At 43.4% G+C, this 72089-nt stretch overlaps 2 protein-coding genes across 2 annotated transcripts in view; one reads left to right on the top strand and one right to left on the bottom strand.

Annotated features, from left to right (window-relative positions):
• Positions 1 to 7810: 7810 nt before the first annotated feature.
• Positions 7811 to 32524, top strand: LOC129527244 (coxsackievirus and adenovirus receptor-like). Its single transcript, XM_063698896.1, is given in 5 exon segments — positions 7811 to 8032; positions 16142 to 16195; positions 29304 to 30019; positions 30022 to 30066; positions 30069 to 32524. Coding segments are annotated over 3 exon segments (1092 nt in total). The 5' UTR covers positions 7811 to 8032; positions 16142 to 16195; positions 29304 to 29430; the 3' UTR covers positions 30527 to 32524.
• A 35134-nt stretch (positions 32525 to 67658) lies between these two features.
• The window catches only part of LOC115933429 (M-phase phosphoprotein 8-like), a 16818-nt gene continuing 12387 nt past the window's right edge, over positions 67659 to 72089 (bottom strand). The window contains exons 3-5 of the mRNA XM_031007427.3: positions 70778 to 71626; positions 69548 to 69647; positions 67659 to 68068 (exon numbers count right to left, since the gene is read on the bottom strand). Of these exons, the coding sequence (XP_030863287.1) occupies positions 67773 to 68068; positions 69548 to 69647; positions 70778 to 71626 (1245 nt within the window). The 3' untranslated portion in view covers positions 67659 to 67772. The remainder of the gene's footprint in view (positions 68069 to 69547; positions 69648 to 70777; positions 71627 to 72089) is intronic.

A 72089-nucleotide genomic window follows, 5' to 3' on the forward strand; every position in this document is an offset into this window, starting at 1 on the left:
CCTAAGTGGCTGCCTCCTGATGGCTGATGGAGTAGAGGCCTGAGGAAAAGCAGATGGCACTGGGGCTCTACCTCTAGGGTAGAAGAACTGATGTACCCCGACTGGCTGTGAGTGAGGTTGGTGGCTGGTCCACCTGCTCCTGGCACACCCTTGCAGAGGTGGCTGGTTGCTCTTTGAGCCAGCTTGGCCTTGCCCAGCATGCACAAGCCTCAGTACAACAATGGTCCCACAAATGGAGCCATATAGAGGAAATGAGCAACAGGCTCAGGAGCAGGGTGTGCACTGCCTTTGGGGCTCCAGTCCATGCCTCAGGGCTCATTTGGCACTGTGGGCTTCTTGATTGCAAAGAGGCAAACCACAGGACATCTTCAGGAGGATTTTATGTTCAAGTGCAGAAAGCAGCCAGGATTATCACCCAGGGGACTCTGCCTTCTGTGGCCCTGACCGGATTTAGAATTTCGCCTAACGCAGGACAAGCTCACTCGGAGCAGCATGTCCGTAGCTGGAGGTTGTGCATGAAAGACAAGGCCAAGCTGGCTCAAAGAGCAAGCAGCCACCTCTGCAAGGGTGTGCCTGTAGCAGGTGGAGCAGCCACCAACATCACCCACTCAAGGAAGCAGGGATGGCCAGATTCCAACAACCTGAGTGGCTGCCTCCTGATGGCTGATGGAGCAGAGGCCTGAGGAAAAGCAGATGGCACTGGGACCCTACATCTAGGGTAGAAGAAGTGATGTACTCTGACTGGCAGCGAGTGAGGTTGGTGGCTGGTCCACTTGCTCCTGGCACACCCTTGCAGAGGTGGCTGGTTACTCTTTGAGCCAGCTTGGCCTTGCCCGGCATGCACAAGCCTCAGTGCGACAACTGTGCTACATATGGAGCCACATAGAGGAAATGAGCAGCAGGCTCAGGAGCAGGGTGTGCGCTGCCTTTGGGGCTCCAGTCCATGCCTCAGGGCTCGTGTGGCACTGCGGGGTTCTTCGTTGCCAAGATGCAGACCACAGGCCATCTTGAGGAGGACTTTATGTTCAAATGCAGAAAGCAGCCAGTATTACCACCCAGGGGCTCTGCCTTCTGTGGCCCTGGCCAGACCTAGAATTTGGCCCCAGGCAGGACAAGCTCACTCGGAGCAGTGTGTCAGTAGCTGGGGCCTGTGCATGCCAGGCAAGACCAAGGTGGCTCAAAGAGCAACCAGCCACCTCTGCAAGGGTGCACCTGGAGCAGGTGGAGCAGCCACCAACCTCACCCACTCAAGGAAGAAGGTATGGCCAGGTTCCCACAGCCTGCATGGCTGCATCCTGATGGCGGATGGAGCAGAGGCCTGAGGAAAAGCAGATGGCACTGGGGCTCTACCTGTTGGGTAGAAGAAGTGATGTACACCGACCGGCTGTGAGTGAGGTTGGTGGCTGGTCCACCTGCTCCTGGCACACCCTTGCAGAGGTGGCTGGTTGCTCTTTGAGCCAGCTTGGCCTTACCCAGCATGCACAAGCCTCAGTACAACAACTGTGCTACAAATGGAGCCACACAGAGAAAACAGAGCAGCAGGCTCAGGAGCAGGGTGTGTGCTGCGTTTGGGGCTCCAGTCAATGCCTCAGGGCTAGTATGGCTCTGTGGGCTTCTTGGTTGCAAAGAGGCAGACCACAGGCCATCTTGAGGAGGACTTTATGTTCAAGTGCAGAAAGCAGCCAGGATTACCACCCAGGGGACTCTGCCTTCTGTGGCCCTGACTGGACTTAGAATTTGGCCTAATGCAGGACAAGCTCACTCAGAGCAGCGTGTCAGTAGCTGGAGCCTGTGCATGCCAGGCAAGGCCAAGCTGTCTCAAAGAGCAACCAGCCACCTCTGCAGGGGTGTGCCTGGAGCAGATGTAGCAGCCATCAAACTGACCCACACAAGGAAGCACAGATGGCCAGGTTCCAACAGTCTGAGTGGCTGCCACCTGGAGACTGATGGAGCAGAGGCCTGAGGAAAAGAAGATGGCACTGGGGCCTAACCTCTATGGAAGAAGAACTGATGTGCCCCAACCGGCAGCGAGTGAGTTTAGTGTCTGCTCCACCGGCTCCTGGCACACCCCTGCGGAGGTGGCTGGTTCCTCTTTGAGCCAGCTTGGCTTTGTTCGGCATGCACAAGCCTCAGTGCAACAACTGTGCTACAAATGGAGCCACAGAGAGGAAATGAGCAGCAGGATCAGGAGCACGGTGTGCACTGCCCTTGGGGCTCCAGTCCATGCCTCAGGGCTCATAGGGCACTGCGGGCTTCTTCATTGCCAAGAGGCAGACCACAGGTCATCTTGAGGAGGGCTTTGTGTTCAAATGCAGAAAGCAGCCAGCATTACCACCCAGGGGACTCTGCCTTCTGTGGACCTGACCAGACTTAGAATTTGGGCCAAGGCAGGACAAGCTCACTCAGAGGAGCATGTCAGTAGCTGGGGCCTCTGCATGCCAGGCAAGGCCAAGCTGGCTCAAAGAGCAACCAGCCACCTTTGCAGGGGTGCACCGAGAGCAGGTGGAGCAGCCACCAACCTCGGCTACTCAAGGAAGCAAGGATAGGCAGGTTCCCACAGCCTGTGTGGCTGTCTCCTGATGGCTGATGGAGCAGAGGCCTCAGGAAAAGCAGATGGCACTGGGGCCCTACCTCTAGGGTAGAAGAACTGATGTGCCGTGTCTGGCAGGCAGCGAGTGAGGTTGGTGGCTGGTCTACTTGCTCCTGGCACACCCTTGCAGAAGTGGCTGGTTGCTCTTTGAGCCAGCTTGTCCTTGCCCAGCATACACAAGCCTCAGTACAACAACTGTGCTACAAATGGAGCCACACAGAGGAAATGAGCAGCAGGCTCAGGAGCAGGGTGTTCACTGCCTTTGGGGCTCTAGTCCATGCCTCTGAGCTTATATGGCACTGCAGGCTTCTTGGTTGCGAAGAGGCAGACCACAGGCCGTCTTGAGGAGGACTTTATGTTCAAGTGCAGAAAAAAGGATTACCACCCAGGGGACTCGCCCTTCTGTGGCCTTGGCCAGACTTAGAATTTGGCCCCAGGCAGGACAAGCTCACTCGGAGCAGTGTGTCAGTAGCTGGGGCCTGTGTATGCCAGGCAAGGCCAAGGTGGCTCAAAGAGCAACCAGCCACCACTGCAAGGGCGCACCTGGAGCAGGTGGAGCAGCCACCAACCTCACCCACTCAAGGAAGATGGTATGGCCAGGTTCCCACAGCCTAAGTGGCTGCCTCCTGATGGCTGATGGAGTAGAGGCCTGAGGAAAAGCAGATGGCACTGGGGCTCTACCTCTAGGGTAGGAGAACTGATGTACCCCGACTGGCTGCGAGTGAGGTTGGTGGCTGGTCCACCTGCTCCTGGCACACCCTTGCAGAGGTGGCTGGTTGCTCTTTGAGCCAGCTTGGCCTTGCCCAGCATGCACAAGCCTCAGTACAACAATGGTCCCACAAATGGAGCCATATAGAGGAAATGAGCAACAGGCTCAGGAGCAGGGTGTGCACTGCCTTTGGGGCTCCAGTCCATGCCTCAGGGCTCATTTGGCACTGTGGGCTTCTTGATTGCAAAGAGGCAAACCACAGGACATCTTCAGGAGGATTTTATGTTCAAGTGCAGAAAGCAGCCAGGATTATCACCCAGGGGACTCTGCCTTCTGTGGCCCTGACCGGATTTAGAATTTCGCCTAACGCAGGACAAGCTCACTCGGAGCAGCATGTCCGTAGCTGGAGGTTGTGCATGAAAGACAAGGCCAAGCTGGCTCAAAGAGCAAGCAGCCACCTCTGCAAGGGTGTGCCTGTAGCAGGTGGAGCAGCCACCAACATCACCCACTCAAGGAAGCAGGGATGGCCAGATTCCAACAACCTGAGTGGCTGCCTCCTGATGGCTGATGGAGCAGAGGCCTGAGGAAAAGCAGATGGCACTGGGACCCTACATCTAGGGTAGAAGAAGTGATGTACTCTGACTGGCAGCAAGTGAGGTTGGTGGCTGGTCCACTTGCTCCTGGCACACCCTTGCAGAGGTGGCTGGTTACTCTTTGAGCCAGCTTGGCCTTGCCCGGCATGCACAAGCCTCAGTGCGACAACTGTGCTACATATGGAGCCACATAGAGGAAATGAGCAGCAGGCTCAGGAGCAGGGTGTGCGCTGCCTTTGGGGCTCCAGTCCATGCCTCAGGGCTCGTGTGGCACTGCGGGGTTCTTCGTTGCCAAGATGCAGACCACAGGCCATCTTGAGGAGGACTTTATGTTCAAATGCAGAAAGCAGCCAGTATTACCACCCAGGGGCTCTGCCTTCTGTGGCCCTGGCCAGACCTAGAATTCGGCCCCAGGCAGGACAAGCTCACTCGGAGCAGTGTGTCAGTAGCTGGGGCCTGTGCATGCCAGGCAAGACCAAGGTGGCTCAAAGAGCAACCAGCCACCTCTGCAAGGGTGCACCTGGAGCAGGTGGAGCAGCCACCAACCTCACCCACTCAAGGAAGAAGGTATGGCCAGGTTCCCACAGCCTGCATGGCTGCATCCTGATGGCGGATGGAGCAGAGGCCTGAGGAAAAGCAGATGGCACTGGGGCTCTACCTGTTGGGTAGAAGAAGTGATGTACACCGACCGGCTGTGAGTGAGGTTGGTGGCTGGTCCACCTGCTCCTGGCACACCCTTGCAGAGGTGGCTGGTTGCTCTTTGAGCCAGCTTGGCCTTACCCAGCATGCACAAGCCTCAGTGCAACAGCTGTGCTACAAATGGAGCCACACAGAGAAAACAGAGCAGCAGGCTCAGGAGCAGGGTGTGTGCTGCGTTTGGGGCTCCAGTCAATGCCTCAGGGCTAGTATGGCTCTGTGGGCTTCTTGGTTGCAAAGAGGCAGACCACAGGCCATCTTGAGGAGGACTTTATGTTCAAGTGCAGAAAGCAGCCAGGATTACCACCCAGGGGACTCTGCCTTCTGTGGCCCTGACTGGACTTAGAATTTGGCCTAATGCAGGACAAGCTCACTCAGAGCAGCGTGTCAGTAGCTGGAGCCTGTGCATGCCAGGCAAGGCCAAGCTGTCTCAAAGAGCAACCAGCCACCTCTGCAGGGGTGTGCCTGGAGCAGATGTAGCAGCCATCAAACTGACCCACACAAGGAAGCACAGATGGCCAGGTTCCAACAGTCTGAGTGGCTGCCACCTGGAGACTGATGGAGCAGAGGCCTGAGGAAAAGAAGATGGCACTGGGGCCTAACCTCTATGGAAGAAGAACTGATGTGCCCCAACCGGCAGCGAGTGAGTTTAGTGTCTGCTCCACCGGCTCCTGGCACACCCTTGCGGAGGTGGCTGGTTCCTCTTTGAGCCAGCTTGGCTTTGTTCGGCATGCACAAGCCTCAGTGCAACAACTGTGCTACAAATGGAGCCACAGAGAGGAAATGAGCAGCAGGATCAGGAGCACGGTGTGCACTGCCCTTGGGGCTCCAGTCCATGCCTCAGGGCTCATAGGGCACTGCGGGCTTCTTCATTGCCAAGAGGCAGACCACAGGTCATCTTGAGGAGGGCTTTGTGTTCAAATGCAGAAAGCAGCCAGCATTACCACCCAGGGGACTCTGCCTTCTGTGGACCTGACCAGACTTAGAATTTGGGCCAAGGCAGGACAAGCTCACTCAGAGGAGCATGTCAGTAGCTGGGGCCTCTGCATGCCAGGCAAGGCCAAGCTGGCTCAAAGAGCAACCAGCCACCTTTTCAGGGGTGCACCGAGAGCAGGTGGAGCAGCCACCAACCTCGGCTACTCAAGGAAGCAAGGATAGGCAGGTTCCCACAGCCTGTGTGGCTGTCTCCTGATGGCTGATGGAGCAGAGTCCTGAGGAAAAGCAGATGGCACTGCTTTGTAATGCCCTTCTTTGTCTCTTTTGATCTTTTCCATTTAAAGTCTGTTTTATCAGAGACTAGGATTGCAACCCCTGCTTTTTTTTTTTTTTTTTTTTTTTTTGCTTTTCATTTGCTTGGTAAATATTCCTCTATCCCTTTATTTTGAGCCTGTGTGTGTCTTTGCATGTGAGATGGGTCTCCTGAATACAGCACACCAATGGGTCTTGAGTCTTTTTCCAACTTGCCAGTCTGTGTCTTTTTACTGGGGCATTTAGCCCAGTTACATTTAAGGTTAATATTGTTACATGTGAAATTTATCCTGTCATGATGTTGTTAGCTGTTTATTTTTTCCATTAGTTAATGCAGTTTCTTTATAGTGTCGATGGTCGTTACAATTTGGTATGTTTTTGCAGTGGCTCATACTGTTTGTCCCTTTCCATGTTTAGTGCTTCCTTCAGGAGCTCTTGAAAGGCAAGAATGTGGATTTATTTCTTGTAAGGCAAATATGTGGATTTATATCTGGGTGCTGTATTCTATGGCCTCTACCCCAAGAGTCATTACTTTTAAAAATGCAATTCAAATTAGCATAAAACATTTACAGCCTAGGGAAAGGCTTATGACATTAGAATCCTTATTTATAGGATTATTTTGTGTTTTTTTGAGATATGGTCTCTGTCTGTCATCCAGGCAGAAGTGGAGTGGCTTGGTCATAATTCACTGCAGCCCTGAACTCTGAGTCCAAGCCATCCTTGTGCCTTAGTCTCCCAACTAGTTGGATCTACAAGCATAAGTCACCATGCCTGGCTAATTAAAAAAAAAAAATTTTGTCGAGATTATGTTATCACTATGTTGCTCTGGCTGGTTTCAAATTCCTGGCCTCAAGTAATCTTTCTGCCACAGCCTCCTATAGTGCTGGGATTACAGGCATGAGCCACCATGCCTAGCATAGAGTATTACATTATTTTCAAAGTCTTATTCTAAGAGCCATTTATTGACTTTGGCCTAAATAACTCAATATTATATCTCTGAAACATTTTTTGACAAATTTTGGGGCATGATGATGAGAGAAAGGGGTTTGAAACTTTCTAATAAGAGTTAACGTAGAGCCATTTAAGGAGGAACAGACACAAATTATCAGAAAAATAAAAGAAAGATCAAGTGCAAAAGTTCTGTGGCAAAGATGATGATAGTAAAGAATATATCTGACTTATGGTGGCTTTTACTTTGTTCTTGAATTTCTGAGTAATTTAAGGGTTAACATTTAAAGAATCTACATTATAGATAACATTTTGTTGCAAGTAAATGTATTTCAAAATTTGTTATTGGTTTTGTATGAGATTATTCTCAGCCTACTTCATTTTCAAGCTATATTATTTTATTAATGTAGTTTGATGATCTTACAGCAGAGCTGGAAGCTGTATCTTCAAAACATGTCTGTTTGACTCAAAACAATCAAGGTATTCAACAGGAGTTGTTATGTATGAAAAATACAACAGGGATGTAAAAAACTAGAGGAGGCTAAAAAGATGTTGGAAGAAGTAATATTAAATCTTAAAAAACGTATGGAAAATACACATTGGTGAAGACACATTGGTGAAGTACAAAAATATAAATTGGATCTAGAAGAAAGGGCAATGCAGGCAATGGAAAAATTAGTACAAATCCCTTTACAGGTTAGTTTGTAAAATCAGGTAAGTTTATTTATAATGTGCTTTCATTTATTTCACTGCAAATTATATTTTGGAGAGATATATATATATGGATATATATATATAAATATATATATATATGGATATATATATATAAATATATATATATATGGATATATATATATAAATATATATATATATGGATATATATATATAAATATATATATATATGGATATATATATATAAATATATATATATATGGATATATATATATAAATATATATATATATGGATATATATATATAAATATATATATATATCGTGTTTCCTCTGCCTCTCTTATAGTAATTTGCCTTGTAGAGTTCTAGCAAAGAGGTGGCATCTGTTTTTACTTTTATATGTTTAAATTTCCATCATTATAACAAAATCGATTTTTTACAGTAATGATTCTCAGTGTGGAGTCATTTAATTATTAAGACCCATTGACATGAGATTACATCCTCTGCCTATAAAAATCCTGGAAGAAAACCTAGGAAATATTCATCTGGACATTGCACTTGGCAATGAATTTATGGGTAAGTCCTCAAAAGCAATTGCCAGAAAAATGAAAATTGACAAGTATGATTTAATTAAACTAAAGAGCTTCTTCTGCACAGCATGAGAAACTCTCAAGGGATTGAACAGACAGCCTACAGAATGGAAGAAAATATTCACACACTATGCATACAGCAAAGGCCTATTATCCAGAAGCCATAAGAGACTTATGCACATCAATGAGCAAAAAATAAATAACCCCATTAAAAAATGGGCAAAGAACGTGAACAGACAGTTTTCAGAAGAACACATATGTGGCCAGCAAGCATATTAACACACGCATACCATCACTAATCATCAGAGAAATGCAAAACAAAACATCAGTGAAATACCATCTCACACCAGTTAGAATGACTTCTGTTAAAAAGGAAAAATTATAAAAATATTTAAACATTTAATACTAAAATGTCATTTAGATTGAGATACATTAATTTGTCATTATCATTAATTCTCAAAACATGGATATTTAAGAATAACCTTACTTCACATGTAATAACACAACAACTACCTTAAAAACTAAAAGCTGGGGCCTGGCACGGTGTCTCAAGTCTGTAATCCCAGCACTTTGGGAAGCTGAGGTGGGCCGATCATGAGGCCAGGAGTTTGAGACAAGCCTGGCCAACATGGTGAAACCCCGTCTCTACTAAAAATACAAAAATTAGCTGGGCATGGTGGTGGGCTCCTGTAATCCCAGCTACTCAGGAGGCTGAGGCAGGAGAATCATTGGAACCTGGGAGGCGGAGGTGGTTGCAGTGAGCTGAGATCACACCATTGCACTGCAGCCTGGGCAACAGGGCAAGACTCCATCTCAAAAAAAATAAATAAATAAAATTAAATGAATAAAAACAAAAGCTGGAAGTTCTATGAAAACAATGCACATAACCATTTTTAAAAAATGTTCATGGTTTCTCTAGAGATTTCAATACCTATTCTAGCTTATTACAGTAACCTATAATTTGTACTATACCAACTATGGTATAAAAACCTTAAAATGTATATTTCTGTTTCCTCTCTCCTTTATACTATTTATGTCATGCATTATAGTCTCAAATATTATGAATTCCATAATATAAAGTTACTCTTTTTTTAAAAAATTAGACAATTATCTTTAGAGCAATGTAAAATAATTGGGTTATATATCCTTATATGTTCTCTGGCATTATTTATTTATTTGTTGTAGTTTCAACTTTCACCTGCTTCCGTATTCCTTTTGCCTCAAGAAATGATTTTGACATTTATTTTAGTGCATACCTGTTAGCAAGGGACTATTCCAGTGTTAATCTGCAAATGTCATTTAATTGTTATTTTTGCTGTATTACAGTTAATGGATATAAGATTGGGGGTTGACTTTTCTTCAGTTATTTAAGAATTTTGTATCATTTGTTTCTGACTTGTAGAGTTACTGACAAGCAGTTCATTATAATGTTTGTTTCTGTTTATCTCTCTACACAGTGTTCCTATTTTTTCTGTGACTGAATTCAAGATTTATGCTAATCATTGGTTTTCAGCAGTTTGACTAGTGTGATTATTCTAGCGCTCTTTAAATTTTGTATTAATCTTTCTTGGATATTTTGAGGTTATTTGGTCGCCTTAGTCATCTTTTTCAAATTTGTCTTCTCTCACATTCTGTTTTTACTCTCCTTCTGTAATTCCAATTAATTGTATTTTAGTTAACTTCATATTACCAGAGAATTCTTGGATTGACTGGAGTATTTTATTTGCTTGGTTTATTGGTTTATTTGGTTTTTCTCTTTCCTCCCTTTGTGCTACCATTCAAATGATTTGTATTGACCTAGTATAAAATTTACTGCTTCTTTCTTTAACTCTGATGACCAGTCTGCTAATCAGCTTGCTGATGTAATTCTTCATCTCTGTTCTCATGCTTTCACTTATTTCTAGATTTTGCCTTATACTGTTCCCATCTTTGCTGAAATTCCTCATTTTTCCATACATGTTGTCTTTTTTTAACTAGATCCTTTAACATTTTGATCATTATTATTTTAAATTACTTGCATTTAGTTCCAACATCTGAATTATCTCTGAATTTGATTCTGTTGACTTTTTATCCTTTGAAAATATTATAACTCGTAACTCAAATTTCTAACTTGCTTTTATGTGTCTCCCAATTTCTAAAAAATGCAAATCATCTGATGTAGAAAAACAGTAGATCATGAGATAATTATTTATGTCGAGATTGTTTTATATTTCTGTTTCATTTTTATGTCATGCTATTAGCGTGGGCAGGAACAAAGGTTGCTTTTTGCTGCGGTGTCTGAAACATTCAGTGACCAATGTAACTCAGATTTCTCCAGCAGTAGGCTGCTATATGATGTGCCTTGTGTGGGGCCTTAGACTCTGGAGAACATATGCCAATGATCCTGTTCCACAGTTAGCTTTCGGTAGTCCTTACAACCTATGTTATAGAGAGGGTCTCTCTCCACTTTCTTGTTCCTCTCTAACTGTAGAACATCATTTTGCGTGTGTGTGTGTGTGTGTGTGTGACTAGGCAAAAAATTCAGGTTGGGGACAGAGGGATGATTCATGTTATTTTTGAGCCAGTTTCATCATTGGACACTCAGAGGAGGGGTATTTTTAGCACTTCTTGACTCTTATTCTAGTGGGAGTCAAACTGTCACTTACCTGTGTTGTTTTTTGCAGAAGAAATAATACCTTACCCTCCTCCCACCTCAGCAGTAGAAAACCTCTGATTTATATCATTGCAAGTTTTCAACCCCACAATAAGAACAAACTCTTTTATTTCTCCTTCCATAGGAACAATGTACCTTTGTCTGTGGTCACTGGATGGAGACTTTCCAAACCTTAACCACAGTAGCACTACTCTGCATTAGTGCAAAATCCTGGGCCCCAAAACAATCCTTGTTCCTCTCCTGATGGAGGAGTATTTTTCTTGCATCCCTCTCCCAGAAGCAGTGATCCTTTGCCTGGTGTCAGGTGGGGTAGGGTAGGGTATGAGAGGTTTCTTAACCTTCTCTGAAAGCTGATGTGTTTTGCTTCTTCTTATCTCCCAGAAACAGTAGACTTTTGCATGGTTTCATGGACCCAGATGCTTTTTTGCCACAGCAAATTAAGGGTTTTGATTCTTAGGAGAGAAGCAAATGTTCATGTAGTCAATTTTTTTCTTATTTATTTTTTGCTTTGTTTTCTTATTTCAGTAATGGTGAATTCAATATGATCATTATTTTCCACTTACACTGCTTGCAACTCTAATATTTTGTTTTTGTTAGTCCCGCTTTGACAGTTCAGCACTAAATCAAATGCAGATAATCATCAGTTGTGTGAATAAAGTGTTTCTAATTGAGAACAAAATTGTTGATATAGACACAAATTTGGATATTATTCTACTTAGCACAATATGTCGCTGGTTCAAAATGTAAAAACCTCTTTAGGCTGAACAAAGAATGGTTCTTGGAACTATTGTCCCTTTTTGACAAATAAAATAAAACCCAATGCTTTTTATCTCATGGATAGATTATTAAAATAACTACATACCTGATCTTCATTTTATGTTGTCTCTCTTCAAGATATTCCTTCCAAACTACTTTGACTGATTAGTCTCTTGAATTATGTTAGACTCTGTATTTTCTCCACAAGCTCATCAGGGTAAATCCTGCCTTTACATTTTTTATAAAAATTCTCTTTTTTTTTCAAATCTTAGTTGAGCTGAAAGATTTCCACCAAATGTCTCCTGTGCCACAAAGCCTTATTTTACTTATCTCCCCTGTCCTCCTTGCTCAAGCTCATTTAGGAATATTTTAATGAAAACATTCATGCAATACTGTGTTTTAAAAGATCTGAACATATAGTATTTTCAATCTGAATACAAAATAGTGCTTTAATTTGAAAACAAGTTTTAGAAACAAATGTTTCTAGAAGGAGAATCAACAGTGTCATAAATATCATAATCCAATTTTCCTGTTTGTACTAAAACATTAGCAAATTTTTATTGAGAAATTGCCATCTGCCTGAAAGTATAATGCTTTTGATGCACATTATATCATAAAAACTAGGTATTATTATTAGTAGTATCTTAAGAGTATAAATATCGAGTCTTAGATAAGTTAAGCAATGTGCCCAAATAGCATAGGGAAAGCTGGAATTCTGAAATTCTGACTATGCTCTGTGTAGGTTAGGAGAATCAAGGCTTGTCAAATGTAACTGTTAAGTCATTGTGGGGATACGGAGGCCTCTGATTGCTAGGGTCAATACACTTAAGCAGATCATGTCACTACTTAGTTAAATCTATTTCATTAAAGCAAAATTCCATAAAGATTATTGGCAGCAAAACTATTAATTTTCCTTCCTTCCTTTCTTTTTCTTTCTTTCTTTCTTTCTTTCTTTCTTTCTTTCTTTCTTTCTTTCTTTCTTTCTTTCTCTTTCTTTCTTTCTTTCCTTCCTTTCTTTCTTTCTTCTTTCTTTCTTTCTTTCTTATCTGTCTTTCTTTCTTTCTTTCTTTCTTTGAGACAGGGTCTCATTCTGTTGCCCAAGCTGGAGTGCAGTGGCACAATCATGGCTCACTGCAGCCCCAGCTTCCCCAGGCTCCGGTGATCCTCCCACCTCATCCTCCTGAGTAGCTGGGACTACAGGCAGGCAAGCCACTACGCCTGGCTAAATTTTTTTTTTTTTTTTTTTTTTTTTTTTTTTTTTTTTTTTTTTGGAAAGATTGGGTTTCACCATGTTGCCGAGCCTGGTCTGCAACTACTGAGCTCAAGCAATCCACCTGCCTTTGCCTCCCAAAGTATTGGGATTCTAGGTGTAAGCCACATGCCTGGCCAAAAATATTATTTAACAAGTTCAATTTAACTGTTAGATTTTGGACAATGAGGGATAGAATTTTCTACATCATAAATCATCTTGTGTTCTTTATTTAAAGTAATATGTAAGGATTTCAATTCAATTCAAATATATTTATTAGGAAATTAAATGTGTTTTTCAGGATTCCAAACTTTTGTTGAAGACATAAATGTTAAATGATGTCACTAATTTTAATTAGATTAACAGAAAGGTATTCTGGTGTTTAATAACAGTGACAGAATGGGCTATTAATTTTATTTTCTTTCCCTTTCTCCCTTTCCCCTTTTTAAAATATTTTACTTTTTAGGCTCTTTGGAATCCTGTAGATAGAGTTTTGGAGAATTAGACAAAACACTCACAGAAACTGCCAACCCTTGGATGAAATATGTTGTTACTGTGCTTTGGGATTAAAATAAGTAACTACAGTTTATAGAACTTTTATACTGATACACAGACACTAAAAAGGGAAAGGGTTTGGATGAGAAGCTCTGCTATGCAACCAGGAATCTCAGCCACTCATTTCTGTCTGAGCTGCAGGAGTTCCCTGTAAAGACAGGTTATGGAGTCTGTAGCTTCAGGAAAGATACTTAAAACCCCTCAGAGTTTCTCCATTTTTCCCAGAGTTTCCCCAAAAAAGTTATGACATTTTATAAGAATGCTTCACTTGTGAAAAACTAATATCAAAGTTTTCTTGTAATTTATATTTAAGGATAAATCTTTATTCCATGTTTAATTTATTTAGCTTACCCTGTAGCTAATATTTCATGCTGAACACATTTTAAATGCTGTAAATGTAGGTAATATAATTTACGGATCATTAATGCCTCTTTAGTAGTTTAGAGAAAATGTCAAAAGAAATGGCCGCAGAATAAGCTGCGTGATTTGTAAAATTCTATGTCATTGACTCAAGTTTGTATGTCATCTCAAAATATATAGACATCTCAGAAAATATATTTGAAATAGCAAATTCCTGTTAGAAAAGAATAGTACTTAACTAGATAAGAATAACAAGTCACCATTATTTGAATTGTCTCCTATTAATTTTTGTTGTGTTGTGTTACTCATGTTTTACTTATGGGGGATATACATAACTCCTGCTGTTTTCAGAATTATTGTATGCCATCAGTATGAGAATGCAATTTAAGTTTCCTTGATGCTTTCTCACACCTCTATTACTAGAAATAAGAATACGGTAATATTGGCAAAGAAAATTGACCAGTTCAATAAAATTTTTTAGTAAATCTGATTGAAAATAAACATTTCTTACGGCTTTCTTACATCAATATTGTTATGTCTTAGACTACCGTATCTGAAATTAAGGCTTTGAAATTCTAATTATGTGCAAATGTGTAAAATATCATCATCTAACGCTATATAATATATTCTATTTCTATATTGTGATGGCAGATTTATAATTCTGGAAAGATATACTCAACATAAAATTTACCTTTTTAATCACTTTAAGTGCACAGTTTTGTGGCATTCAGTATATTTGCACTATTGTGCAACAGTCACCACCATAGACCTCCAAAACTTGTCTTCTTCTCCAACTAAAATGCTTTACTCATTGAACACCAACTTCCCATTCCTCTCCCTCTCCTTCCCCCTAGCAATCACCATTCTACTTTCTGTCTCTACAACTTTCACTAAGTAACTCATAGAAGTGGCATGACAGAATGTTTGAATTTTTCTGACTGGCTTATTTCACTTAGCATGTCTTCAAGTTTCATCTATTTCGCAGCATGTGTGAGAATATATTTTAAGGCTGAATATTATTATGTTGCCGTATATACCACATTTTGTTTAACCACTCATCCATCAATATTCACATGGGCTGCTCCCTCCCTTTGATTATTGTGAATAATATTGCTAATGGACACGCTGCACAAACATCTGTTTGGTCCCTCTGCTCATTTATTTTGGATATGGATTTGCATTTTAATACAAAGGAGAAATTACACAGCTTTTTAAAAGTGTCCAAATAAAAAGGAGCACGACATCAGTAAAATATTAGAAAGTAGATTAGGGGGAAAAACAGGGAAGGAATTGAACCAAAAGCCAATAAGCTGCATAAGAGAGTTGCAAGAGTAGGAAAAAATTGACAATATTAACATAGAATTAAAGAGCGATAGGTCGATATTTAGAGAATTGTCGCATGTACTCATGTCGCCTGTGAACTGACATTTACATTATTTTATTATTCCAGGTTTCCAAAAGTCAGTGCAATATGAGAGTTTCATGATGCTAAGTAAACTGAAACATGATATATATTTTGATATATTGTCCTTGAGAGGAGGCTGAGTGGTAATTAGTGCAATTTTAAATTGTGATATGATAATGCAGTCAATCTGCCAAACTGAAAAAAAGTATATATACAACATGTATACATTTCTCGCAAAATTCAGTTTTATCATACAATTAAATTATGATTTAAAACTACCTGACAATGGAGGAAAAAATAAAACATTTGCATTAATATTACCATAATTTTGATATTATTGTAAATATCAAAATATGTAGTACTTAGAGATAAACCAGCAAAACTACAAAACTACAAAATATTGCTAAATAAAATACTGCTAAAATAAATGAGACCTAAATAAATGGAATTTATGAGTCATAAATCTCAATATTGTTAAGATGTCTACTCTTTCCACATTGATCTATAACAATTCCAATCAAATCACAGCTGGATTTCTTATTTTAGAAATTGAGAAACTAAAATTCTGAAATGTACATCGATGCGTACAGGACCTATAATGGCAAATTACTTTGAAAGGAAACAGTTACTTTGAAACCAGGTCCTGCTGGAGAATTAACAGCACCTGGATTCAAGACTTATAACATTACAGTAATACTTAAGACAATGTAGTACAAATATAGATATACACATGTATATCATCTATCAGCTAATTTTTGATAAAGTTCTTAGACCATTCATGGACATAACATTTTCAACAAATGCTTCTGAAACAATTAGATATCCCAGTATATGTGTGTGTGTGTGTGTGTGTGTGAAGCTCAATACTTCACACCTGAGAGGTATGAGTGTGCATTACAAAAGAGAACTGGGAAGCTTTGAGAGTATTGGATATGCTCATTGTCTCCTTCATGGTGATTAATGGGCACATGTACATATCAAATTCATCTCATTTACACTTTAAATATTGGAAGTGTGTTTTATGTTCGTTAGACATGAATAAAGCTGCAAAATGTTATCAAAATATTCACTTACTATGCTTTTATTCATTTTCATCCCTCTCTCTGTAAACCTTCAGATAGAAAATGCAGTTGAAAGATATTTCATAAAGGAAGAAAAAGTAAGAATACAGGTGAGAGATATTACTGAGATTTTCTTTCAGTGCAATTCTGGTCTTTTCTGACTAGCAATATTTTTATGTGCAGAAGTAGTAGAAAGATAAATATTTTGTACAGTAGAAAAACACATCATTTCTGTGCCATGGAAGAGAGAACTCAAAAAGATGACAGCTTCTGGCTATGTTGGATACTAACCAGTACTGTAAGTACCCAGCGATCTGATGTTAACATTGGCTGTAAAGCTCCTTTAATGTTCCTTGCAATGATTTGAACCTGTTACTGGAACCCTCATCGCTTATTGAGTTGAAAAACATTGTTGATATGTGTTTATCTTATATTTGCAGTAGAGTCATAATTTTACTTCTTAGAAAATTATACATTAAACAAAAAAGGACACATGAAATTGTATATTGTTTAATGTTTCAACTGTGATAATCACTCCATATGCATATTTAAATTCCTATTTGATAAAGGATAGGAAATACAGAAAGAATTCTTGTGATAATAGAGAACACAGAACTGTTGAAAGGTGTTGAAGCTGAGCTGGAGAGAGTCACCAAGGCTGGCGCCAAAGCTGGCAAGGTCGGAGGGTTTCCTGCCTGGGTGGCACAGCTTGAGCTTGCCCTGCCTCACGAGTGGTGGAAACTGCAGACCCAGCTGGGCCCTGAGGCCTCTGCCTCAGCCTCCCGCCCGCTAGGAGCTGCGCTGAGGTCCCAGATAGGCAACCCTGGCGGGGCACCCCTGAGCGAAGGCGGCCCATGTGCGGGACAGCAGCAGGAGACCAGGGTCCAGGGACCCACCTCCCACCGCGGGAACCTCGAGCCTCCCTTGGCACCCCTAGCTTGGTCCGCCTGGCCTCCGGAGCCCGGTGTGCATCCTGGTCATGGGGACACCCACCAGGTGCCCAGGAGTCCCCCTCCGCCACAGCCTGCGGCTCCGCCGGCCCTCAAGCCTGGTGCGGGGACTCCAGCCCTGTCACCTCTGCTCCTGCCAGGCCGGGACCTGTCCTCCTCCTGGGCGCCCGGCAGTAGGGGCGATGCACACGGCCCGCTGCCCTGCACAGCCTTTCACCGCACATCACCTCTCGCCCCTCCGCCCCGGGCCAGGACCTTCATGGCCACACAGAACCCCCCTTCCCGCTGCAGAGCTGCTGTGCTTCCCCCACCCACAGGGAAAAACTGCCGATCTCCAACCAAACAGAAATGTGTGTGTGACTCCTCTGCTTGGATACTGCCAGTCCCCACATTTTCTTCCGGGAGTTTTCTTGGCAGAAGGTGCCCAATGTTTGATGTTTCGCCAGCCATGAGGCTGAAAAGTGACAGCAATAGAGAAACACATCAGGCTTTCCGCTACAAAGATGACCTTCCCTTCTTCAAAACTCAGCAATCTCCACGGCACACAAAGGACTTAGGACTAGATGACCGAGCTGGAGTGCTCGCCCCAAAATGCAGGCCCGGAGTGGGTCACTTCCTTAGGGCAGGCCTAGGCTTGTCCTGGCTGCCCCGGCGCCTTTCTCCTCACTCCCACCCAATGCAGGGGACCCCAAAACTCGGCTGTTGGGGCTCCCTGCGCCTCCCTCCACAGAAGCCACCTCCTGCCCTCCAAGCTGGGGGTCTCCTGGGGCGTCCTGGGCTGAGAGGGAAAGACGCCAGCTCCGCAAGCCGGGAAGGGAACACCGCCACATTGTTACACGGACACACCACCACACTGTCACATGTACAGACACACGGAGACATTACCACACGGACACACCGTCACACGGACACACTGGCACATTCACATGGACGGACACACAGACATACGGAGAAATCACCACACGGACACAACACCACACTATCACAGGACACACAGACACACGGAGACATCACCACATGGACACACCACCACACTATCACAGGGACACACACACGAGACATCACTACACTGTCACATGGACACACCATCACACACGAACACAAAAACACACTGCCACATGGACACTGCCACACACAGACACACCACCACACTGTCACATGGACACACCTCCACACTGTCAGATACCACCACACAGACACTGCCATGTGGAAACAAGGACACACAGACACTGTCACACGGATACACAAACACACTGTCACACGGAGACATCACCATGCAGATACGTGAACACACCACCACATGGACATAGCACCACACAGACACTCTGCTCCACGGACACACCACCACACAGAAATGCGGACACACCACCACACAGACACACCACCACGCTGCCACACAGAGACACCACCACATCGTTGCCACACTTTCATGTGTCAGCTGGCGGTGTGGGCCCAACTCTTGGCTCTAATAGAGAAATTACTTACGCATATAGTGAAGGCAAGTTTTTTTTTTTTTTTCTGAGGCGTAGTCTCGCTCTGTCCCCCAGGCTGGACTGCAGTGGTGCAATCTCGGCTCACTGTAAGCTCCGCCTCCCGGGTTCACGCCACTCTCCCGCCTCAGCCTCCCGAGTAGCTGGGACTACAGGAGCCCGCCACCAAGCCCGGCCACCTTTTGGGTGTTTTTAGTACAGACGGGGTTTCACGTTGCTAGCCAGGATGGTCTCGATCTCCTGACCTCGTGATCTGCCCGCCTTGGCCTCCCAAAGTGCGGGGACTACAGGCGTGAGCCACCGCGCCTGGCCAAGAATTTCTTTCCATCTCCTGTGTCATTGCTTTGGCAGTGGAAGTGCGCGTGGCCTCTAGAGTGGGTCCCAGGGTCAGGAAGGCCTGTAAGGTGGAGGGCAAGGTCTCTCTTTCCAGGCTGGAATGGAGGAAGATGTGGTGGCCGAGGGGCTGCATGTCCTCCTCACAGCAGGCCCCTGAGAACCTTTATCCTCCTGAGCCGCGAGTGTCCCTCAGGGGTGTCTAAAGCGCTGGGTTGGGCCCTTATAGGCCTTAGGAGCTCTGGACCATTAGTGGTCAGTAAAACGCAGAGGTGAACACCATAGAACCACAGGTCCAGGAGAATTTTGTAAAAGCTCTGAGGATGCCCTTTTTTGTTCTCCCACTGCAAAATTGTTTTAAAAAGGAAAAAAATCCAGCAATGTCCGGGGAAAGTCAATACTGAGTGTCAGCGCGGGATGTGCCGCTGATACGATCCCGGCGTCCTGGCCGAAAGTGGCCTCCTCGGGGACTGCATCTCCGCGCACCATGGCAGCAAACGCCAGCGGTTTGTGGGCGGATGGTGTCCCTGTGGCCATCCCCGCTCCTGAGTGCGGAAGGACAGACAGGAGCGGGGACTTCTGGGTGTTCCTGGTGTCGGCCAGCTTGACGCTGTTGTTCCTCCTGGACGTCCGGGATTTGGAGAAGCACCTGGTTCCTGATGGAGGCCGTGGGCCTCTTGGTCCCCGCTTACCAGGCAGCGGCGCCAGCCTAGTTCTCAGCCCCGCCCCCGATGGGCGCCGCCTTCCATCAGGCCAAAGACTTTCCTCCAAACTGCCCTTCTTGGGGCGGGGAAGCAGCATCCTGGGCCTCCCCTGGGGCCTGTGGCGCTGGCAGCAGCTCCACGTTGAGGTCGCCTGCAGCCTGCACCGCGGAGCGCTGGAGGTCCCTGAACCCGGCGTGGGGAGGCCAATCCGCAGGTGCCTGGTGCCCGGTGCCGGCCGCAGTCTCAAAAGCGCCTGGAGGTGACATCCAGGAGCACCACCGCGCCGCCCGCAGGGAGACCCACGGCGAGGCGCGCCCCCTAAAGCGGCCAAGGAAGAAGCAGAAGGACAGGAAGGCACCCAGAGCTTGGGGTGATCTCAGGCCGCGCGCCCCAAGTTCCTGGTCTCCGGGAGGTTTTTTTTAAATTTCTTCCATATTATTATTTTTATTATTATTAACTTTTCAAGATGGATTAAAGACTTAAAGGTTAGACCTAAAACCATAAAAACCCTAGAAGAAAACCTAGGCAATACCATTCAGGACATAGGCATGGGCAAGGACTTCATGTCTAAATCACCAAAAACAATGGCAACAAAAGCCAAAATTGACAAATGGGATCTAACTAAACTAAAGAGCTTCTGCACAGCAAAAGAAACTACCATCAGAGTGAACAGGCAACTTACAGAACGGCAGAAAAATTTTGCAATCTACCCATCTGACAAAGGGCTAATATCCAGAATCTACAAAGAACTTAAACAAATGTATAAGAAAAAATCAAACAATCCCATCAAAAAGTGGGCGAAGGATATGAACAGACACTTCTCAAAAGAAGACATTTATGCAGCCAACAGACACATGAAAAAATGTTCATCATCACTGGCCATCAGAGAAATGCAAATCAAAACCACAATCCGGGAGGTCTTGCCAAAGACGATGTGGGCTTTCTGGGCAATGTCCAGCCTGAGCTAGAGCTTCTGGGACGCGGTCAAGTGGTCCTTTGGAGATTCCACGGCTTCGGATCCCTACTGCAGGATGCTCCGCTGTGTCTGCCAGCCTCTGGCGTTTTGCTGAGGGGTAACCTTGGAATGTATAGAAATAAGAACACTGGGATGGCCCAGTCGTGCCACAGGCATTCCTGCACACAGTGGTGGCAAAGGCAAGCACTCAGACAAAGTGCCCAGTCGGCTTGGTGAGAGTACTTTACAGGTTAGTGACAGACTTGGTCCCGTGCTTGTGTCCTCTCATGTTTTCAGTTAACCTGCGGACGCCCAGGGGCTCCTCCATCTCCACCGTGTTCTCCTCGGGCTGAAGCCCAAAGTCCCCCATTTTCTCCTCAAACGGCTCACAGAGCCACTTCTGCAGGCAGGAGGACAGCGGTGGGCTCAGTGGCTGACCTGGGAAGCCACATCTGAAGGAACTGCTGGGTGACTATGGCCGTAAGTCAATCAAAGCAGACTTTCCCTGGCTTGCTGCGCTACATTGATTTTGTTTTCATATTTTAAAAGACGCAGAAGGGAGGTCCTAGGAAATTTGCCCAATGCAGATGCTGACAAGAGTGGTGACATGAAAAAGATTACCCAGAAGGAAAACAAGAGCTGTTTTCTAAACATCTGAAATCTGTGTAGGCTTTTGGAAAAGTGAAACTAGATGCAAAGCACCATGATATAATTCTGGCAATTTCCACTGACACAGAACTCAGTCAATCTGAATTAATCTAAGGGTTATAAGGAAAATGGCACTCCAAGAAGTACCTATTAACATCACTCAGCTGCTGTGAAATAGGCTTACAGACAACACGGAGTGTCAATTATCCAATGTTTAAAGTCAGTGATACAGATTGGACTACAATCTCTATGGCTCATAAAGTCTTCTTTAAAGGATTGATAGATGATTTATCTCATATGTAGACAATGATTCTCAGCAGTTAGCTAGCACAACTTGCTAATATCAATTGCTTGAGAAAAATCAGATAATTGCTTGAGAAAATTAGGACATTGCTTGAGGATGTTAGGTAATTAAATAAATTACTTTTTTAAAGAATAGTTTAATGTTTTGGCAAGTAGACTTTAAAATAGATTGGTAATATTTTAAAGGCTACTTTTAAAGAAGTAGCAATATAACATGTTTAATTATGAAAAATAATCTTGGAAACAATTCAATTTTCTATCACAGATAATTTCACAAATATGGAAATACCATCTCAATAATTAGAAGAAGTAGCAGCAATTTCTGTCATTTTTATGCAAGTTACTCCTAGTCCATTTATCTGGTCTTAAATAGTGTTTTTAAAATTTGTTTTCAAACAAGGCAAATCATAAATAATAGAATATATTTTACAATAATTGAAGGTAACAAAAAATAAGAGCCATTTAAAAAATTGTATTAGATTGTTTAAAAACGTTGTGGGTACATAGTATGTGTATGTATCTGTGGGGTCCCTGAGATGTTTTGATACAGGCATGCAATGTGAAATAAGCACATCTTGGGGAATGGGGTATCCCTCCCCTCAAGCATTTATCCTTCAAGTTATAAAAAAATTCAATTACAGTCTTAGTTATTTCAAAATGTACAATGAAATTATTATTGGATATAGTCACCCTATTGTGCTGTAAAATAGTAGGTCTTATTAACTCTCTATTTTTATACCCATTAACCATCCCCACCTTCCAACAAAATCCCCCCCCCAGCTACCTTTCCCAGCCTCTGATAACCATCCTTATACTCTCTATGTCCATGAGTTTGTTTTGATTTTAGATCCCACAAATAAGTAAGAACATGTAACATTTGTCTTTCTGTGCCTGGCTTATTTCACTTAATATAATGATCCATAATGTTCCATCAGTGTTACTGACAATGACTGGATCTTGTTCTTTGTTACAGCTGAATAGTCCTCCATTGTGTATATGTACCACATTTTCTTTATCCATTCATCTGTTGATGGACACTAAGGTTTCTTCCAAATCTTAGTTTTGTAAACAGTGCTGCAAAAAATATGGGAGTGCAGATATGTATTTGACATACTGATTTCCTTTATTTTTGGTATAGACCCAGCAGTAGGATTGCTAGATCATATGGTAGCTCAACTTTTAGTTTATTGAGAAACATCCAAACTGTTCACCTTGGTGGTTTTATTAATTTACATTCCCAGGAGCAATGTACAAGTGTTCCCTTTTCTCTGCATCCCTGCTAGCATTTGTTACTGCCTGTCTTTTGCATACAAGTCTCATAAACTGTGGTGAGATGATATCTCATTGTAGTTTTGATTTGCATTTCTCTGATGATCAGTGATATTGAGCACCTTTTCTTATACCTGTTTGCCATTTGTAGGTCTTCTTTTGAGAAATATCTATTCAAATCTTTTGCCCCCTTTTTTTTTAACCAGGTTATTAGATTGTTTCTTAAAGAGTTGTTTGAGCTTTTTATATATTCTGATTATTAATCCTTTGTTGGATGAGTAGTTTGCAAATATTTTCTCTCATTCTGTGGATTGTCTCTTAACTTTGTTGATTGTATCATTTTCTGTGCAGAAGCTTTTTAACTTAATGTGATCCATTTGTCCATTTTTGCTTTGGTTGCCTGTGCTTGTGGGGTATTGCTCAAGATATTTTTGCCCAGACCAATATCCTGGAGATTTTCCCCAAAGTTTTTTTGTACTAGTTTTATAGTTTGAGGTCTTAGCTTTACATCTTTAATCAACTTTGATTTTACTTTTGTATTCAGTGATAGATACTAGTCTGTTTTCATTCTTCTGCATATGGATATCCAGTTTTTTCAACACCATTTCCCACCAGTGTATGTTCTTGGCACCTTTGTCAAAAATGAGTTCACTGTAGGTATGTAGATTTGTTACTGGGTTCTCTATTGTGTTTCATTGATCTATGGGTCTCTTTTTATGCCAGTACCCTACTCTTTTGGTTACTGTAATTCTGTAGTATAATATGAAGTTAGATAATATAATTCCTCCAGTTTTATTTATTTATTTTTGCTTAGGATAGTATTATTTCTTATACTGAAAGCATTCTATGTTATTATTAATCTAATTTTGCAGTTTTACAATGCTATCCTCTTTTACAAAGCTGTGATCAACTCAAAGTCCAGATCAGGGTCAACTGTAGCTATTTGCAAAAGTAGCAATATTCTGGCCGGGGGTGGTGGCTCATGCCTGTAATCCCAGCACTTTGGGAGGCCAAGACAGGCAGGTCACCTGAGGTCAGAGGTTCAAGACCAGCCTGGCCAACATGGTGAAACCCTGTCTCCAATAAAAATACAAAAATTAGCCGGGGATGATGGCAGATGCCTGTAATCCCAGCTACTCAGGAGGCTGAGGCAGGAAAATCACTTGAACCCGTGAGGTGGAGGTTACGGTGAGCCCAGAATGCACCATTGCACTTCAGCCTGGGTAACCAAGTGTGACTCCATCTCAAAAAAAAAAAAAAAAAAAGCACAATACTGTGTAATTATTGAGAGCATAATTCACTATTATGTGGATCAGAGAGCAGAGGATTCTGAATGCATGAACATATCTTTAACATTTCAATACATTACTCATAATTACTAATGAACTAAAGAGAAACCAAGAAATTATGGTGATAGTTATATTGACTTGGTGAAATGTAGACACAAAATAACGGTAAGATGAGAAATGTGTTAACGTAGTCTATAAGGGCATGCAAGAATAAAAATAGGGGAGAAAACAGGAGAGGTTTTCAAGAGCTTTCTGGTCATGTAAGTCAATTTGTATCGGTTAATTTTTAAAAGGTTTATTTACATGCAATAAACTGCACATACTTCAATTGTACATTTTGATAATTCTTGGCATTTGTAGCTCTACAAAACCAACAACATATGAAAATAGCAAACATATCCATTACCTTTACCACCAAAGTTTCCTTGTGCTTTTTCTACTCACTTTTTCCTGCCTATCCCCATTCCATCCACAGGCAACCACTGATCCACTTCTAGTCACTATCCGTGAGTTTTTATTTCCAAATACATAAAATCATAGGGTATGTATACTTTCTGATCACTCAGCATCACTGTTTTTGAGATTTATTCATGTTGCTACATCTATCAATTGTTCTGTTCTTACTAGGGAGTATTATTTCATTATATACAGATACCATAGTAAGTTTATAAGTCACAAATTCACCTGTCCATGGATATTTGGACTGTTTTCAGGTTTTGGCTGTTGCAAGTAAAGCTGCTATGAAGATTCATGTAAAATCCTTTGAATGGGCATATGCTCTTAGGTTTTCATCTCTACTGGAATAGATAGCTATATGGCTATCATGTCTGTAATATGCAAACACAAAGCCTGACAAAACTGATTTCTAAAGTGGAAATTCCACTGGAGAACCTTGACTCCAACCTGGCTTTTGAGATTATCTCCTATGTCTGGTGCAATGATTGGTCCTGGGGTAGCCACATGACCCAAGGGGGACCATGTTTAAACTTCTGAGTTTTCACCGAGGTTAACATGCATTTGTTGAAAGAGAAACCCCTTTTCCCCTACTCCCCCAGCTGCAAATGCCTTCAGGGATTATATCATGTTGGAACATTTGGTTACAGAGTTTCCTAAATTTTGGGGATAAAAATTGTTCAAGTAGGTAAAAATGGAGCACACACAAAGAAAAAAGGAGTCCAGAAATATCAAATAAAGAAAGGGCCTCCATAAAATCATTTGAACTTATGATTAATTCATTAGTCATTAAAATAAGTTTAGTGTACAAAGAATCATCCCTCCAACCACCCTTTATTCCTTCACCAGGTTTAAGTTACATTTTTAAACTTGCAAACAAAAGATTTGTCATTAACTTAGACATCAAAATCCCTTGTCTCCAAGAGCAATCATTCAACTCTGTCCCTCTCATTATTACAATAATATGTTCACTTTATTCTGCATACACCTGCTCGTTGCCCTTGTCTCCCTATTCTACTGTTAAAGTTATATCCAGACATTTATTTCATTTTATATCAAAGAAACTGTATACATGTTTTTAATCTTAGAAAAATTTCTGAGTAATCTTCTGTCTCATATTCGATTTTAAGCCACCCAAGAAGCATTATTTTTTCATTTAGCATTTTAACTTTTCTAACCCAGGACTTTTATAGTAGATATTATGTCTTTTTCTAAATGTCCTGCTTCAATTTACATTTTAAATCTAATTTTTAAAAAGTGTATGTTTTGAATATTAGCATCATGCATCTCAGGCCTAAATATCCCTTGATAACTAATATTGTCTTTTTTTCTCTACATTTTTCACATATTTCAATGGGGAGCTATATTGCCTGCCACAATAAAAGTTTTTGTCAATATAACATAACACATAGGCAAAATATTGTTTCCAAGTGATTGATGATGTGGTGCCTTCAGTCTAGTCCCAACCCCTCAATGTAATCATCATCCCTAAATCTAATGAAATAGGAAATAAATATTTCATTTTGTTTCTAAAATTCAGCAGAAAAATATACAGCCTGTCACATATAGCCTGTAACACCAACATATAAAAATTAAAGCAGTTCCTTCTCCACTCCCACTGCTTCACTTGACTAGCCTTAAAAAATAATAATAATAATAAATAAAAGCAAAATTGTTCCTTTACTTATCTTTGAAATCTAATGGACATACTATCAGAAAAGCTCTTATATATATGGAGGGCCTCTATAAAATATAAACTGTTAACTAGAAAAGTAGATTTATATGATAGTTAAATTTAAAACACAATTATATATAGTACCTTCCCAAATGCACCAGTACTTATTTCAGAATGCATGATGTAATTGACTAAACCATTTAGGGCTAGACCTCTGAAATAAAAGGCATTCACACTTTGTGATTCCTGGGGAAATATTCAAAATAGAAACTTGCAGAACCTTTACCTGATCGTGATAAAAAAAAATGTTCCTACTTGTTAATATGCCACAGCTTTTACAAGGTCAGCAAAAAGAGATTATCCCATAATAAAAGCTAATGGCCAAAATTATCTGCCTTACTTTAGTTACCATAATATCTATTAAGTGTAAATTTCTTCTGAAAGAAAACAGATACATTTTTCTCAGAAATGTCTTTAGATGAAGATCTAGCACATCTGTGTTCCTCACTTTTTAAAATGTTGATTTTATTGGTAAATAAATATATATAGGGTACAATGTGGTACGATACATGTAGATATTGTGAAATGGACTAATTAGGCTAAATAACGTATCCTTCACCTCAGATATGTATTACATTATGGTGAAACATTTAAAATGTACTATTTTAGCACTTTTAAGATATGCACTACATTATGAGTAACTGCAGTCACTTTGCTGTGCACCATATCACCAGAATGTCTTTCTCCTAACTGAAACATTATCCCATTCAATATTTCCCCTTTTTCCACCCCTGCCCCCCACCCTGCTCAGCCTCTGATAAACCACCATTCTATTCTTAACTTCTATGAGTGCACAGTTTTGGATTTCACATATAAGTGATACTATGAGATATTTGTCTTTCTGTGTCTGGCTTATTTTACTTAGCATAATGTCCTCTAAATTCATCCATGTTTTTGCAAATGACAGAATTTCATTCATTTATAAAGATAAGTAGTATTTTTGTAGGCATCCTACATATACTTTTAACTTTCCACAGCTTTATTGAGATATAATTTATACATTGTGTAATTCACTCATTTAAAGTACAAACTTCAAATTCTTTTAGTATATTAACTGGATGGACAAATAATCATCATAATATAATTTTAGAACATTTTATTTTCCTTAAAAGAGACTTGCGCCCATTAGCAATCTTTCCCCATTTTCTCCAGCCTTTTTTAAACCCCTCCTAGTCTAGGCAACCACTCGTCTACTTTCTGACTATGAATTTGTCTATTCTGGACATTTCACATAAATGGAATCATAATAACACATAGTCACTTTTTACTCACATCTTTCACCTAACATATTTTTAATGTTCATCCATTTTGGAGCATGCATTAACAGTTTTTTACCTTTTCTTGCTAAATAAGATTCTATTTTATGGACACACCACATTTTATTTATCCACTCCTCAGCTGATGAACATTTCTGTTGTTTTCTACTTTGTGTTGCTATAAACATTTGTGTACTACTGTTTGTGTAGCATTTGTTTTATTTTCTTTTTGGTAAACACATAGGAGTGGAATTGCTGGGTCACGTGATAACTCTATGTTTAACCATTTGAAGAACTGCGAGACTGCTTTACATTTTAAAGTTTCACCAGTGGTGTAGAAGGGTTCCAAGTTTTCCACATATTTTTATCTATTCTTCAGTTGATAAGCACTTAGGTTGTTTCTAATTCATGGGTATTATGAATAATGCTGCAATGAACATGAAATTGCAGATGTCTGTTTTTGACATACTGATTAAAATTCCTTTGGACACGTATCCAGAAGTGGGATTGATGGATCATAGGGTAAATATATTTATAATTTCTTGAGGAAGCTTCATACTGTTTTCCAAGATGGCTGTACTAATTTCCATTCTTACCAACAGTGCACAGGGTTTCTTTTTCTCCACATCCTCATCAACACTTATCTTCCATCTTTTTTTATAATAGCCCTAGTAAAATGTGTGAGGTGATATCTCATTGTGGCTTTGATTTGCATTTCTCTGATAATTAGAAATGTTTATGATTTTTTTCATGTACCTGTTGGCCTTTTGTATGCCTTACGAAATGTCTATTCTGGTTCTTTGCTTATTTTTTTTAATAAGCATAGTTTTATTCTTATTTTTGAGTAGGTTGAGTTACTTATATATTATTATATGAGCCCCTTATCTGATGTATGGTTTAAAAATGTTATCCCATTTGTGGGTTCTCTTCATTCTATTATCACTTCTTTTCCTGTGGAAAAGCTTTTTAGTTTTATGCAATCTCATTCATGTGTTTTTGCTTTTGTTGCCTGTGCTTTTGGAATAATCTACAGAAAATCATAGCTCAGGCCAATGTCATACAGTCTTCTTGTATATTTCCTTGTAGTAGTTTTACATTTAAGTCTTTAATTTTGATTTCATGCTTGTATAAAGAGCAAAAGAAAAGTCAAATTTTATTCTTCTGTATGTGGATAGTCAGTTTTTTCTACACCATTTATTGAAAATAATTTTCTTTCTTCATTGTGTATTTTTAGTTATTTTATCAAAAAGTCAATTGACCACAGACATACGGATTTATTTACGGGTTCTATATCCCTTTGCGCTGTTCTACATGTCTGTTTTTATGCCACTGCTATGTTGTTTTAATTACTATAGCTTTGTAATATAGTTTGGAATCAGGTAGTCTGATGCCTCCAGCTTTATTTTTTTTTTTCAAGATTGCTTTGGTTAGTCAGGGTCTTTTGTGGTTTCATACAAATTTTAGCAGTAATTTTTCTATTTCTGGGAATTTGATAGTGGTTGCATTTAATCTGTAGATTGCTTTGGGTAGCATTGACACTTCTACAATACTAATTTTTGAATCAATCAATAAAGGATGTTTCTCCATTTATTTATGCCATTTTAATTTTTTTATCAATGTGCTATAGTTTTCAGTGTGCAAATCTTTCACATTCTTGATTAAATTTACTCCTAAGTCTTTTATATATTTTTATATCTGTTTTGATTCTGTTATAAATTGAATTGCCTTATTAATTTATTTTTCAGGTAATAGTTTGTCATTAATGTATAGAAACAATAATGCTATCTGTATGTTGATTTTGTAACTGTTAACTTTATTGAATTTCTTTATCAGCTTTAACCGTTTATTTTGGTGGAGTCTTTAAGATTTTCTCTACCTTGAGTGCGCCAGGCGCGGGGAGCCTAGGACCTGGAACGAGAGCCGCCTACCTGCAGCCGCCGCCCACGGCACGGCAGCCACCATGGCGCTCCTGCTGCGCTTCGTGCTCCTGTGCGGAGTCGCGGATTTCATCAGAGGTTGGAGTATCACTACTCCTGAGCAGATGATTGAAAAAGCCAAAGGGGAAACTGCCTATCTGCCATGCAAATTTACGCTTAGTCCTGAAGACCAGGGACCACTGGACATCGAGTGGCTGATATCACCAGCTGATAATCAGAAGGTGGATCAAGTGATTATTTTATATTCTGGAGACAAAATTTATGATGACTACTATCCAGATCTGAAAGGCCGAGTACATTTTAAGAGTAATGATCTCAAATCTGGTGATGCATCAATAAATGTAACGAATTTTCAGCTGTCAGATATTGGCACAGATCAGTGCAAAGTGAAAAGAGCTCCTGGTGTTGCAAATAGGAAGATTCAGCTGGTAGTTCTTGGTAAGCCTTCAGGTACAAGATGTTACGTTGATGGATCAGAAGAAATTGGAAGTGACTTTAAATTAAAATGTGAACCAAAAGAAGGTTCACTTCCATTACAGTATGAGTGGCAAAAATTGTCTGACTCACAGAAAATGCCCACTTTATGGTTAGCAGAAATGACTTCATCTGTTATATTTGTAAAAATGCTTCTTCTGAGTACTCTGGGACATACAGCTGTACATCAGAAACAGAGTGGGCTCTGATCAGTGCCTGTTGCATGTAAACGTTGTCCCTCCTTCAAATAAAGCTGGACTAATTGCAGGAGCCATTATAGGAACTTTGCTTGCTCTAGTGCTCATTGGTCTTATCATCTTTTGCTGTCGTAAAAAGCGCAGAGAAGAAAAATATGAAAAGGAAGTTCATCACGATATCAAGGAAGATGTGCCGCCTCCAAAGAGCCGTACGTCCACTGCCAGAAGCTACATAGGCAGTAATCATTCATCCCTGGGATCCATATCTCCTTCCAACATGGAAGGATATTCCAAGACTCAGTATAAACGAGTACCAAGTGAAGACTTTGAACGCACTCCTCAGAGTCCGACTCTCCCACCTGCTAAGGTAGCTGCCCCTAATCTAAGTCGAATGGGCGCGATTCCTGTGATGATTCCCGCACAGAGCAAGGATGGGTCTATAGTATAGAGCCTCCATACGTCTCATCTGTGCTCTCCGTGTTCCTTTCCTTTTTTTGATATATGAAAACCTATTCTGGTCTAAATTTTGTTACTAGCCTCAAAATGTATCAAAAAATAAGTTAATCAGGAGCTGTAAGGAATATATTTTTAAAAATTTTTGTTTGGTTATATCGAAATAGTTATGGGCATTAAGGTTAGTAAAGACAAGTTTACCATCTGAAAAGGCTGGATTTTCTTTAAGAGGCTGATTATAAAGGTTTCTAAATGTTATCAGTACCTAAGTAAGATGTAGCACTTTGAGTATGAAATCATAGGTGAAGAAATCGGTGAACTTACTTGCATACCAAGTTGATACTTGAGTAACCATCTGAAAGTGGTACTTGATAATTTTTACCATTATTTTTAGGATGTGTATCTCATTTATTTATGGCCCACAAGTCTCCCCCAAATTAGTACAGAAACATCACTGACAAAATTACTTATGTACGTTTGTACTTGTTTTCACAGCTCCTTGGAAAACTCTGTGTTCGGAATATCTCTAAAAACATAGAAAACACTACAGTGGTTTAGAAATTACTAATTTTACTTGTAAGTCATTCATAAACCTTGCCTATGAAATAACTTCTTAAATATTTAGTTGATAGACTGCTACAGGTAATAGGGACTTAGCAAGCTCTTTTATATGCTAAAGGAGCATCTATCAGATTAAGTTAGAACTTTTGCAGTCTGCCACATATTGAGATGGCACTAGGTGCAATAGCAGGGATAGATTTTGTTGGTGAGAGGTCTCATGCCTTGAGATCTGTGGTGGTGTTTAAAATGGTGGCCAGCCAGACCAAGGATGTAGTATCTCATAGTCCCCAACTAAAGGCTGGCTTTCCACTTTAGGTGATATTTTTCTAATTAGAAAAATATTATAACTCATTTATTGTTTGACAATTATAGATTGAAATTTCCTAATTCTAACTTTTAAGTGGCTCTTTGGTTTCAGTGCTCTATGTTGTTTGTTGTTGGTTTTGGATGGCATTACATATTATATGTTCTAGAAACATGTAATCCTAAATTTACCCTCTTGAATATGATCCCTGGATGATATTTTTATCATAAATGCAGAATAATCAAATACATTTTAAGCAAGTAAGTGTCCTCCATCAATTCCATATTCCAGACTTGGGAGGATGTACAGTTGCTGTTGTGTGATCAAACATGTCTCTGTGTAGTTCCAGCAAATCAAGCTGAGCTTCAAAAAAGTTTGAGTCTTAGTTTTGTGAAAGTGATTTATTCTTAAAAAAAAAAAAGAAAGAAAGAAAAAAAGAAAAAGAAAAAAGATAAGAAAAAGGAGTAAAGCGACCACTCCTCCTTGTCAAATGTGCTAAATATCATTTTAGGAGAAGAAAGTGGATGTATTGTATCTCCCTTAAGATTGTGAGGGAGTGTGGATACAGTAGAATGAGCCAATAGTTTCTTTATAATAAATACGGTCTGCAATAAATTATTTCACTAGCTCTAAAACCTTTCCCTAGATTTTAGTGGGGAGTTGGTTTCTGTTAATATCTTTGGGTGCTGTGGTGGTAAATGCTACATTATAAACGATGGCATGTATTTACAGTTACAGTATTGTGTGTACACTTTTTAATGGTAAACTTAAGCTGAATGTGTAATGGATTTGTGTATAGTTTTACATATTTGGAAGCATTTTAAAAATAGGTTTTAACCTTACATAAAATTACTTTTATACTTCTGTTAACATTTTCTTCTGTGCCTTTTGGGTAATTTAATTTCTGTTATGAATTTCTGGTGCCTATGAGCTAGCTATCACCTACCTGAGAGTTGCTTAGAGGTGAAGTTACTGTTTCTAAAAACACATCACTGTGACATCTTTCTATCCTCATATTTTCAAGCTTGCCTCTTTTCTGTTCTTTGTGGATGTAACTTAAGTGATTGTGTTATTCATAAAGATTTAGAAATTTCAATATTCCCAACACTCTGACTATGTTTCTGATTTTATAACAGTAGCCATTTTTGAATATCAGATGTTTGGCCTGTTCTATATGAATAAAGTTTAGTTATAAAATATTATAAAAATAAGTAAATAGAACATTAATAATAAAAAAAGATTTTCTGTATCTTAAGATTATATTTTCAGAAAACAGAAACAATCTTACCTCTTCCTTCCCTATATGGATTTCTTTTATTTCTTTGTCTTGTGTAATTGATCTGGCTAGGCAGTTACACATAATGTTTTCAGCATTTGTAATTTTACATCAAATCCATCCATTGTAGCACATTGACTGCTACTTTTCAACTTGTAAACCTGGACATTTATTACTACTCTTCCTCCAGTACAGGAGTCCATGGCCCGGTGTAGGCCCTACTGTGCCACAGTCCAGGGCACGGCTGGGCACAGGTTCTCTCGTGCAAGAGTCCGCAGCTCTGCGGAGCAAGAGTTCTCCAGTGCCTTAGACCAGGGTGAGGCAGGGGTGAGGCTCCTTCAGTAGCTCAGTCCAGGACGCAGCCCTGCGAGGGTCCTCCTGTGCAGGAGTACACGATGCTGCGGGGTCCTACTGTGCCTTAGTCCAGGACGCCAGGGGGCTGGGTCCTCTGCTGCCATAGTCCAGGATGCGAGGGGCTGGGTCCTCTGGTGCCATAGTCCAGGATGCGAGGGGCTGGGTCCTCTGGTGCCATAGTCCAGGATGCGAGGGGCTGGGTCCTCTGGTGCCATAGTCCAGGCTGGCGGGAGCTGGGTCCTCTGGTGCCATAGTCCAGGGTGCAGTGGAACAGGAGTCCTGTGGAGCAGCAGTCCAGGGCGCGATGGGGCGTGGATCCTCAGGTGCCGCAGTCCAGAACACTGCAGGACGGGATTCCTGCCTTGCTATATCCAGGGTGCCGCGGGGCGGGGGTTCTCTTTTGCAGGAGTCCAGGACGTGGTGGAGCAGGAGTCCTCCGTGTAGGTGTCCTCCGGTGCTGGAGTCCAGAGCTCAGTGAGGCTGGGTCCTCCCGTGCCATAGTGTAGGGCATGGCGGGACAGGGATCCTGCCCTGCGATAGTCCAGTGCTTGAGTCCGCAGTAAGGCAATGGTCCTCCAGTGCTGGAGTTCACTGTGTGGTGGGGTCGGGGTCCTTCGGTGACTTAGTCCAGGGCGTGCCAGAGCGGGGGTCCACAGTTCCCATAGTGAGGATCCTGGAGGAGGGTGGTTCCTGCCTTGCTGTAGTCCGGGGAGCAGGGGGCAGGGGTTCTCTCTTGTCAGAGTCTCTGGCGCGATGGGGGTGGCCTGGGGGTTTTCCTATGCGATAGCCCACTGGGCGGTGAAGCCGGTTCCTCCCGTGCCTTTCTCCAGGGCGCAGGGGGGTGAGGGTCTTCGGTGGTGGAGTCCGTGGAGCAGCAGGACGGGGGTCCTGCAGTGCCATATTCCAGGCTGCGGCGGAGTGGGGGACCTGTCCTGCAGTGGTCCAGGGCATGCGGGAATGGTGGTCCTCCTGTGCCATAGTCCAACGCGCAGCGGGGCGGGGGGTCACCTCGTCCTGCAGTCCACCAACCACGAGGCCCGGTTGCTGCTGTGCCTCAGTCCAGTGCGCGGTGGGACGGCGGTCCTGCTGTGCTGTAGTGCAGGACGCGGTGGCGCAGGGGTAGTCCAGAGAGCGCCGTCGCAGGGGGTCCTCCAGTGCTGGAATCCAGTGCAAGGCGGGTCAGGGGTCTTACCGTGCCGAAGTCGGTGGCAGGGGTCCTCCCGTGCCATAGTCTAGGGGGCGACGGGGCAGGGTTCTCTAGTGCAGGTGTCCAGGGTGTGGCAGGGCAGGAGTCCTCTGGTGCAGGAGTCCAGAACCTAGCCGAGGAGTCCTCCAATGCCAGAGGCCAGGGCTCTGCGGGGCCCGGTTCCCCCGTGCCAGAGTGTAGGGCGTGTTCAGGCGAGGGTCTTGGCGTGCAGTAGTCCAGGGTGCGGTGGGGCAGGGGTAGTCCAGACCTCCATGGCGGGGGTCCCTCTGTGCAGGAGCCCAGTGCCCGGCGGATCGGGGGTCCTTCCGTGCTGTAGTCCAGGGCACGGCAAGGTGTGGGTCCTCTGGCGCCCTAGTTCGGGGGCAGCGAGTCAGAGGTTCTCCCGTGTCTTGGTCTAGGGCGTGGAAGGACTAGGGTCCTGGAGTCCACGCGGTAGCACAAGTTGCCCCAGGACCAGGTCCTCTGGAACCACAGTCCAGGGCACTGAGGGGCAGGAGTAGTTCAGGGCGAGCCAGGGCCCAGGTCCTCGGGAGCCAGAGTCCAGGGTGTGGAGGGGTGGGGGTTCTGCAGTGCACAGTCCAGGACACCGCGGGGCGGGGCAGAGCGGGGATCCTCCGGTGCCTTAGTCCAGGGCTGAGCCGCGGGAGAGGTCCTTCAGTAGCCTAGTCTAGCGCATGGCGTTGCAGGTGTCCTCCAGTGCCTGAGGCCACGGCAGGTCGCGGGTCCCACTGTGCTCTAGTTCAGGATGGAGCAGGTCTGAGGTCTTCTGTTGCCTCAGTCTAGGGCGCTGGAGAGCGGGGATCCTCTGGTGCCAGAGTCAATGGATCCACCGGTCAGGGTCCTCCCATGTCTTAGCCCTGGGAGGGGAGAGGCGGGGGTCCTTCTTTGCCCTAGTCCAAGGCACTGTGAGGCCCCGCTCCTGCATTCTTAACTGTCTGTGCCTCTGCCGCGGCGGGGGAAAACTGCACCATCTCAGGCAAGCCTAACGGAGCAGCTGTCCTTAAAAGATTCCCAGTTGAGTGTGGTTCGGAGCAGGCCTGAGAAGTGTGCCCTTAGATGGCTTCAAGGGCTCTGGGCAGTGTTTAAGGAATCCAGCTGACCTCAGTTACTCTGAGCCCTTTTCCACTCAGCAGAACTTCTGGCCACCGCGTCCTCTATCTGCGGAGCCCTTCTATCATCCCAGATCCCCACAGGGTGGACTCCGTCTCATCCTCACAATCTCAGCTCAGGCCTTATTCATCACGGCATTCCTGGCACCAGGCCTGGCCCATGAGAAATGGGTCAGATTAAGAGCTAAATGTGTTTCCATGGTCACTTGTTTTCTTCAGGCCTCCTTTCTTTGTGCCAGCATCTTTGGGTTTTGGTTAAAGTTTTCAGCAGCTGCATGAAGTTCCATTTTTCTTACCAAGTAAGAGACATAGCTTCATGAAAACAAAGGCAGGACGCTTGTGACCAGAGAACTCCCAGTCCTCTCCCTGCATAGGAAAACTGGACTTCTCCAGAGGGCTCCAGCTCCTGGGCAAATCTCTAGGGCCACTTAATTGGGCTGTCCCCCACCTTTGTTTCTGGTTTTGAAGGGGCGGAAGTTGGGAATCCTTTCTAAGTCTCTACACATGGAGCCCTTCTTTGGTCGGAAAGTCTTGACATATACCAGGATTGTCATTGACCTTTCAGAGCCTTCAAGAATCCTGAGCTGCTTTGGCTTCTGTTCCTGGAAGAGAGGCCACTGAACTGCTCTGGAGCTGGAGTTCAAGTTCAAATATTCATCACTGTTACTAAGCCTTTACATAGCATGTGATTTCTTTCCGGCAGGCTCATGGTCACTTAGGTTTGCTTGTATGTAGATGGAGTGGTCTGCATCCTCACTCAGGTAACACCCCCAGCCTTTCATGCTGAGATTGGCCATTTTATTTGTAACTCACTGTACAATCCATTTGTTCTTCCAGTGTCCCTTAGAAGGATGCAGAGTGTTCTGTAGAATGCCGTAGAGACCTGGGTTTAGGGAAAATATTTGACCCAAAGTCCGCCAACTCACATGAGTATCTCCCCATGACTTGTACCGTGCTAGTCTCTGGGTATATAGCAAATGAAACCGTGCCTGAGCAGATGTTACAAACACCCTCCCCTGAGATACTCCAGGGCTGCTTTATTCAAGCAAAACGGTGTGCTCTAATAAGCTCAGAGCTGAGAGGAACAAGTTTTCATTCCAGCTTTCTCAAAAACTCCCTTTGTGACTTTAGGCCTAATAATAACACTACCTAGGTAGTGAACACCTCTGTGCCAAGAAATATCATGATCATTGCCTGAGTTGTAATTCTCACAGTAGTCCTGCAGGACAGCTGCTATTACTGCTTATTATGCAGATGGGCAACCTGAGGCTCAGATGGAGTTAAGTGGCTTAATTGGTAGCAATAGAGCCAGGATTTGAACCCAGGGCTGCCTGATCACCAAATAAAATTGTACTCAACATGATGCACTTAACTTTTCTGGCCTCATTTCTCTCATCTGTGAAAATGCATATTTCAGATGTTTGTAATATTTTACCTGTGATCGAAAGAGTTACCAGCCCTTCCTTGATCACCCATGGTGAGACCCATGAGCCCCTGAATATAATTATAGAAAACATTTGGAGAGGGATGGAGAGAGACAAGATCATGCCTCCTTTGATAATGTCAAATTTTCAGTGCACGAAGCCATACATAGTGCAGTTTTCTAGCTTCCCTTTCACACATGGCGTTGAAGAAAGTAAACTAAGCAACTCAGCTAACACTGGGAATGCAGCAGAAGCCATCGAGTTCAGTGCTGGGAGACAGTTGCCATGATATTCCAAGATGGACACCAGGATCACAGTCGATGACTATGCCCTCCCTTGAAGATGGTGGCTTGCCTCTCTTTCTGTAAGCACATGTCATGTCATAACAATATTAAACAATTAAAAGTAACGTCCCCATCTTCTTCTACACTGCCTTTGAATTATTATTTTAGATCTGCCAAAATAAATTGCAAACTCATTAACAAGAAATGGGGGTGCCTTCATCCCTGACTTCCTGAGTAGTCTATTCACCCAAAGACAAAAGGGTGACCAGCCTCCATCTGGGATATTCAAAGACATAGTCACCCTGCCATGCAGCCTGAGGCTGGCGAAGGTCCAATCCCCTTTTTAAGAAGCTTGTTGGATGAGCTTCATAAACATACAACCACAAAGGAAAGGCACAGCCGATGTGAGCGAGGCTGATAAGATGGGCATTTTGTCTGCTTCAAGGTTAGAATGCAACTTGTCTGTCAAAATGTGGTTATCTGACCTCCACAATGCTGCAGTCCAGCTAAATCCTGCAAATACTCATCCACCATTTACTATGGATAAAACAATAATGTGCTGTGGGGAATCCAATTACACACACACCCAAAAGTGCACACACACATGCATGCACACACACTGCTCCTGCTGTCTCAGAGGTTCCATGCTGGCAAGGCAGAAGTGCAAACATTAGCAGGTAAGTCCACTAGCAGGAGGAATGTGATAAGTAGATCCAACAGGGTACAACACAGTATGATAGAAGCAAACAAGGTAGAAATGAGTTCTGACTCCCTTTCACTTATGAAACTGATTATGGAATAGTGTATGAAAGGCTTGCCTGAATGAATCTCATATTTTCCAAGTGTTTTCTATCCCAGTGATTGGAACTTTTATTCATTTATACCATTGTCCAAAAGGAAAATACAGGAGATTTTCCTAAGACCATCCTCTGTCTTATCGCTCATATGATATCCCCAAACATCACCAAGCCCCGCCCACTTTTACCTACTCGGTTTCTCTCCAGTTGCTCTGTTTTCTCCATATGCACTAGTGACACCTTGGCTACATGAAGACCACCAGCAGCAGCCGGGACAACCAGCACCCTGTGGAACTGCATAGGGTGCATAGAATACGTCCTCCGTTCAGTCGGCTTGGGTCAGCTTAGGTCATGGGCCACCTGGACTGACAGCAGTTTCCACAGAAATGCCTCAAGATGATAGAATAATCCAAATCTTTTGCATGGGGCATGGTGTGGCTATCTGAGAAAATCCTGGCTTTTATAGGAAGGAGAAAGAAGAATGCTTCTTGAGGGGAAGAAACCAACAGAAATGTGCCTCAGGGAAATGTCACCAGAGGAGAGTGAGCTGTAATGAGTATTTTGGCAGATTGCATGTTTCTTGTGGTTCTTGTGTTCCTTGGCCCTGCACAGAGCTACCATTTACTCATTTGACAAATATTTGAGTAGTAGACTCCAGGGTTCAATAGTGAGCAAAAATGCACAGAATTTCTTCTCTAGTGGAGCTGAGAGTCTAACAGAAAGAGGTGATGTTAGTCACAGAATTATGTAATAAGGGAAAGTTCAGCAGACCCAGGGGTGCTGCAAGAGCCTGGGAAGGTGGACTGACCCCAAGAGGGAGGCAGGAAAGGTTGCCCCCGGGAAGCAGCACTTGAGCTAAAATCAGGGAGAAAACTAGGCAAAGACACAGCATTCAGGAGGAGGTAGAAGCTGGCCCATGAGGATGGTGGTGTGGAGAGGTGAACCAATACCCAGGTCTTGGATTTATTGTTGAGCTGCTGAATCAACCAGTGCTGGCTCTCTCCCAACCTCTGCACTTCTTGTTTTGCAAGGTTTTTTTTTTATTTAAAAGCTAGTATGAGTTGGGGTCTGTTGCTTCTCTGAGACCCCATCCTGTGAGGTAGACAGGGGGCCTCACTGTACTCTGGGGGAGCTAAAGATGGAGAAGAGTTTTAGAGTGCCTGGAGAAGAGGCCCTTTAATAGGTCATTTAAGAAGAGGGTGCTACCGCTAGACTGCCCAGATTCACTTTCTGGCTTTGTGACCTTGGGCTCTCTGTGTCTGTTTTCCAATCTGAACAATGGAATAATGATAGTATCTGCCTCTGCCTGCAAGGCCCTGTCCTATCAGACCAACTACCTTTTCACTAGAACTCTCTTCCTGCACTGTACCCCAACTGGACCCTCATTAACACTTAAAATGGGCATGTTTCCCTTTTCTAGATTTTGCTCAAGACATTTCCGTCATCAGAATTAACTTTGGTCCATCTCCCTCTATTGGAATTCAACCCATTCTCCAGAAATCAGTTCAAATTTTATCACCAGAATGCCTCTCTCAATTACACCAAGCATCTTTTATACTTTGTGCCATTTCTGCCATGATTTCTTATGTTTTCCTTTTTCACTACATATTGGTACAGGTACATATGATCTCCACTTCCACTCAAATGTGAGGTTACTGCGGGCAGTCCCTATGGGTATAGTCATATCCCAAGAGTCCTGAGCAGAGGGTCCCCCTCTTGCACCCAGGTTGGAGTGCAGTGGTGCAACCAGAGCTTACTGCAGCCTTGACCTCCTGGGTTCAAATGATCCTCTCACCTTAGCCTTTCCAGTAGCTGGTATGAAAAGGCGAGCACCACCATGCTTGGCTAATTTTCATATTTTTTGTAGAGATAGGGTTCCACCATGTTGCCTTGTTTGGTCTCAAAGTTCTGAGCTCAAGCAATCCACCTGCCTCAGCCTCTCAACATCCTGGAATGACAGCATGAGCTACCACACCTGGCCAAATGCCGAATACTTTAGTCATATATGCCTGACACTTCAGGGCATGCAGAACTGCCTCACTTACTTTTCTTTTGACTCAGTTTATAAATTTTCTTAATTTAAATTTTAATTTCAACATGTGTACATCTTTGAAATAAATAAAATAATCTCTTTGAATGTTTGGCATAATGTAGAAGAAATTGACAAATGGATATCTTTACTTCATTTTCCATCTCAAAATGTGGTAGAAATATGCTCCCCTAAAGTGATCCCAGTTATTACATAGCCATCTTGCTGGGGTTAATGTAGAATCTTTTTGCAATATCACATGCATGACAGGGCACATCCAAAAAACATTTAAGTGAAGATAATACTAGATTCTTGAAAGTATCTAGACACTTAAGAGCAGGCAGTGACGATGTTAATTAACAGTAACAATGTCGAGGGACTGGCTTTTGCCCTCCCCTAATAAACATAAAGAGCATAGAAACTCGGCAAATTTGCTCTTATTTTCTTCATTATTTGGTTGTTGAATCAGTAAATGCTTTCCACAGGGGTCATCTTGTTAGTCATCTTGTCATTTTGCTGTGTCCCTTCTTCATCCTTGCACTTTTTCCTTTCTCCCATTTTGGCATGTATTGAGAGGAGTGTTATGTTGATGGAATGCCGTGTCCTGACTTGCCATTTGATTAGAACTTCCCTCAATTTTTAAAATGCTTCTTGATATGGTTTGGATTTGTGCACCCCCCCCCCCATCCCCAATCTGATGTGGAATTGTAATGGCCAGTGTTGGAGGAGAGGTTTAGTAGAAGGTTTTTGCATCATGGAGGTGGTTTCTAATGGTTTAGCCTCATCCCCCTAGTGCTGTCTGATGATAAAGTTCTCCTAAGATCTGCTTGTTTAAAAAGTGTGTAGCACCTCCCCTGACTCGTTTCAGCCATGTGAATATGTGCTTGCTTCCTTTTCACCTTCTGCCATGATTGTAAGTTTCCTGAGGCCTCCCTATAAGCGTAAGTCTGTACAGCCCACAGAACTGTGAGCCAATTCAATCTCTTTTCTTTTTCAATTACCCATTCTCAGGTATGTCTTTATAGCGTGTGAGACAGACTAATACACTCCTCCTCAGAAAGCATTCAATTTAGCTGTGTCTAAAGGTATGCCAGCTGTCCTGGGACATTATCTTAGCCAATCATTCTTCCTCCTCAGCAAGATCTATTTGCCTATCACAGCTTGACCTACAGTTCCTACCATACCTGTCTGTAACAAGTAGCCTATAACATCTGGAGGGATTTCATTGAAATCACAGAGGTTCCTTGGTTCTTTACTTTATTAGCAGGCATTAGGAAAGCACATCAACTTTCTTATTTAATAAAGTGCCTGTTGCTTTGAAAAATTGCCCAAAAGAAGAAAAGAGAGGGTTACTTAAAGGTATCACTATAGGCATGGCATGCTGGTTCACACCTGTAATCCCAGTACTTTGGGAGGCTGAGGAGAGAGGATCACTTGAGTCCAGAAGTTCAATACCAGCCTAGGTGACATGGCAAAACCCCATCTCTACAAAACGAAACAAAACAAATAAAACAAAACAAAATAGAAAAAATATTCAGGCATGGTGGCATGTGTTTGTATTCCCAGTTACTCAGGAGACTGAGGTGGGAGAATCACTGAGCCCAGGGAGATTGAGGCTGCAGTGAGCCATGATCATGCTACTCCACTCCAATCTGAGTGACAGAGCAAGACCCTGTCTCAAAAAAAAAAAAAAAAAAAAAAAAAAAAAGCTATCACTATACTCTATACTATCTATAACTGTTCTTAATTAGGATAACTAGGTTTTTTTCCAACAGTGGAAACTCCAAACAGACTAAATTGTTGTACATCAAGGTGAATTGTCATAGTCAGTTAATTCCTTTGCTTGCAACTGCCCAATAAATGGATGAGGACTCACTTCACCAATAAATAAGAAAGGTGAACAGCACATGGGGCCTGTAGATGCCTTTTGCAGGGCCCTCTTTTAATCTTCCTAGAGTTGCAATTTGCATATTTCTGTAGATGGGCACATCATAGAAGCTGTCATCCTAGATCAGAGCCTGGAGAGAGAGATACAAGTGTAATGCTTAAATCTGCAGAGTAGGAACAAGCCCAGAGAAATCAAGATGATTAAGCAGAGAGTTTCCATACTGGAGATAAACCAGCTGTGTAAAAAATCATGCTTATTGAACAAAAAAGCATTGCACCACTGAAATAACTGCTTTAACTAAGAAGTAAAGAACTGACACCCCAACAGAGCACAGAGAGCCACACAGACAGGAGCTGCATTTCAAACAAGGTCATTGCTGTTGTCCCCACTCTGAGTTAAGTGTCTCTGCTTCACCCTTCCTTACCAAAGTTCTGCTTGATCATCCTTTTGTTTTGTTTTGTTTTGTTTTTTGTACTTCCCTTCTTTGAGAAAATATAAACCAAAATTTTACATAAAACAGGAATTCAGCTTTTGACAATGTTAGCCACTGAAACAACAACAAAAAAGGTTTCTATTATTTCTCATCTCTGTGCTATCCAGTGCAGTAGCCAATAGCCACAGGTGACTATTAAAATTAAAATTAATTCAAATAAAACAAAATTTAACATTAGCTGGTCAGTTGTACTAGCCACATCTCAATTACTCAATAGCCACATGTGGCTAGTGGCTACTGAACTAGGCAGCATGAATGTAGAACATTTTCATCATCATAGTTTTCTAGGTCATGGAAAAATTACAGAACTCAATTTCCAGTGTGCACATTTATTTGCATACCTAGGAGCTTTCTGACCCTGTGCTGAGCTGCCTAACCAGCTTCCTGATTGACCTCCTGATATTTCTGCAAATGTGGACTAAGAGGCCAGGATTCCTCAGGGCCCAGGTGACTCAGGTTATTCAGAAACTATGTTTGGACTAGCAGGCCTCTACTTGATTTGGGATGCAAAATGGGACTTCTCTTCCTAATTGCTAAAATAGCTTTTCAAGGTTCACCTCTCATCGCTGTAAGAGTCTCATTTCCTGAGACTCTTATTTCTTTCCATGACTTATGGTATATTCTGGAGAGAGTGGATTCACACAGAAGAGCTGGCTCTGTGCTGGTTTTCCAGGGGTCAGCCCCCTTGTCAGTGACAAGCCTGCCTATCTACATGATGTACATTATGTCCCACTACTGGTAATAGAAGCTCAGCAATTGATTGACTGTTAGGTTATTTTCAAAGCTCAGTATTCACAATAATCTAACAGACACCCACACAACCACAAGGACAGACAAGGCTCTCATAACCTGCAAAGACAAGGTGCACATTTCTTCTCTCCATCCCAGCAACAAATTGCCAAACCAGCCAGCACCTAAGTTGGGTAAAAATTAATTAAAAGAAGAATCTACCAATGTAGATAAAAGAACAGAAAAGCTATTGCAGCTGTCTTCTCCATAACAGAGGCCTGTGATTTGAATTTTAATGTTTCAATCTACTTTCTGCTCTTGTGTTTATTTTATTATTTATTTTTTGTCACTATCTCTTATTTGTAGATACAAATGTTTCATATTTAAAAGCTATTTTAAATATAATCTTTAAAAGGAGAAACATTATTTTTTTTAATTGCACAAAATACTGAAGGTGAGATCCACTGATTGGAATGCAAAATGGGACAATATCTCTGGAAGCAATTTTATCCAGATAAATCAATAGCTTTAAAACAATTCAAAACCTTGGACCTAATACCTCTACTTCTAGGAAGCTAGCCTATGAAGGTTTCTGCTGAAGGATGTTTATCACAGTATTATTAATAATGAGAAAAAGCCAAAGAAGAGACCTGAAATGTTTCAAAGATGAAAATGGTTTGATAAACAACATTTTTTTTAGATGGGGTCTCACTCTGTTGCTCAGACTGGGGTGCAGTGCCACGATCTCAGCTCACTGCAAAATCCTTCTCCCAGGTTCAAGCAATGCTCCTGTTTCAGCCTCCCAAGTAGCTGGATATACAGGCACACCAACCACGCCTCACTATTTTTTTGTATTTTAGTAGAGATGGGGTTTCACCGTGTTGCCTAGGCTGGACTCAAACTCCTGAGCTCAGGCAATCCATCTGTCTCGAACTCCCAAAATGCTGGGATTACAGGCATGAGCCACCACACCTGGCAACAAGCAACATATTTAAACACTAGAATATTATGCAAACATCCCAGGCATGCTTTGGAAAAACTATTAATCCCACGAAAGATGCTTATGTTATTATACAGACTAACAGACCAAGATTCTCCAGGACACTTACTATGTTACATGTCTGAAGTACAATATAATGCCATATATAAAATGTAACCTCAACTCAGGCCCCAGTCTTTTCATCTGGAAAATTCTATTAATTATACTGCCCTTCCCCTTTTTAGGTTTTCTGTAGGAGTTAAATACAATACACTTTGTCAATTGCTTAACACCATGCTCAACACTAGTCGGGGAGATATAAATGTCAGCTATTGTACTATGTGCCAAAAAAACAAACAAACAAAAAACCACACAGACAGACACACACACACAAAGACACACACGGAGAGAGAGGAAGTAAAGATTAAGAAGCAGCACATAATGTTACGGTAGGCAATGGGACCACTAGTGATTTTCATATCCTTTTTTATTTTCTTCTTTATACTGCTTACATTTTTCAGTGTATACAATGAGCATGTATTACTTCTGTAACCAGAAGAATGTGGTATAAACCTCACCTTAATATAATAAAAGAAAATTACTGGCCAGGAACGGTGTCTCATGCCTGTAATCCTAGCACTTTGGAAGGCTGAGACTAGTAAATCTCTTGAGCTCAAGAATTTGAAACCAGCCTGAGCAATATAGTGAGACCTTGTCTCTGCAAAAAATACAAAAATTAGCCAACCATAGTGGCATACAACTGTAGTCCTAAGTTACTTAGGAGGCTGAGGTGGGAGGGTGGCTTGAGACCAGGAGGTGGCTGCAGTGAGCTGTGATTGCACCACTGCACTCCAGCCTGGGTGAAAAAGCCAGACCCAGTCTTGTACAAAAATAAAAAAAACAAAAAATAAATAAAAAAGTTATTACTTAGATCCCACATGCTGTCTTGGAGCCATTGTAGTGTTGCGGGATTCAAGAGACTGGAGAGACCAATGGATGAGACAGGAGGATTTTATTAAAGTGGCCACTGGCCTAGTAGATTCGCATCCAAAAGGCTGAGCCTGGAACAAAGATGGGGCCTGGTTTTTAAGCATGCAGCTGCGTGAAACTCACAGGGTGGGCTTAGCAAGCTTATAGAAGCAGAACAAAGGCAGTTAATCAAACAGTGACAGGTGTATGACTCAAACATGCCTGGTGACCTCTGCTGGGCCGTCCAGCAGGTCCTCAGCAGATGGTTACTATTTTAGCCTTGCTCAGACATGTCTCGTGACCTTCTCAGTGTTGCACAGATGGAAAACAGGAACTTACAAAATCCTTACAAACTTACAGAAATAGTTACAAAAATAGTTATGAGAGCAGAGCAAAGACATACTGGCCTAGGAAAGAATCTCAAAGGGGGAAGCTGATAAGAAGAACTTGTTCTTCTCATCCCTGTTCCTGGAGTCCATTCCTTCTGGGCTCTGCTTGGCCTTGTATATAAAGTTAGCTTAGTCCTAGCAGGGCCTTGGAGTGAGTCAGCCTGGTACAGGCAGGAATTTAGGTTTTTCTCCTTTTAATTTCTGCTTTAGTAGGCCAGGGTTCTGGTTGCCACTGCTGAGAAAGTAAAGTGTGTTCAGGCTGTCCATGGTTCTGGGCTCCCCCGGGTCTCTGAGGAGGGCTGTCCCCTCTATCACAGAGAATATCAGGACACTAGCCTGTTCCTAGTTATACTTACACACTCCTCTCATGTTGTCTATGGAGTGGAGGCTGCAGGAAGGGTGACATCCTAGTTAGTCCCAAGTGCCAGACTGCCTGAAGCTCACTGTTAACAAGTCCTGCCTTGGAGAAGAAGGAAGGTTGTCTCTGTGAATCTCCCACCTGGGCCAAAGGGAGGCCACTCTCTCCTCTGCCTCTTCCCAGCCTTGGTCTTCTGCACTCCTAGTGAACCTCTCTCCCCCTGCCTACAGGCCTGGAATCTCAAGACCATGATGACCTAGTCACCCCTGAATCCAGGGCTTTCCCTTTACAAAGGGGAAACTGAGACCTGGAGCAGGGCTGATGTTCAGCCAGCGCACAAGGGAATAGATGAATTGGTGGTAAAATACTGAAATAGTTCCAGTGTGGATGGAAAGGGGCCGCTGCCCTGAACATCTCTACCCCGCCGCCTCAGCCCATCCTCCAGGACCCTAGGTCAGCACCAGGAGCATCAAAGTGGCCAGGATTGGCTGAAGCCCATGCTAATGGCTCTGCCAGCCCTTCTCCCCACCAGAGAAGGCAGGGGAAATCAGGCTATCTGGAGGTAGCACTGTGACCGTGTATGCAGTAGTCAAACCTTGTGTGCCACCATCCCTGACTTTGTTGATAAGGGCATCAGGCTACATCCCTCTGGTACTCAGTGGTAAGCATCTAAAATCTTAAAGAAAAAATTTGAAAAGCTTTCAAAATATAAGACTTAACATATGAGGCTGCACAAACATCTCTTTAGCAGTTGTCCAACTGGTGCTTCTGGTTCTGCCTCCCCAGAGAGTGGATGACCTGGGCCACCCTCCACCACTGCCCTGTAAGGCCATGGGACACACAGCCCATCAGTTCTCTTCACGTGGTCATCCCCCTTTAGATGGGAGAAAATACACCTGCCTCATTTTTGTACCTTCTGTGTGGACATTCCATGACAGAGCTTCACTAAATGTGTGATGAAGAACTGAATGAATGAATGAATGAATGAATGAATGAATGAATATGAGAGCAAATGAATGAATGGTTTAGATCCTGGGCTGGAAGTCTGTATATGAGGATGGTGGGTAGAGGAGAGTGTGTTTTTCTTGCCTTTAAGTCATTACTTGTCATTTTGGGGCAGGAGCACAGGCTTTGAATGCAGACCGACTGGCCTTTAATCCTGGCTTTACTAGTTGTGATTGTGTGACCTTGTACATGTTACTTAAACCCTCTGTGCCTGTTTCTTTATCTGTAAAATGGAGATAATAAGATGACAAAGGACTGTGGTAAGAATTAAATGCTTAAAAAAATCACAGTTTGTATTAAGTCCTCAATAGATTGGGTTTAGCATCATGAGTGCATGTGTTTCTGGAGCAATGCTCATCTTGGGCTGGATGGTGCCTACACAGAGAAAGACTCTGGCCTCTTCTCACCCACATGTATCTGTCTTATGCCTGGTTCCAATTCCCAGATCCTTGGAAGATCCATATTGCTTAAAGGGTGAAGGGTGATGGGCACCTCAGGACAACTAAGTTGCTCCCCAAACATCTTCCCCCTCCCAAACTCTCCTGTGGTCTTTAGCATTTAACAGGAATCTCTGGACACTCCAAGGGGTGATCCTCTCGTGGAAGCCCAGTGGGGAGCAGGCTGCGGGAAAGGTCAGGCACTGTGCACTTCCCTGACAGCTGCAAATGGTTCTGTTTCCAAGCCCACGGGTCACTACAAATCAGGCAAGTTATATGACATAATAATGTGATTCTTTGGTGCCTCAGTCCACACTGGCACTTTAATACTGCTAGAGTGGATTGCATGGTGGTCTATCAAAAGATATGTCTACCTGGAACATGTGAATGTGCCGTTATTTGGAAAACAGTCTGCAGATGTAATTAAATCCAGCACCTCGAGATGAGGGCATCTCATCTTGGATTAGGATGGGCCCTAAATCCAATGGCAAGTATCCTTATAAGAAAAGCGGCAGGTAGGGCACAGTGGCTCACACATATAATCCCACCACCACCACTGAGGAAGGTCAAGTTGGGAGGATCGCTTGAACTCCAGGCGTTCAAGACCTGCTGGGCAACATGGTGAGACACTGTCTCTCCAAAATGTATATAAAATATAATAGCCAGACATGATGGCACCCACCTGCAGTCCCAGCTACCAGCTACTCAGGAGGCTGAGGTGAGACGATAGCTTGAAACTGGGAGGTTGAGGCTTCAGTGAGCTGTGATCATGACACTGCCCTCCAGTCTGGGTGGCCCCTGGCCCCTCCACAACCTGCGCTAGAAGAGCTGGGCCCTGGCTCTGGGCATCATGCAGCCTCTGAGGTGGGGCTGAGTGCCAGTTCCTGCCCTCCTGCAGCTGGGGACCAACACCCTGACTTAGGCGCTGTGGAGGCTTCTGGCCCAAGGGTCCGCACTGCTGGTGGCACTGGCAGGGTCGGAGTTTGCCACAGCTGCTGCTGCGCGCCTTGTGCAGGTTACCACTGCAGCTGAACCTACATCAGAGGCAGGCAGGGCTGGTCCCAGACAGCCTGGGGGTCTCTGAGTGCAGGGCCCTTTCACCCTAGAGTCAGCTCTTTCTTGCCGGAGCCCACGGCGGGGTGTGCAAGCGCCGGGTACAGGGCAACAGCCAGGAAATGGCTGAGCGGCCGGCTCCCGCCCTCCTGCAGCTGGGGTCTGACCACCTGAATTAGCCGGTGGGCGGTGTCTGGCCCTGGGATCCGCCTGGCTGGTGTAGGAGCATGGTCTGGGGTTGCCTCCAAGGCTGCTGCGCGCGCCATGTGCAGCTGGCTGCTGCAGCTGAGCCCATCACCTGACAAGGAGTTTCCCAGACAGCCTCAGGGTCATGGAGTGGACCACTGTCCCAGCCTAGTGTACGCTCTTCTTTTGCCTGCGCCCAGAGTTCCGGGTCGCGGGCACCGGGAACTGTGCAGCCAAGGTGCTTCGGCCAAGGGCAAAGGTTTCTGCCCTGCTGCAGCTGCTGGGCTGAGTGCCTGAATTAGGCGCTGAGGCGGCGTTGTCCCCGGTGTCCTGGCTCTTAGTGGTGCAGGCAAAGTGCCCGGTTGCTCTGCTGCTGCGGCGCCCTTGTACAGGTGGCAGCTGTAGCTGAGTTCTCAATAGACGCCGGCAGGGTTGGTCCTAGAAAGCGTGAGGATCGCGGAGTGCACAGCCCTCCCAGCCTAGGGTCCACTCTTCCTTGGCCCGAGCCCAGAGCCCGGGGTTTCAGGCGCTGGGCCCTGTGCAGCTGCCCAGAATAGGCTGAGCGGCAGGTTCCCGCCCTGGCAAGGGATCCAGCCGTGGTATCCTCACTGCTGTTGGCGGCGGGCAAGGTCAGCGGGGTTTCCACCGCTGCTGCCGGGAGCCACCTGGCGGTGGTAGCTGCAGCTGAGCGCGTGGCGGAGACCGGCAGGGCTGGTCCGAGACACCCTGAGGGTCTCTGCGTGCATCGCCCTACCACCCTAGGTCTGCTCTTCCTTAGCCTGCTCCCAGGACGCCGTGTACGAGCGCTAGACTCTGAGCAGCCTCCAGGATGGGGCTGAGCGGCGGATTCCTGCCCTGCTGCAGCTACAGTCTGAATTAGGCGCCACCGCAGTATCTGACCCTGGAGTACGTGCTACTGGTGGCATGGACAGAGATGAGGGCTGCCACAGCTGCTATGGGGCTGAGCAGCCGATTTCTGCCCCGCTGCAGCGGGCGACCGCTGCAATCCCCAGCGCTATGGGACCGACCACCTGACTTAGATGCCTTGGAGGCATCCGGCCCTAGGGTCTTTGCTGCTGGTGTCTGAGGGCAGGGTCAGGGCTGCCACTACTACTGCTGTGCGCCATGCGCAGGTGCCAGCTGCAGCTGAGTCCCAGGCAGATGCTGTCAGGGCCGGTCTGAGGTTGCCTAAGGGTGGCTGAGTGCACCGCCCTTCCACCCCAGGGTCCGTTATTCCTAGGCCGGCGCCCAAATTGCAGGGTCGTGGACGTTGGACACTGTGCAGCCATGAGGATCTGGTTGGGTGCAGATTCCCGCCCTCCTGCAGCTGAGAGGCCAACCTCCTAACAGGCACCGCAGTGACCTCTGGCTCGGCGGTCCGCGCTGCTGCTGGAGCTGGCAGAGACCAGAGCTGCCACCGCTGCTGCTTCCAGGAGTGTGCAGCTGGCAGTTGCAGCTGAACCCGCAGCGGAGGCTGGAAGGGCTTATTCCAGAAGCCTTGAGGGTCCCCGAATGCACCGCCCTCCCACCCTAAGGTCCAGTCTTCCTTGCCCGCTCCCAGAGAGTGGGATTGCAGGCGCTGAGCACAGTGCAGGCGCTGGGACGGGCTAAGCTGCAAGTTTCCGCCCTCTGGCTGCCGGGGGGCCGACCGCCTGAATTATGCGCCGCGGCGGCTTTTGGTCATGGGGTCCGCACTGCCGGTGGCTTGCACAGGGTCGGGGGCTGCCACAGCTGCTATAGTTCACCGTGTGCACGTGGCAGTCGCCCCTGAGCCCACCGCTGAGGCTGCAGGGCTGGTCCGGTCCCAGACGGCCTGAGGGTCATTTGCCCGCGCCCAGATCCGGGTGGCTGGCATTGGGCACTGTGCAGCCTCCAGGAATCCGCTGAAGGGCAGGTTCCCACTCTCCTACAGCTGTGGGCCGACTGCCGGATTTTGGTCACTAGGTGGAGTCTGTCTCTAGGGTTTCGAGGCCGCTGGTGTCGGCGGGCGGAGTCCGGATTTGCCACCGCTGCGCGCCATGAGCAGGTAGCAGTTGCAGCGTAGCGTTAGACAGAGGCTGGCAGGGCTGGCCCCAGACGGCCTGAGGGTCAGAGAGTGCAGGGTCCTCCCACCCTAGGTCCGCTCTTTCTTTGCCCTTACCAAGAGCGGGTTGTGCGGGCGCTGGGCTCTGTGCAGCCGCCGAGGCGGAGCTGAGCAGCGGATTTCCACCCTGCTGCAGCTGGAGGACCATTACCTGAATTAGCCGCTGAGGCGGCATCTGGCCCTGGGTTACTGCTACTGGTGACGCGGGCAGGGTCAGGGTTGGTTGCAGGTGGCAGCTGCTGCTAAACCCATTGCGAGCCTCAGGGTCACCAAGTTCACCGTCCTTTCATCTTTGGCCCGCGCCCAGAGTGAGGACTCGCCTGCGCTGGGGATTGCATAGCTTCTGGGGGGAGGTCAGCGCCCGTTTACGTCCTCCTGCAGCTGCGTGGCCTAAGGTCTTAGGCGCCGCGGCGCTATCTGGCCCTGCTGTCCATGCTGCTGGTGGCGGGGACAGGGTCGAGGGTTGCCGCTGCTGCTCCCGTGCACCATCGGCAGGTGGCAGTTGCAGCTGAGCCCACAACTGAGGCTGTTGGGGCTGCTCCCAGGTTGTCAGAGGGTCGCCGAGTTCACCGACATGCCACCCTAGGTTACGCTCTTTCTTGGCCCGCACCCAGAGCGCCGGGTTACGAGTCCTGGGCCCTGTGCAGCCACGGGGATGGTGCTGAGTGCAGGTTCCCGTCTTCCTGAGATGCGGGTCGACCACTGGAATTAGCCTCTGTGGTGGTATCTGACCCTAGGGTCCGAGCTGCTGATGGTGTGGGCGGGGTCGAAGTCGCCTCTGTTGCTGTGGCGTGCCATTTGCACTGTCCTCTGGAACAGGCTGGTCTGTGCTGTGTATGGTCAATGGAGTCTTCTCTGGGCATTCTTCACTGATATCTGCTGACATGGCTCATCTTCTCTTTGATTTTGCATGTATTGGTACCCACTGATGAAGTTTCTGGTCACCCACTGCCATTTTCCTCTAGCCTCCAAGACTTCACATTCTGAGGCCAGCATGTCCCACCAGGGGCCTCCACTGGTCCTGTCAAACCAGGTGTGAGTCCCCCTTCCACCAAGCTTGGAGAGACTGGCTTTTCAGACAGCACTCACAGGCTGAGAGTAAGGGAACTGATCTCTCAGGCACTTCCCCCTGTCCTGCCACTCCGTCATTCCTGGGACACCCTATGTGCACTAGAGAAGTAAGACACCAGCCTACATATTTTCTCATCTTTCTTTAACTGTCTATATTTTCCTATCCATCTGTTTGAGCGAGTCCCAGGAGGATGTTGAGGCTGAATACCTGATCAGAGACACAGGCAGAGCCATAGTCACATCTCCTGGGAACTTTCTTCTTCCTGTGTAGTTAAAAGCTCTTCTCTTCCTCTTCTTCATAGAAATTCCCCTTACACTAAACCTTTGACTAAAACCATCCCCTCAGCTTGATAAAATTTTAGACAGGATTATTTCTGATTCTTGGCTCCTGGCCTCTTTTTTTCTTTAGCATATTTTAGAAATGTTATCATTGTAAATTCTTTCTCTGCCTCTTTGATAAATAAATCTTTTTAAGAGCCCACTTGCCAGTTTTACACTTCAGAAATGTCCATTTCAAGGACCTCAGAGCCATGCCTTTGAAATGTAATCCTCAAGAAAGATAACACCATTATCTCCCAGATTCCATGAAAGAGTAAGAGCCAAATTTTGGTAGGCATATTGCTCTAATTTGTAAAATTACCCTCTGTCATAAAGATAAAAGATAGTTTAATATTCCTTTGGAAAAAGACAACTAGCAAAGACAAGGGGTCATCTATGATCTCCCCCTCATCCCAGCTCTTAAAATCTCTACTGCTGTTTGTTTGAGTGGAGCCGAGTTCAGACTAAGTTCTGGCCTCTTTGTCCTTTTGCAATAGCCTTCAATAACAGCTTTTTTATGTGTTTAACTTTGTCTGGTGCAATTGTTTTCTTTGACACTTTCCACCCTAACTAGAACTTCCATTAAAGTCATAGTAGGATTCAAGGCAGCCAAACTTGACTCACATATGTAAAAAAGCTTGTTAGGATTTAGAAACCCATATTCTCTTCAATAAATTATTTCTTCAGACTATTGCCTTATTAAAAGTTTCTAGTTCTTATTTTGGCATCGAAAAGGAGAATACCAATTTTTAAATAAGTCTCTGCTCACTTTTAATTTCTGCTATCACAATTTTATTGCTTTCCATGGCTGAACAACAAGAAGACCAGAACACAATTTTAAATTAAATTTTATTTAATTTTTACTATTACAGTTTTATTGCTTTGTCTGACTGAAAAGAGAAAACTCAAACAAAGTAGTCTAGTCTATAAAGTGAAGACTAGAACAAAGAATCATGTCTCATTAATACATTTCAGAAAGTTACCCCCATTTAACATCAGTGGTGTCATTTAATATTCTTAACTTTCCTATCAAGTAGATGCTATTATTACCTCTATTTTATAGGATATTAAGTCTTATATATTATACATAACCAGCTGAAGGTCATGTAGCATGTAGATATGATAGGCATACAAAGAAACAATGACATTAGAAGCAGAGGAGGGAGAAGGATTAAAAGGCTAAACCTAGGTCGGTTAAGAGAAAAAGAAAAACTAGGAGGAGACAAATTCTTGTTAGAAAAAAAATGATCGAGGCAGAGCAAGACAGTGGCGCAGACCTCTCCAGCTATCATACCCCTATAAAAACATCAATATGAACAACTGTCCACATGTGAAATTACCATTACAAGAGCCAACAGAACCTCAATACATGAACAAGGTTATGAAGCACCTTTAGCCTGTGAAGGTGGGTAAAGCCATGGCTTATGCAGTGAGAGAACCAATACTCTGTGACTGTGATACTCCTCCCTCAGGCCATTATGGTACCATCTGCAGAAACTCCCATAGAGCTTACAGTTTTTACACTGAAAAAAAGCAGGAGGTTGATATTTGTTTTTTCCACTATATTGAGTGCCTTCACAGTAGCCTCACTCCTGTATCAGCCCACAGGGGGCACCATGAGTGCCAAAAGGGATGAACCACCTGAGGCATGTTAAGGACATAAGAGGAGGTGGGGCCAGCAACAGCCACCATGTGAAACATAATACACAGACTACAGGCTTGACGGCCTGACTTGTTCTCCCCCATAGCCAGGGGCTCCCTGTGGATCACCCATGGGCCCATCCAGCAAATGTTGCATCAGTGATGGAACCATTGGAAGACTTATGTCTAAGGTGGGATTTGGGCTCCCTCTAATGCTAAAATGGAATACGATGATAAGTCCACTCAACATTTCTTAATAAGCCCACTTAAAAGTAGTCACAAACAAACCCAGGCTGAGAAGACTCAAATAAATATCTAAATCATTAATGTGTACACAGATGTATATCTACATATAATAATGATAGCTTAGGAAAAGTTGCCTCTCCAAATGGACAAAACAAGGTGTCAGCAACTGAACTTAAAGACATACAGATGAACGATCTGGCAAGCAAAGAATTCAAAATGGCAGTTTTAAGAAGAGCCTGAACACTGAGAAAGCAGAGACACAATTCAGAAATGTACCAGAGAAATTCAACAAAGAAATCAAAATAATGGGAAAAATCACATGTAAATCCTGGAGCAGCAAAGTTCAATGAACACTTTGAAGATCCAATGGAAGGCATCAACAGAAGAACTGATCAAGCAGAAGAAAGAAACAGTGAGCTCAAAGACAGGCTCTTTGAAAATACATGGTCAGAGTAGAATGAAAAGAAACAAAGAAAGTTTATGAGATTTGTGGGACACCAACAAAAGAGCAAATCTACATATCATTGGTGTTAAAGGGGAACTAAGAATGCAAAAGAGATAGTTTATTCAAAGAAATAACAGAAAACTTTTTAAATCTGGAGAAAGATTAAAATGTTTAGGATGGTCAAAGTGCCCAATCATATTTAATCTGAATAAGACAACCAAAGACATATTATAATTAAACTCTCAAAGGTCAAAGGCAAAGAGAAGACCCTGAAAGGACTAAGAAAAGGGAAACAACACATAAGAGAATTCCAATATGCCTGGCAGCAGACTTGTCAGCAGAAGCACTACGGGCCAAGAGAGAGTAGGATAATAGATTCAAGTGCTGAATTAAAAAAACTGTCAACCATGAATAAAGTATCCAGCATAGCTATCATTTAGAAATAAAGGAGAGATTGAAACATTCTCAGACAAACAAAAAGCAAAGGAATTCACTGTAATCAAACCAGCCTTACAAGAAATGCTAAATATTGTTCTTTGAACTGAAAGGAAATAGCAGCAATATGTAACACAAAAAATCTGAAGTATAAACCCACAGATAGAAGTGAGGATTCAGACAAATTTGGAATGCTCTAATATGGTAATAATTGGATGTAAACCACTTATATATCCTTAGTAGGAAGGTTAAAATACAATACAAATAAAATAATAATAATTACAATAATTTGTTAAGGAATCGCAATATACAAAGATGTAAATTAAGACATCAAAAATGCAAAATGTGAGGGAGTGATGGAGTTAAAGAGTAGAGTGGTTCCTTTCCCCCTTTTCTGAATCAAAATTAAGTTGCTATCTCTTTAAAATAACTTATTGTAACCATAAAATGTTCTTTGCATGCCTTGTGGTAACCACAAAGCAAAAACTTTTAAAAGATACTCTAAAAATTTTTTTAAAAAAAGAGAAACCGAAACACACTGATAGAGTAAATCACTTAATCACAAAGGAAGATAGTGAAATCAATCAATCAATCAAAGTACAAATTAAAAAAAACATGAAAACAAGTAATAATATGGCAGGACCAAGTCCTTGCCTATCAATAATTATCTTGTATGTAAATGGATTATCCCATTTAAGACATATAATGGCTACACTGATTAAAAACAAGACCTAACTATAAACTTTCTACAGGAAATTCACTTCATCTGTAAATACACACATAAATTGAAAGTGATCAGACACAAAAATATATTTTATAAATATGGAAACCGAAAGAAAGCCAGTATAGATATATTTATATCAGATAACATATGCTTCAAGCAAAATCCTACAAAAACAGACAAATACAGCCATTATATAATGATTAAGGGATCAATATCACAAGATAATATAATTGTAAATATATATGCCCTCTATATTGAAGAACCTAAATATATAAAACAAACGTTAATAGATCTAACAGGAGGAACAGCAAGCAATAAAATAATAGTCAGAAACCTTAACATTCCACTTTCAGCAATAAACAGATTATCAAGACAGAAAATCAACAAAGAAACATCATATTTAAACTGAACTCTAGACCAAATAACTTAGCAGTCATTTACAGAACATGTTATCCAACAATTGCATAATTCACAGTCTTCTCTACTGCGCATGGAACATTTTCCATGATAGATCATATATTAGGCACAAAATGAGCCTTAGCAAATTCAAAAAAAATCAAAATTATATCACATCTTTTCTGACAATATAGAATAAAACTAGAAATAAACAACAAGAACTTCAGAAATTGTGCAAATACATACAAATTAAACAACGTGTCCCTAAACAAACAATGGGTTAAAAAATAAATTTTGTTTCATTTTAAAAATTCTTAAGACAAATGAAAATGAAATCAGAACATATAAAAACTTACGAAATACAGCAGAAAAAGTCCTCAGAGGGAAGTTTGTAGAAATAAATTTCTATATAAAAAAAGAAAACTCTCATTAATAATTTAAGAATGCATTTCAAGGAATTATAGAAACGTGAACAAACTTAGCCCCAAATTGGTAAAAGAATATAGATAATGAAGACCAGAGCACAAATAAACAAAATGGAGACAAAAATATGAAAGATCAATGAAATGAAAAGTTATTTTTTGAAAAGATAAACAATTGATATATCTTTAGTCAGATTAAGAAAAAAGGGAGAAGATTCACATAAATAAAATCAGAGATGAAAAAAGACATTAAAATGGTTACTACAGGAATACAAAGAATCATGAGAAAGTACTAAAATTATATGCCAATAAATTAGAAAACCTAGAAGAAAACCTGGGGAACATAGTGAGACCCAGTCTTTACAAAAATAAAAATAAAAATTATGCAGGTGTAGTGGTGTGCACTTGTAGTCCTAACAACTTGGGAGGCTGGAGCAGGAGGATCACTTAAGACCAGGAATTTGAGGCTGCAGTGAGCTATGATTGCACCACTGTACTCCAGCCTGAGTGACAGAGAAAGCCCTGTCTCTAAACCAAAAATATTTAAGAAGAAGAAGAAAGAAGAACAAGAAGAAGAAGGAGAAGAAGGAGAAGAAGGAGAAGAAGAAGAAGAAGAAGAAGAAGAAGAAGAAGAAGAAGAAGAAGAAGAAGAAGAAGAAGAAGAAAAGAGAAAGAAAAGAAAGAAAGAAAGAGAAAAAGAAAGAAAGAGAAAGACAAAGAAAGAAAGGAAAAGGAAGAAAAGAGAGAGGGAGGGAGGAAGGAAGGAAGGGACGGAAGGAGAAGAAAATAAAAATTGAGGATCCAATGCTTATACTGCTGAATTCTTCAAAACATTTAAAGAGGAACTTATACTAATTATTTACAAACTGTTCCAAAAAAAGTGAAAAGGAGGAAACTCTTCCAAACTCATTCTGTGAAGACAGAATTACCTTATTCCAAAATGCGACAAGAACAGTGAAAAACTAAACTACAGGCCAATATCAGTGACGAACATAAATGCAAAAATTCAAAACCAGCAATGCTAGCAATCATAATTTGAAAGCACATTAAAAAGATGATTCACCATAATCAGGTTGTATTTGTTCCAGGGAGGCAAGGAGGGCTTATGATATATAAATCAATAAATGTGATACACCACATTCGATAAGGTAAGATAAAAATCATATAATCATTTAAATACATACAGAAAAAGCATTTGACAAAATTCAATGTTTTTTGTAAACATAAGATCTCTTAACAAATCAGTTATAAAAAGAATATAACTCAATAAAATAAAGGCTATATATGATAACCCACAGCCAACATGATACTGAATAAGGAAAAATTGAAAACTGTGTCTCTAAGATCTAGAACAAGACAAGGATGTTCACTTTAATAACTTCTCTTCAACATAGCACTGGAAGTCCTAGCTAGAGCAATTAGAAAAGAGAAAGAAAAGATATCCAAATTGAAAAACAAAAAGAAAGTCAAATTGTCCCTGTTTGCACATGACATGATCTTATGTATAAAAAACCCTATACTGAAAAACAGAAATAGTAAATGAATACAGTAAAGTTTTAGAATACAAAATCAGCATAGAAAAATCAGGTGCATTTCTATACCCAACAGCATACTATCTGAAAAAGGAATCCCCATTGAAAACAGCTATAAAAAAATAAAATGCCTGGCAAAATAAAGACGTCTAAAATGAAAACTATAAAACATTGATAAAAATCAATTGAAAAGATACAAAGACAAGGTTATCCCATTTTTTGAATGAGAAGTGTTAATACTGTTAAAATGACCATCATACTCAAATCAATCCATAGGTCCAATACAATCTCTAACCAATTTCCAATGTAATTCTTCACGTTCTGCGGATGTTAAAAAGATTTTTAAAACTGTTTTTTTGGTTCTGCAGGCGAAGGCTGTGGCCGCGCTCCCGCCGGCCAGTTCCCAGCACCAGCTCATCGCCCCTGCTCCGCGCCTTCGCTCCAGGCCCGCACGGTCGCAGCCCCGCGGGGATCAGCACTGAGCCGGTCCCGCCGCCGCCCCAGTGTCCGGGCTGCTGCTGCGGGAAGCCAATCGCCCACCGCTTGGAGGAGGGCGACGAGGCCTTCCGTGCGAGCGAGTACCAGATACCAGAAAGCAGTCGGGCTCTTCCGCTCCATGCTGGCCCGGCTGGCGCAGCCCGACCGCGGCCGGTGCCTGAGGCTGGGGGACGCTCTGACCCGCGCCGGCCGCCTCCCGGTGGCCCTGGGCGCGTTCCGTGTAGCCGGGAGGCTGGAGGCGCTGCGGCCGGAGGAGCTGGGGGAGCTGGCGGGCGGCCTGGTGTGTCCCGGCCTGCGCGAACGGCCACTGTTGGCGAGGAGGCCGGGCGGCGAGCTCAGGGCTAGGGAGAGCCGGCCCTGGCGCCTGGCGCGCCCCGCGACCTGCTTGGCTGCACGCGGCTGCTGCACAAGCCGGTGACACTGCCCTGCGGGCTCACGGTCTGTGAGCGCTGCGTGGAGCTGGGGCCCGCGCGGCCACAGGCGCGGGCGCGTGAACGTGGTGCTGAGCCGCCTGCTGGAGAGGTGCTTCCCGGCCGAGTGCCCGCTGCGCAGGCTGGAGGGTCAGGCGCGGAGCCTGCAGCGCCAGCAGCAGCCCGAGGCCGCACTGCTCAGGTGCGACCAGGCCCTGGAGCTGTGACTTGGCTGTGGGGCTGGCCCGCCTCCCTGACCCCTGTCAAGCCCAGCGGCTGGAGCTAACCCGCGGGCCTGGGCTTTCGAGCGCTTTGTCCAGGCATAGGGGGTCACTTTGCTTACTAATGATGGGAAGGTGAAAGGTGGGGGAGGCCGCTCCCTGCAGTCAGGGTGGCAGGTGTCAGAGGCCACATGCAACCCACTGGTTTTGTCTTTTCTAGGATGCTGATAAGTTTCCCGCGGCCCCCGGAGCAGCTCTGTAAGGCCCTCAGTTGCCTTTCGTTCCCTTCTGCTCTATTGAGGAGTGGGAGGATGACAAAGTGTTTTTGCTCAACCCGAAGGAAAATGCACATGGGAGGACACACCGGGTTACTATTTGAGTAGCCCAAGCAAGAGACCAGCGGCTGCTTCAGCCATGAGACCACCTCAGGCCAAAATAGCCTTGTGGTTGTTTTACTTCTTTTCACCAAATGGGTCTTTTTGGGGTTGGTGGCGTGTCCCATGTAACGATTATCTCTTGGTTCCCCTTTCTCATTCACACCCGGGAGCTGAGGTGGGGTAGGGGAGTGGTGGGGGGGGGGCGGAAGGGGAGTGGCCACCTGCACCAGGTGTGAGAGAAGCCACATCTGAGACCAGCCCCTCTGTCCTCCTGCCTCCGCATTCAGCGTCCCTGCAGGAGGCAGAAGGGGTGAAAAGTAGCCTCGATGTGAAAGTGCTTGTGTGTCCCTGAGGGGGAAAGCAAGTCACAGTCAGGGCACTGGTTCCTGTCATTGGGTGCAGCACAAAGAAGGACCCCAGGACAGGCGGTGCAGACGGGAGCACAGAGAGGGTGGGTGCTACTGGGGTGCACAGGCAGCTTGAGGAGGATGGAGATGGCAAACTTCCCTTTGTCACACCAAGTCCACGTTCAGGGCCGGAGGACCACCAGATCCCCAAAGCCTCCGGTGCTTCCGAGGCAGAGGAGAGGCAAGGCCGGTGGCCCCTGGCGTCCAGGGACCTGGCAGCCACCACTGAGGCCCACCTGCTTGTCCCTCAGCCGGGTGCTCACTGGCAGCCACACTCCAGGTCTCTGGGCTCTGCCCAGGACGTGTGTTTGGGCTTCTCTCCCCAGCAGAAGTCATCAGCGTACCCTCTGCATCCCACGGATTTGCTTTGTTTCTGAGGGAATAATTAAGGAATGTTAGTATGATATCAGAAAATAGCTAATTATGGTGAAGAGCTAACAGGGCAATCTGGGAAGTTGTGGAGCTCTAGTTAGTGATGACAGAGGAGGAACATATTTGACTGTTTTATGCTACACCCAGGTTCTCAGGAGGTGGCCAGGGAGGAGACTTGGCACTGTGCCATGCTCAGAGCCCCTGGTTCCAGGGACTGTTTCCCTGTGGGAGTTTGGATGAGAGGCAGTTGGCTGGGAAGCTCAGGATGGAGTGAGGAAGGAGAACGACTTGAGGTGCTTGGGTTGGAGAGATCTAGTACCCCAGGAGGGACTGGCTGTGGCCTGCACACACCCCAAACTCACACACTCTGTCATGCTCACACAGACGCACACACACACACTCATAGGTCCAAGCTCACACACCACGCTCACATGGCTTATTCACACACTCACATTAACACACATACGCACTTATATTTACACATCCACACGCAGTTATATTCCACATACACACTCATACTGCCAAGTTCAAACACCACCATCACACATTTCTTCACAAACATTCACACAGTAACTCACATACACACTCTCACACATGTACCCACTCACCTACCCACTCTCCATTACACACATTTACCTGTCCGTTCTCACACACATGCACAAACACAAAGCCAAATTAGAGCCATTTTCCTGGTCCCACACACAAAAATGATACCTCAGTTTCTTGGTCTTGACCACAATTGGGCGCATGATTCCATCCAAACACAAGGTGGGGCGAGAATGAAATCCTATCACGTCCTCAGGCCATGGAGAAAAAAAAAAAAAAACTATGTTAGGCCTCTCTAATGCCTCCCACAAATGAGCAGGAGGGATTGAAACAGAAAAGGGGTTCCTCCTGACATGTGGCATTGATGGAGCCCGGTTCTGCCTCATGCCAAGCCCTGCCTTGCCCCTCGATGATGGAAAATGGTTGTGTGTTTTGTTTCCTAGCCTCCATCTCTGTCTTGGTACAGAGTAGAGACTTGAGTCTCAGTTCCAAAGACAGGAGTCCCGCTGAGCTGAACCGCCCACTGACAGATGAAGTCTTGCCATCTGCTGACCAAGTTCCCCAAGGCCCCTTGAGACTCAATTTCTGAAGAGGGTCTGCTCAGAATTCCCTGTCCCCATGATCTGCCCAGCTGTCGGGACACTGGTGAGCCTGCTCTGTGGGGAGTCCCTTTTCAGCTCAGTCAGCAAGTGGCTCTTCTCTATAAAGAGGCAGGGGATGAACCTCCTCTCTAGTTTTAGCAGCAGAGGCCATGAGACCCATGGCAGAGGCCGGAGCTGTGCAGGCTGTAGGAGGTACCACGTCAGGGATTTCAAATGGAGGAAGGTACTTTCCAGAGAGTACTGCAGGGAACCAAGCCATATCCACCGTAGCTGCAATAAAAACTCTGAGGCTCAGCTTAAACTCAATCCTAGAAATGATGTCCCAGCACAAGCTTTGCAGGATAAGCAAAATCTAGAGAAGAGAAAATGCAGACCCAGGCAACGATAAGCATAAGTCATCTGGACAGCACGGAGCAGATACAGTGCCTTCTCCACGTGCGGTGAATGAGGTTCTCATGTCTGTTAGTGTGTGGAATTGAACATCAATATCAGAATCATTCTGTGTTACCTACAGCTGGTTTTATGTTGTTATGCCTGTCACCTGATGAATGTGTATCTTTAGCCAACCCTTTCACCCCAAAGCTCCTGCCCCAACCCCTCCTGCTGGAAGTGCCCATCTCTGGTCTCAGCAGGAGGCTGTTCTTCCCAGCCTGTGGGGTGGCCTTGCAGGCTGTAACCCTCTACAAGAAATAAAGTCTTCTCTCCTTTTCCAAATTTCGATATTTGCTTAATTCTTAGCTTCTATTTTTTCAAGCTTTTAAACTGCTTTTAGGTCATGGCCTCTTCTCTGTGGGGTCTGGAGGCTGACAGATGTCCAGCAGGAAAGAGCTGCTAACTAACTCCAGTAGCGCTGCTCTTCTGCCTAACGGAGGTGTTTAAATGTTGATTTTGGCAAAATCTATGAGCAGGTTGCTCCCCCTCTCCCGAGATCTCTCACAATACTTTGTAAAACCCAATTTAGTGCATCGTCTGTGAGAGCAGCTTTTACTGGTTCTGCAGCGATCTTCCTTACTCATAATCTATTGAAATATTGTAAAGCGATGCAGATTTGTGGCATGTGAGGAGAGCATGTAGACACACACTCCGCTGTGATTCAAAGTGCCCTAACACCTTCCTCTCCCCTACAGGCTGTGATAGGAGGGTGCTCTGGGTCACTGAGGAAGGGGAGTCATAAAGGAGCAGAGGCCCCATGTCGTGAGTGCCATCTGACCTTGAGTGTGGCCTCTTGTTCTAGCCCATAGGCCCACCATGGTCTGACTAAATGCTGGCACTGCTCATACATCCACTTTTAAAAATTGAGTTGAACATGAGAACATGATCATTCATATTTTATCCATTTGCATGTATTCAATAACATCCTTTCCCTGTTCTCATCTCTGCTTTACTGCCTTTTTCTTTAAAGAATGAATGTTCCCATGTTTTATATCCACAGAATTTCTGGTTTTTCCCTTTGGAGCCCAAGAAGCAAGGGCAGAATGAGGAACATGATGTTTCTTACAGTTACTCATGAGGCCGCAGCACAGAAACTGCAAGAAATGTCAGTCATAAAGTGTCCCAGTGCATTTGAAATTGATGATTATTAAAATCCTTCTTTATCTATAGGGGATCCAAAAAATTAAACAACTCATAATTTAAACACAGTTGCCAGGTAGCCTGAGTCAAAAATCAGGAGAGGCTCTGTGGTCTGAAGTCTCCTAGTGCTCACCTTGATGAGGGTCTAGTTGCCTAATGGGTTGGTGTAATGATGTCATTCAACACAAGCAAAACACAACTCCCTTGGAGTTGTTCAAAAAATCAGGAAATAGAAAAAAAATAAGGGAGAATAAAATATTGACAGGAGAGAAAAATGAAGAGTTACTTGGAGATCTGAAGGAGGTGAAATGGGCAAAAAGTAAATTTAGCAATTAGAATTTAAAGTCAGTGGATAATTAAGTTGAATAATTTATTCTTATGTCCATGTATTTTGGTTTTAAAGTTTTGATTAATACGCATTCAACACTGATTTCTAACAAATTAGAACATTTCCACGTTGTCTATTTTTACCAGTGAGCTTGTAATAAAGATCTGCTAGTAATTTTAGTACACCATAACCTTTCAAAAGAAGCCCATAGAATAAACTAATTTTTAAAGAGTCACATTTTATTCAATGTCTATTTATACATGTTACTAGCAATAAACTCTTTTATCTTTAATTTTGAGAAGCTTTACAAATACAGAAAAGTAGAATGACTAATACAGCCGGTAGCCAGGACTCAGATTGGAAAAATAGGTCTAATCAGTTGTTACGCTGTGTTTATGTCATACATTTCACTTATTTTTATCAAATAAAAATTAGAATTTATAAAATGTTGATTAAAAGGAAAACATTCTGAGTAAAGTCTAGTCCCATGTTTCTTCCTCCAAATCTCTTTGTTCTACATTAACAGGTAAGGAGAAGTGTGGATGGGGAGGCTGGAAAAGGGGCATCCTTCCCCATGTGGTCCCCAGAGCCACCTTCTCCAAGCAGGACTTGGGGAACATCCTTCTCCATCCAGGACTGTTACATAGGCATACACATGCCATGGTAGTTTGCTGCACCCCTCAACCTGTCATCTACATTAGGTGTTTCTCCTAATGCTATCCCTCCCAGAGCCCCCTACCCCCCGACAGGCCCTGGTGTGTGATGTTCCCCTCCCTGGGTCCATGTGTTCTCCTTGTTCAACTACCACTTATGAGTGAGAACATGTAGCGTTTAGTTTTCTGTTCTTGTGTTAGTTTGCTGAGAATGATGTTAGTCTGACAGGCTTCCCTTTGTGGGTAACCTGACTTTTCTCTCTGACTGGCCTTAACATTTTTTCCTTCATTTCAACCTTGGTGAATCTGATGATTACGTCTTGGGGATGCTCTTCTTGAGGAGTATCTTAGTGCTGCTCTCTGTATTTCCTGAATTTGAATGTTGGCCTGTCTTGCTAGATTGGGGAGGTTCTCCTGGATAATACTCTGAAGAGTGTTTTCCAACTTGGTTCCATCCTCCTCGTCACTTTCACGTACACTAATTAAACGTAGATTTGGTCTTCTCACATAGTTCCATATTTCTTGGAGGCTTTGTTCATTCCTTTTCATTCTTTTTCCTCTAATCTTGTCTTCTCGCTTTATTTCATTAAGTTGATCTTCAATCTCTGATATCCTTTCTTCCGCTTATCGATTTGGTTATTGATACTTGTGTATGCTTCATGAAGTTCTCGTGCTGTGTTTTCAGCTCCATCAGGTCATTTCTGTTCTTCTCTAAACTGGTTATTCTAGTCAGCAATTCCTCTAACCTTTTCTCAACGTTCTTAGCTTCCTTGCATTGGGTTAGAACATGCTCTTTTAGCTCAGAGGAGTTTATTACCCACCTTCTGAAGCCTACTTCTGTCAATTCGTCAAACTCATTCTCCGCCCAGTTTTGTTCCCTTGGCGAGTTGTGATCCTTTGGAGAAGAGGTGTTCTGGTTTTTGCAATTTTCAGACTTTTTGCACTGGTTTCTCCCCATCTTTTTGGAGTTATCTACCTTTGGTCTTTGGTTGGTGACTTTCAGATGGGGTGTCTGAGTGGACATCCTTTTTGTTGATGTTGATGCTATTCCTTTCTGTTTGTTAGTTTTCCTTCTAACAGGCACCTCTGCTGCAGGTTTGCTGGAGGCCCACTCCAGACTCTGTTTGCCTGGGTATCACCAGCGGAAGCTGCAGAACAGCAAAGATTGCTGCCTGTTCCTTCCTCTGGAAGCTTCGTCCCAGAGGGGCACCCGCCAGATGCCAGCTGGAGCTCTCCTGTATGAGGCGTCTGTTGGCCCCTACTGGGAGGTATCTCCCAGTCAGGAGACATGGGGGTCAGGGACCCACTTGAGGAGGCAGTCTGACCCTTAGCAGAGCTCAAATGCTGTGCTGGGAGATCCATTGCTCTCTTCAGAGCCGTGAGGCAGGGACGTTTAAGTCTGCTGAAGCTGTGCCCACAGCCGCCCCTTCCCCGAGTTGCTCTGTCCCAGGGAGATGGGGGTTTTATCTATAAGACCCTGACTGTGGCTGCTGCCTTTTTTCCAGAGATGCCCTGCCCAGAGAGGAGGAATCTAGAGAGGCAGTCTGGCCACAGCAGCCTTGCTGAGCTATGGTGCGCTCCTCCCAGTTCGAACATCCCGGAGGCTTTGCTTACACTATGAGGGTAAAACCACCTACTCAAGCCTCAGCAATGGCGGACACCCCTCCTCCCACCAAGCTCAAGTGGCCCAGATTGATCTCAGACTGCTGTGCCGGCAGCGAGAATTTCAAGCCAGTGGATCTTAGCTTGCTGAACTCTGTGGGGGTGGGACCCGCCAAGCCAGACCACTTGGCTCCCTGGCTTCAGCCCCCTTTCCAGAGGAGTCAACGGTTTTGTCTCGCTGGCGTTCCAGGTGCCACTGGGGTATGGAAAAAAAACTCCTGCAGCTAGCTCAGTGTCGGCCCAAACAGCCACCCAGTTTTGTGCTTCAAATCCAGGGCCCTGGCGGCATAGCCACCAGAGGGAATCTCCTGGTCTGTGAGTTGCGAAGACCATGGGAAAAGCACAGTATCTGGGCCAGAGTGCACCGTTCCTCATGGCACAGTCCCTCAGGGGTTCCCTTGGCCAAGGGAGGGAGTTCCCCGACCCCCTGCATTTCCCGGGTGAGGCAACGCCCGACCCTGCTTTGGCTCACCCTCCGTGGGCTGCACCCACTGTCCAACCAGTCCCAATGAGATGAACCGGGTACCTCAGTTGGAAATGCAGAAATCACCTGCTTTCTGTGTCAATCTCGCTGAGAATTGCGGAACGGAGCTGTTCCTATTCGGCCATCTTGCCAGCAATCCCGTATTTCATGTTCTTTTTTTATTTTGAGATGGAGACTCGCACTGTTGCCCAGGCTGGGGTGCAGTGATGTGATCTTGGCTCACCACAACCTCTGCCTCCTGGGTTCAAGCGATTCTCCTGCCTCAGCCTCCGGAGTAGCTGGGACTACAGGCACGCGCCACCATGCCTGGCTAATTTTTTTTGTATTTTTAGTAGAGACGGGGTTTCAGCATGTTGTCCAGGCTGGTCTCGAACTCCTGACCTTGTGATCTGCCCGCCTCGGCCTCCCAAAGTGCTGGGATTACAGGCGTAAGCCACCGTGCCCAGCCCTTTAACAGTTGTGACTATTCAGTCTTGTTTGGATCAGTCTCATTATTTTTTTCCCAAGGAATTTTTCCATGTCATTCAGTTTTCAAACCTCTTTTTCAATTTTAGAGATGAAGTCTTGCTATGTTGACCAGGATGGAGTACAGTGGCTATTCACAGTTACAATCTTAGCATAATATAGCCTCAAACTCCTGGGCTTATTGATCCTCCTGCCTCGCTTCCAGAGTAGCTGTGACTATAGGCACATGCCACCATGCCCAGCCAGTTTTCTTTTTTTTTTTTTTGGAGGTGGAGTCTCACTGTGTCACCCAAGCTGGAGTGCTGTGGTGTGATTTCAGCTCACTGCAACCTCCGCCTCCCAGGTTCAAGCAATTCTCCTGCCTCAGCCTCCTGAGTAGCTGGGAATACAGGTGCACACTGCCACGCCCAGCTAAGTTTTTGTATTTTAGTAGAGATGGGGTTTCACTGTGTCGCCCAAGCTGGTCTCCAACTCCTGAGCTCAGGCAATCCACCTGCCTCAACCTCCCAAAGTGCTGGGACTACAGGCCACTGTGCCTGGCCGCCTAGCTAGTTTTCAAATCAACTGGTAAGAAATTGCTCATAGAATTTTCATCTTTTAAATCTGTACACAACCTGTAATCGTACCTCTTTTTCATGTGTTTCTTTTGTTCTCAACAAACTGTGTCAAAGGCTTATTTTATAGAAAACCAGGAATCCACTTCTGGCTTTACTGATGTACTGATGTTCCCCTACTGTATCTGTTTTTTACTGCCTGGTATCTCAACAGCAGTGTTACTATTTGGCATCTGCCCTCTGGGTGACCTACCTCTTCCTCCTTGCCCACTGGTACCAGAAATTACCCTAATTTCCTGCAAGCTCAGCAATACATCCAAAAGCACATTTTCCCTCGGTATCCAAGATATAGTCATTTTTGTAGTATAAGGGTTTCCCAGGCGATCTAGTCTGTCATATATTCCGAATTTTTCAATTCTCAACTGTTTCTCAAGATTCACAAATTATACAAAGTTTTATTAGACTAACCTCTCTGATTTATTAGGTCCTAGTTATAAACATGTATGTACACTTTTTAGCACTCCTCCTCCCCACCACTACTGTAGTCTGTATTCTTCTTCTTGACCAGTTCCAATGTCCTCAGGACAGCATTTATAATATAATCTTATTTAGTGTTATTTGCTACAACATTAAAAGGGTAAAATACAAATAAGTTTATATTTGATAATTTCCTGAAAGAAATCTATTAAATAGTAAGATATAAAATGGGGCTGCCAGGTAAGAGTAGGTAAGGTAGAAAATCAGAAATCTTTTAATTTCTATACGTGCTGAGAACATTATAGGAACTCAGAAAAATTGTTTGATCCATTGAGAAGTCACAGAATGACCCATCTTCAATATAAAATGTTATTTATTCAGGAGATCCAAATAAACTCTTCGACTCCATTATTTTTTGATCGTTGAGATCAGAAATACAGAGAAGAGTACAGTAAAATAATATGGTGCACTACCTTGAAAAATTCTGCAAAATGATTCCAAACTCACCCGAATTCTCATCTGCTTGGCACACGCTGTCTAAAACCTCCTGATCACCTTCTGCAGCAATGTATGCCCAAGTATCCGTTTCGTCTCTGGTGTTTCTCCTTTCTTTAAGTGACTGTTTGTTTTCCTTGGTTTTGTGATCGTCTATGGTTTTAAAATCCAGTGGTATTTCTTCCCTTTTCCGATTATTCTCAGAAACATCATTTTTTTCTTCTGGAGTTAATTTAAATAAATCAAATGCATTTCTGATTTCCTTAAGTGCTAATGAAAAAATTAAAATAGATGGTTAAGTATGAGTCACAAATTTGTTACATTCAAAAGAAAATCTAACTTAGTGTTAAAGCAACAAGATATTTTCTTAATTTTTACTAACATCTACCTTGCTTATAAAGCCTGGTCTGATTTACTGTCAAAGCCACAAAATCGTTTCAGCTGGTCTTTCTACTGGCTGCTCAATATTCAGAAAGGATGTCCAGTGTGAATGGCTGTTAAGCATATGTTCTGAACTACTCACCTGCAGTTGTGACAAAGGCCTACTGAAGGCAGTGAGTCTCAGAGTGATCCAAGTCACACCAGCACCTTTCCCACAGCTAAAGACACCAGACTGTCTATAGCTGGATCTTGAAGCTTGTACCAAAATGGCTTCTGGTGGCAAGTGAGGGAAACAGCAGGGTGCCAGAGCACTGCCTGTGTACCTGGTAAAACTGTACCTGATGCTACCAGCTTTTAACTAAAGAAGAAAGTGGGAAGAAAACTGGCAGGTACTAGACCTGACATAAGAAATAACCCCAAAAAGAAGAGAATTAGGATGAATTCTATTATAAACTCTGGGTACACAGCAGACAGGTTTTATTATCAGGGAATATTGAAAACTGGACTCTAGTGAGTACCCTTATGAATGGGACAAACAGTAGTTCCATTTAAGGCTGTATGTTCACAGTAAAAATGTATCTGAAACTGACATACAAGATACTAGGAGGAAAAAAGGTTAACAAGGCCAGGTCCAGTTTTACAGTATTTTGAACCTCTAGTCATTCTTTGAAGAATAGAAGGCATTTAAGATTTTTGTTTTGCTTTGAACAACAGTCTCACAGCCACTTTATGTGTGACCCACTGAAACAGCCACTGCTCCTGCCACTTCATTCACCTGCTTCTACTGCCAAAACCAGCCTAGGCTTAGGAAAAAAACTTACTTTTAATATTACTTCAGTTACATACAGCTTTCAGTAAGAAAACCTAAGGAAAATCATCCATCTCTTAGAACCACTGTTTGCCAGAAAACATGTGTTCCAAGTACTTTTGCTACAGAAACTAAATATTTATCTGCTAGGGTTTATTCAAATACCGTAATGGTGTTTTTTTGTTTGTTTTCAAGAAATATAAAGTATTTGTTCCAATATTTATATATATTATGGATTTTCTATTATGGTCTATCTTGAAGTGATCCAAAATGCATATTCAATATTATATTTACACAAATGACACAGAGTTACATATAATGAATATATTAAAAGGTTTTTTTAAATTTAGCATCTGCTATAAAAACACATTTATTTTTCTGCCACAACTAATTTCCAGTCTCAGTAGTTCTAATCAGATCCCTCATCATATTAAAAAGGAAAAACAAGGTGAAAATAAGGAAAAAAAATTATATAAATTTTTATATAATAAATTTAGGTAACTGGTTATTTGTATAAAAGATAGCAACGTAAATGGCAAAACGTTAATATTTACACTCACTCTTTAATCCTTTTGGCTCTTTTCTGCCTTTTTCTTCTTTGTCAGAATCATGCCTTTTCTGATATTTTTCTTTGGATTCATTTCTTTTGGTCTCTTTGTCCTGAAAATGACATGATATCCAAAACAAGAATGGATAAAGAGTTGACACTGTAAATTTATTTGAGAACCGGAAAATACAGGTTTGTGGCTTCAGGGAATCACCCTTGTATACTGTGGTACATGATAACTGATCATTAAATCCTCTTCACACAAAAGAATTTTGCTTCCTCAGTCAACCATATAATAATTCACAAAATATCAAATTCAAAACCCAACATCAGTTTTCCAACCCTCTTTTAGGAATTTTATTATTAAAACAAAAAAAAGAAAATTCTAAGAAAGTTTTCCACCCATAGTCTTAACCAACCATGACTATTGTACTTCTCCATGTTCCCCCTTCTGGTCCTCGTACTTTTACATGGATAATCTTTTTTAAAATTCATTTTTGTTTACATTACACACATATTTTTACATGACTGTGTTCACATTTATGTAGGGTTTTCTTCTCCACTGCATTTTCTAAGTTGTTCTATTTTGCTGTAGCACTAATGAAGATAATACTGCCATAAATAACTATGTATGCACAGCTTTTCCTTCTTTAAAATGATTTCCTTAAAATACATTCCCAAAACTGGAAATAATGGATGAAAAAAATGATGTTTTTTATAGCCCTTGATAAATATTGCATATATAAATACTCTCATAATTTGGAAAATATATCCATTTTGCAAAGCCATATAAAAATAATTTTTATAATGGGACAAATTCTCTATTAAATACATTTTTATAAGCATTAAAATACTGGTTAATGTAGTTTGTGTCCTATTATTTAATAGTGGTATACTCAAGACAACAGGGGAAATGACCAAGCAGGATGTGAAAAGTTAATAAAATAAGCTGATGAAGCTATAAACCTGAGTATACAATGCTCCATATATCATCTGAGTACCTCTAAAAACCATCCTGATTTTTGTTCACAAATTAGCCTTTAATTTTCTAGTCATAATCATTCTAAGAGAAACAAACCAGAGACTAAGAGATAAGCTGCGGTGTCCAAAAGCTGGAGGATCTTCATTTATGACCGCCCATGGTCATAAACACTTTCTTATAGCTTGACTGTTTCCCTTTCCTTGCTTGTGAAATGTCTTGACCACTCAACACGGGTTTTCTGCTGCCTCCCGTGGCCCTTACCTCCTCGGCTGAGTCCGTGGACCAGAGGCCTCTCTCTTCCCCGCTCAACCTCCAGCCCTTTGGCGTTTGGGCAGATACAGGCATCAGCTTCTCTAACTCTGCAGCACTTTTGCTTCTGTCTTGATTCCTCTGCTTTTTAGGCACAGTTTTCTTCTCTAAGAAAGCATTCTTGTTCTCTAGCTTCCTGTTCTCTCTAGTGTCCTCAGCCTTTCTCGGGGTCTTCTTTTTCCTCCTGCCTCTGACATCGGTATCCTCCTCAGCACTCATGGCACTGTCTAGGGGCTTCTCAAAGCCATGCTCCAGCCCCATGTCCTGCCCTGCTCTCTCTCTTGCACTTTTAGTGTTTTGTTTCTCTTCTCTGCTGTCGGAATGTAGCCCTTCACTGTCATCCTCCGGAAAGGGGGAATCATTAAGTACACTTGATTCAGATTCCACCTGGGATTCGACAAATTTTTCTTTTTTTGTTTTTCTATTTTCTTTGGGATCTTCTCTTGTTTTCGTCTTTAAATCTCTTATTTCACCCTTTTTAACTTTCTTTAATTCCTTTGTTTCTTTTACTTCATCTTTTTTGGGCTTTTTGGACTCCTTTAGTTCTTCTTTGGCTTCAGAAATTCTTTTCTTTGTCCTTAAATCAAAAACTAAACTTTCCAAGGAGCTCTCCAGGTCTGGTTTGGACTTGTCTTTTAGCTTCCCGGCCTTTGCTTTTTTCTTTTTCAGATCATCTGGGCTTTTCTCTTCTCTCTGCCTTAATTTTTTCTTTTTCTTCTTTAGGGAAGTATCTTCTTTTGTCTCACTTTGCTGATCGCTATCAGAGTTCGCCTCAAATATGTCGTTATTTAAGGATAGTCTCTATAAAATACAAAACAGATTAAAATATTCATTAACATATTGATTTTAAAGGTTTTGAAAAGTAGTACTAATGAAATTTGGTAAGAATATTTTTTGTTCCAAGCAGAATCTCAACTTATTAAAACTGCTTACCTAAGCTGAAATCGTATGCTACCTCTATCTCTGACTCAGCAAACAGGTCTTGGCGGTGAGGGCAAGTGTGAGTCTGGAAGGCAGGGGCGCACAGAAACTCAGTGCTGCTGAGCGCCCAACCCAAAGTGGGAGTGAACAGACTCAGGTATGGTGGGCTATAAATGATTTGAATTTCAACATTTCCAAAACCACCAAGAAAGTAATTTTTACAGACTTTCTTGGCTGCCAACAAAGTAGTTACCAATGCAAATACAAAACGTTTTCTAAGACCCTGGATCCTGGAATGTCCTTAAACTTGCTCCTACGTTTGACAGTTATGTACAGAACAAGC

The sequence above is a fragment of the Gorilla gorilla genome, chromosome 16 (assembly GCF_029281585.2).
Source record: "Gorilla gorilla gorilla isolate KB3781 chromosome 16, NHGRI_mGorGor1-v2.1_pri, whole genome shotgun sequence".
Taxonomy (NCBI): domain Eukaryota; kingdom Metazoa; phylum Chordata; class Mammalia; order Primates; family Hominidae; genus Gorilla; species Gorilla gorilla.